The 70,996-nt window shown below is 43.7% G+C and overlaps 5 protein-coding genes across 14 annotated transcripts in view; all 5 read left to right on the top strand.

Annotated features, from left to right (window-relative positions):
- Positions 1-5,446, top strand: part of LOC132457762 (deoxynucleoside triphosphate triphosphohydrolase SAMHD1-like) — a 13,164-nt gene extending 7,718 nt beyond the window's left edge. The window contains exons 7-16 of the mRNA XM_060052098.1: positions 196-284; positions 1,508-1,616; positions 1,715-1,806; positions 1,894-2,006; positions 2,570-2,712; positions 2,816-2,881; positions 2,973-3,050; positions 3,717-3,821; positions 4,422-4,541; positions 4,775-5,446. Coding sequence (XP_059908081.1) covers positions 196-284; positions 1,508-1,616; positions 1,715-1,806; positions 1,894-2,006; positions 2,570-2,712; positions 2,816-2,881; positions 2,973-3,050; positions 3,717-3,821; positions 4,422-4,541; positions 4,775-4,816 — 957 coding nt within the window. The 3' untranslated portion in view covers positions 4,817-5,446. The remainder of the gene's footprint in view (positions 1-195; positions 285-1,507; positions 1,617-1,714; positions 1,807-1,893; positions 2,007-2,569; positions 2,713-2,815; positions 2,882-2,972; positions 3,051-3,716; positions 3,822-4,421; positions 4,542-4,774) is intronic.
- Positions 5,447-20,775: 15,329 nt separating this feature from the next.
- Positions 20,776-21,961, top strand: LOC132464381 (B-type lectin plumieribetin-like). Its single transcript, XM_060060723.1, has 3 exons — positions 20,776-20,916; positions 21,478-21,571; positions 21,660-21,961. Exons 1-3 carry the CDS (start codon positions 20,825-20,827, stop codon positions 21,906-21,908), a joined length of 435 nt encoding a protein of 144 aa, XP_059916706.1. The 5' UTR covers positions 20,776-20,824; the 3' UTR covers positions 21,909-21,961.
- Positions 21,962-28,102: 6,141 nt separating this feature from the next.
- Positions 28,103-28,918, top strand: LOC132457641 (E3 SUMO-protein ligase ZBED1-like). Its single transcript, XM_060051914.1, has 2 exons — positions 28,103-28,231; positions 28,294-28,918. The coding sequence occupies exons 1-2, from the start codon at positions 28,227-28,229 to the stop codon at positions 28,916-28,918; spliced, it is 630 nt and encodes a 209-aa protein (XP_059907897.1). The 5' UTR covers positions 28,103-28,226.
- Positions 28,919-34,844: 5,926 nt separating this feature from the next.
- LOC132457769 (deoxynucleoside triphosphate triphosphohydrolase SAMHD1-like) lies at positions 34,845-53,175 on the top strand. Its single transcript, XM_060052110.1, has 14 exons — positions 34,845-35,656; positions 35,896-36,056; positions 39,350-39,471; positions 39,612-39,706; positions 41,713-41,871; positions 42,360-42,457; positions 43,712-43,820; positions 43,919-44,010; positions 44,097-44,182; positions 44,386-44,558; positions 44,722-44,793; positions 51,793-51,894; positions 52,566-52,697; positions 53,038-53,175. Exons 1-14 carry the CDS (start codon positions 35,531-35,533, stop codon positions 53,173-53,175), a joined length of 1,665 nt encoding a protein of 554 aa, XP_059908093.1. The 5' UTR covers positions 34,845-35,530.
- Positions 53,176-59,642: 6,467 nt separating this feature from the next.
- LOC132457648 (solute carrier family 26 member 6) overlaps positions 59,643-70,996 on the top strand; it is a 14,941-nt gene continuing 3,587 nt past the window's right edge. For 2 of the 10 annotated variants that reach the window (XR_009525740.1, XR_009525743.1), the window contains exons 1-17: positions 59,643-60,248; positions 60,705-60,852; positions 61,560-61,699; positions 61,862-61,972; positions 62,486-62,661; positions 63,526-63,690; positions 64,423-64,575; positions 64,698-64,780; positions 65,028-65,175; positions 65,634-65,747; positions 66,064-66,141; positions 66,265-66,360; positions 66,751-66,857; positions 67,214-67,283; positions 67,649-67,741; positions 69,826-69,945; positions 70,830-70,979. Coding sequence is in view for 8 of the 10 variants with exons in the window: in XM_060051953.1 (XP_059907936.1) it covers position 60,248; positions 60,705-60,852; positions 61,560-61,699; positions 61,862-61,972; positions 62,486-62,661; positions 63,526-63,690; positions 64,423-64,575; positions 64,698-64,780; positions 65,028-65,175; positions 65,634-65,747; positions 66,064-66,141; positions 66,265-66,360; positions 66,751-66,857; positions 67,214-67,283; positions 67,649-67,741; positions 69,826-69,945; positions 70,830-70,979 (1,953 nt within the window). In the remaining 2 variants the exon portion in view is untranslated. Of the gene's footprint in view, positions 60,249-60,688; positions 60,853-61,559; positions 61,700-61,861; positions 61,973-62,485; positions 62,662-63,525; positions 63,691-64,422; positions 64,576-64,697; positions 64,781-65,027; positions 65,176-65,633; positions 65,748-66,063; positions 66,142-66,264; positions 66,361-66,750; positions 66,858-67,213; positions 67,284-67,648; positions 67,742-69,825; positions 69,946-70,829; positions 70,980-70,996 lie in introns of all 10 variants that reach the window. The other 8 variants (XM_060051983.1, XM_060051953.1, XM_060051975.1 and 5 more) reach the window with 8 other exon arrangements.

Genomic DNA, 70,996 nt, shown 5'->3' with positions numbered 1-70,996 from the left:
TGAAGAACCTACTGTTCATAACCTCCTCTCACCATAGCCTGAACCCCCTAATTAGACTTGCTGCACCACATATCAGGCTTTTTTCTGTTCAAACTCATCTGACTCAGTAATAGGGTTTCCTTTGCGGTGAGCTGCTACATTGCTATGTTCTATTTCTATTTGTCTGTTGACCATATCCTTGTGCTGTCGTTACAGGGGCCATACAGAGACAAGTCTTTCCTGTATGACATCGTGGCCAACAAAACGAACGAAATCGATGTGGATAAATTTGATTACTTTGCGAGGTCAGTCCTTAATCAGGTCACTAACCTTGCTTGTGTATTGTGCGAGATGTTCATGCCACTGCTCTTTAGGACTATGTAAGATCTTCGCTGCAGCCATCAATCATTTGGAGTGGGGTCCAAATGGGGAAGGATATTGTAGCGGCTCAGTGGTTCATGGCTTTATCAGAAATATCCATTTGGCCGTAATAGCAGGAATTTCTTAGTTATAGTGCACCAACTTGATCTCATTCCACAAATCTGTTCAGCCGTATTATAGAGGTAATCTTTAAATCCTGTTTCACTTGTCAAGCGCAAAGATTTTTCCAACAACAAAACATCTATAAATGAGAGTTTCCTGGTTTAAAATGAGATTATATTTTAGATTATACTTCAAGCCTTGCAAGAAATAGGTATGGTACGGGTATGTAATAGGTATGTAGCGCCAGATCGCTTTGGGTTGGATGCCCTAATACTATTATTCCTCCCAATATGATTAGTTGGTCATATTTTTAAATACTAAAATGTATTTCAATTGAGAGATGACCATTGGACATAGGGTAGAAATAAATATTTGGCCAACATATAATTCAATAATACAAACCAATACTATATTTAGGATATAGAGGACCACACTCCCAACCAATGTTTGCACTACAGTAGACCTACTACATTTACCATGGTTTATAGTACCAATTGCCAAGCATTAACAACTGCTAGATTAACCACTTCATCGTATTCAACAAAGACAGCTAGGACAAGATGCTACACAATGCTAAATACCATTTTTAAGTGTAAGGACGTACAACATCCAATAAGTGCGTAAGAGGGGTGTGGGGGGTAAGGGGGGGAGGCTATGCAGAGTCTAGGTGAACTCTGAGCATGTTAAAGCATGTAAAGCGAATATCCTTCACATTTTTCTCCCAGAAGGCCATGCAACCAGACCTCCATAGCCGTCAGGGTTTCTCTATCCGCGCAATATTCTTTTTTTTACCCCTTACCTGTTTGTAAACCCCTCTAAACCTTCCTGCTCCATAATGACTGGTATCAGAATTCACTGCACCACTTTGTAATGCAGTCTTTGAAAATCTCCTTAGTGACTCAACCATACTCAATACACAGCCACAGCTGCCAGGGATATCTTCCTCTCTGGATCAACCAATCAATGGAGAAACAAAGCAAGAACCTGTAAAAGTAAACCTGCACTATCATGTCAATGTATTCATCCTTTCTGTTCCTCGTTTCAGAGACTGCCACCACCTGGGCATGAAGAATAACTTTGACCACGACCGCTTCATCAAGTTCGCCAGGGTGTGTGAGGTGGATGGGGAGTACCAAATCTGTACCAGGGACAAGGTCAAATGATCTCAGACTTCTGTTTATAATCTGATTGAAGCAGCTCTCTAATTGGTCCTATATTTAACTAAGCATAACTGTGGGCATTCCTTCAACAGGAAGTGGGCAATCTGTATGACCTTTTCCACACAAGAAACTCTCTCCACAGAAGAGCTTACCAGCACAAAGTAAAAAACTGTGTTGAGGTCATGTAAGTATTGTGTCTGTGCTTGGTACTATAATAATTACTACAATTATTGTATTCCAAACTGAGTTTGGTTGTGTTTTTTCTAACCAGGATCAACGAGGCATTTGCATTGGCAGACACACACCTCACATTCATGGGGGGAGTGGAACCGATGAAGATGTCCAAAGCTATAGATGACATGGTGGCATACACCAAGCTGACTGGTGAGTGTTGAGACCACACTGTGCTGTGGTTGGCTTGGGTATTGCCTTTTGCAATGTCAAAGACTAATTCTTTCTTACCCCAAGGGTAAACCTACCCTAAGGCTTCCTAAAGCAAAATGCCTCACCACTATCTGCTCCTTATTCTAAGTTGTACTGTAAGTCACTTCTGGTGTATGTATGTATGCATGTATGTATGTATGTATGTATGTATGTATGTATGTATGTATGTATGTATGTATGTATGTATGTATGTATGTATGTATGTATGTATGTATGTATGTATGTATGTATGTATGTATGTATGTATGTATGTATGCATGCATGCATGCATGCATGCATGCATGCATGCATGCATGCATGTATGTATGTATGTATGTATGTATGTATGTATGTATGTATGTATGTGTATGCATTTATATATATATACATATATATATATATACATATATGTGTGTGTGTGTGTGTGTGTGTGTGTGTGTGTGTGTGTGTGTGTGTGTGTGTGTGTGTGTGTGTGTGTGTGTGTGTGTGTGTGTGTGTGTGTGTGTGTGTGTGTGCCCCTGTAGACAACGTCTTCGAACTGATCCTCTTTTCTACCTCAACGGAGCTGGATGGAGCCAGGGATATCCTGAGGGATATCCTCAGCCGTCGCCTCTACAAGTGTGTGGGCCAGTTCTATTCAGCAAAAGACTGGAACGAGGATACAGAGGTGTGTGTGTGTGTGTGTGTGTGTGTGTGTGTGTGTGTGTTAGAAGTGGCAGAGGAACAAAACCATGACAGTTTTATCAATCTTTCCATGATCTTCCCTGAAGGATATGCGTCCTGAGTTGAATGGTGACCAGGGCAATGAGCCGGAGCCAGAAAAGATCATTGAAAATGTAAGTCCAATGTGTGTGTGTTTGTGCTAGAAGTGGCAGAGGAACAAAACCATGACTGTTTTATCAATCTTTCCATGATCTTCCCATGAAGGCAATCCGTCGTAATTTGGAAGGTGACCAGGGCAATCCCCAGGGCTATAACCTGAGCCACAACGAGATCATTGTCAAGGTAAGTCTTAGTGTGCCTTAGTGACATCAAATCTATGCTGATTTTAAAGGATCCCTTTGAGAGGTTAGTGGTTGGTCTGTGGTGGGGATCAGGTATGCAAATCCCAGAAGGCCGTTTTGATTTACCTTTCAACAATGTGAAAGGCAAACATGTAAAAATGTAAAGACAGAGAGCAACCCAAAAACATCCTCTCTCTCTTTGGTTCCTCCCTACCTACATGTATCTGAGATTGAAGTGTTGCGTTTAACTCATGTGATTGGCAGGCAAGAAAGCTTCTCTGAACCAATCAGGGCGGAAATGCCCCGATTGGTATGCAATGATCCGGGAGTGGTCTAAATTATGGGACGTGGCCCAGGCGTGCAGATGAAAGATATCAGAAATCCAGTTAGCTGCTGTTGTATTAAGCAGTCTGAAAAAATATATAAAATAACAGTGCTAATTGTTGTTTTTAACAATGACAGTGGTTTTCCATCCATAATTTCACTGCACATTATATATACCCTAAACTATGTATGTGACAAATATGTCTCTACATTAAATTGAAAAAATACCTTTTAATTTATTTGTTTTCATGATCAACCTATGACATATATACTATATTCATCCCTCCGCAGCGCAATGCATGCGTCAGTAAATGGTGAAATGTCTCCCCCTGGTGTCTCCTAGGTTACCAAGATGAACTATGGCATGGGGAAGAAGAATCCCATCGATCACGTACGTTTTTACCGCAAGAGTGCACCCAACAGGGCCTTCAAGATCCCCAGGGGCCAGGTAAGAACTTTGCCATTGAACACAATCATTTTTAAAAGTATCAGTGCAGTATAAACATATATGTATATGAGAGATAATATGTTCATTTATAATGGTTATTGTGATGAATAGTAAACCCTGATTTCACCATCTTAGACTGGCATTACAGTGTGTGAGATAAGCTTAACACTGGGAGCATTTCAGAGTAGACGTACATCGTAACTCAGTGTTACAACTGTAGTCAGTGTTTTTCCAAAATGAAAAAATTGGAGGAAAATTAAAACTAGTGTGTTTTCACACAAATAATGGTTGTTAATTAAAAAACAAAATTGAAAATGTGTTTGAACAAAAATGTTGTGGTCCTTCAAAAACGCCTGGACATTTCACATCTCGCCATTGCATTACAGTATGAGAAGATCTGCTTTTCTCTGATAGGAACCAGGAAGCCTCCATCTCATGGTCATCATGATTAGAAAAGCTTATTTACTGTTAACATTATCAATGTTAAGGTGTTATGTCTACCAATATATCTAGCTCTAGTCTTGGTACTCCTACGCTGTACTGAACCTGTTATGTGTCTAACTGACTGTGCTTCTTCTTTGTTCCGGCTCCTGTCCGCAGGCGTCCAGGCTCATCCCAAAACACTTTCAGGAGTGGTTGATCCAGGTGTACTGTAAGAGGAATGATGAGGTGAGCCTGGGGACGGCCAGGGAGCGCTTTGAACGGTGGTGCAACGCTCAGGTAATAACTATTGCCTTCAGTTTATCGCTCCATGTGGTTAAATCTTTTCAAATTAGATTGTTTTATTACTGTGTAGCTGGGTAGATGTAGGAGTTGAATCAAAGCTTTTATTTTAGGTTATTGATTATTCCATGCGATGGTGGCATCACCAATCCCATGGTGGCATGTTAACGTGTTGTTGATGTAACCTGTTTGGTCTCGTTTCTTTAGTTCTTTCTCCTTTTTTCTTCCAGAATGAACAAGAAGAGCAGGAAGACAATGAAGGCCCAAACTAAACTTAAGTTTGGAAAGAACCAAAAAAAACAAGATTTGGGGCATTTAATATTAATTTGTTGAAGTGTTCTTTTTCATTTTCAAAGTTTGAACGTTTTCCTGAATAATAATAATAATAAGAAGAAGAAGAAGAATTTTGGGTAGATTTGTCCTTTGTTTGGGTTACTAAGGTATACATACCACCACGTTGATACATTGTGGGTTGAAAAAAAAAGATATATTCCGTCTACGTTCATGTTTAGTGCTCTTTTCAAAGATATATTACGATAATGTTGTATTAAGGGCTCAGGAGTAGGGTTTCGAAGACCGCTTGCTGTTTTGCTAATCTGTGAAAATAAAGGTTAACTGAAAAGCATATTTTTTCAAGATAGAAAGGCTGGGGCGAACATTGTGATAAATGGTGAAAAATAAATAAACGGCTTTGTCCTCAATGTCTAAATGTTTCCTTTGTAACCACCAGAGGGCAGCATGACCGTGCGTGTCTCCAAGAAGGCAGTCATCCGTGGTCACCTGTTAAACGTTTCCTATTTTGAAACAACTTTATAAGTACGTCAATATGTATTTAAACGTTTTTTAACAAAATGAAAAAGGTGTGTAGACTAGTTGGGCTATAATAAACCTATTGTATTGTTTTTTATCTTTTGTCTTTTAAATGCTCATATATTCATGTTTACCATAATTTGTGCTATTCTGGTTAATTTACCAGTAGGGAGGAGTTTTGTTGGTCCTTTCAACCAGGAAGACCATCATACAGGATGTAGGGACACACACACTTCCACATCCTTTGGCAGTGATTCTCTTGGGGGACACCAGAAACAAACACTACAGAGCGGTAGGAACAAGCCAACTGCCTGCTAGTATTTTTATAATCTTCATCCTCCCTGACCTGTTGCTCTCTTTCTGGCGCCAGTGGTCTCAGCCCCCCGCCGTCATGCCACACACACGAACATGCCCCTCCGTGGATAATTGAGACCAGCTGTTGCAAGGTGCCTTCTCTCCCCCATGCCCCCCCCCCCCCCCCTTGCCTCTCTCACTTTGCACCCCCTCAGTGTCCCACTGCACTTGCCTCTCTCTCTCTCTCTCTCTCTCTCTCTCTCTCTCTCTCTCTCTCTCTCTCTCTCTCTCCTTTTCTCTCTCGGCCTCTCTCTTTTGGTCTCTCTGTCTCTCAGTTTGGCAACTGATTCTTATTTATCATCTACTATCTTATCTATAGTGGCTCAAACGATACCACAAGTGTTTATTCATCTTCATCTTCCCTGGAGTCTCTGGATGGTAGCGGGACCCATCTCGTAGCATTGACATCCACAGTCCATAGTCCAAAGACAGATGTTCAAAAGTACACAAAAAAATAGATATTTCTCTTCAGTCAGTGGGCTTCACTGGAATGTAAATGGACATGTTCATTGGCAAAGAACAGCAAAGTCCAAAGAACGTGTAGAATGAGCACCAAAGAAAATGCACAGACAAGGAAAAAGTATTTGGCTGACCCAAATCTCAGATCCAGCAGCCCTTCTCTGTTACAGCAGAACTTCTGGGGGCAGACGGCTCAGAGCCTGGACCGGAAACCAGAAACCGCCATGAGGGGCGGAGCTACGCCTTGTTTCCTGTTCCGATACGGAGAGATTCTAAACGATGAGACAAAATAAATATAATTTGTGTGGCCAATTAAACTGTTCATTTTGAAACCTTTACAGACACGTCTAAGTATAACAAATGCTGGCGGAGTTTCTGTTAGCCAATTACCTGCTCACAGATCTCAGATCGCCTCCAGCAGTATGATTGGTCAGAACTAATATCCTGCAAAGGAAAATGTAAAGACCTGTTCACCCAGATTTTAGGTGGTGTGCCATCGGACTGTGGACATTGATATAAAGTCTGCTGTGTTAGACGAGACGAACCCTACCAGCTCTCTCTGTGGGTAGTGTATTTGGGGGAGGGGGGGGGGTGCAGGGACACACATGGCCCGTGGTGAGTGCGAGCGGGCCCAGCCGCGGCTCTACGGCTGGAATGCACGGGGAGAGCGAGAGCAATGTCTCAGACTCCCTCCCAGCTGGTCCTAAGGGGTCACGTGTGTGTGTGTGTGTGTGTGTGTGTGTGTGTGTGTGTGTGTGTGTGTGTGTGTGTGTGTGTGTGTGTGTGTGTGTGTGTGTGTGTGTGTGTGTGTGTGTGTGTGTGTGTGTGTGTGTGTGTGTGTGTGTGTGTGAGATGGCCTCTCATTACAGGGTGAGACGAGGCGGCTCCAGACCCCCATGGAAGGATTGCCTGGTGAGTCTGCAGGGATGTGGCCACTTTGATGCCCCCGAACCCCCCCACCCCCCACTACCCCCTGCCCAACCCTGTCTCGTCAAAATTACGTTCCCATAGAACTATTCGGCATTCTCAATTACGTTTGTCATAAAACGTATTTTGTCCGCGATTACGTTTTATTGAACGTATTGCAAATACGTTCGTCCTCAGCCTATTTTTTGCCATTCATTAACCTCTAGGATTATGTTTGGTTGAAACGTATCCCAGATAGGTTAAATGTCAATGTATAGCACATTATTGTCATTAAGGCATATCTTCCTTTCAGGGAACGTTTCATTTAACGTATTTTGTCTGAAAAATGTATCTTGGCCGTGAATACGTTTTATTGAACATATCGCAAATACGTTCGTTGTCAGCCTATTGTTTTGCCATTTATTAACCTCTAGGATTAGTATCCCAGATAGGTTAAATGTCAACGTATAGCACATTATTGTCATTAAGGCATATCTCCCTTTCAGGGAACGTTTCATTTAACGTATTTTGTCTGAAAAACGTATCTTGGCTGTGGATACGTGTTATTGAACATATCGCAAATACGTTCGTTGTCAACCTATTTTTTGCCATTCATTTACCTCTAGGATTATGTTTGGTTGAAACGCATTCCAAACATGTTAAATGTCAACGTAGGCCTATAGCACATTATTGTCATTAAGGCATATTTCCCTTTCGGGAAACGTTTAATTTAACGTTATTTTGTCCCTGATTACGTCTTATTGAACATATTGCAAATAGGTTCGTTCTCAACATTTTTGTTGTTATTTATTTAAGCTACCTCTTGGATTACAGGCTACATTTAATTGAAACGTATCCTTAATAGGCTACGTTAAATTTCAATAACACATTATTGTCAGCATATAGGCATAGGTCTACCTCTCGGGGAAGCGTACGTTTGATTGTAATGTTAATAGTCCAACGTTATATCAACATGTCACAAGAGGAGAAATTAGCTGCTGACGGGGTAACTGTAGGAGCGGGGGTTGCTTTGTTGATTTCTTTATCTAGGGCTATAGCTGTGGTCAAAGCGGGAAGTGTGCGTTGTCTGGGCGGCTGCCTGAACTGAGCTGCAGGAAATGATGTTCACACGTTTCTTCATTCATTCATGAAGGCTATACCGGTGAACGGTGACGTCAGACTCACGCCCACCTACAAACCAATCAATGTCCAGTATCAGCCTGTCCCCTCGGAAAATACGACCACGTTGGTTTGTTCCGCCACAGATTACGACCCATTGGAATTTATCCAAAACGAGCGAACGAGGCCCTCTACATGTGCGGGCAACCCTTTCTCATCAAAATTACGTTCCCAGAGAACTATTCGGCATTCTCAATTACGTTTGTCTAAAAAACGTATTTTGTCCGTGATTACGTTTTATTGAACATATTGTAATGACCTCGCAGGTGACATAACGATGTCGAGTCATTAGTAATTGAAGGAACTTTTAATGGACCAAAACCAGGTCACTGAAACCCGTAACCAACGGCAGAAATCCCACCCAAAACAAACCCCGGTTACCCCGGCAACCCCCAACACGGTCTCACTCACGTGCAGGCCCCCACCCTCGTGTTCTTCCAAGGCCCTCCCCCAGCTGACCTAATGATTCGCCCTCACACTGATTGACAAGAAGAACATTACAATACATGCACACACAGAACAACTGGCATAACGGACAACGAAATACAATGCAACACATAACACAAAAACAATTTAATTGTCCCAGGGTCGCTACAATATCGTAAATACGAATTCGTTCTCAGCCTATTTTTGCCATTTATTTACCGTGTTACTATGGCAGAATAAAGAATAAATTCATGCATTATCATTCAACTTGAACATGTGTTTTTACAGTATAGAGTGGTGGAGAGGGATGACGTATCGACAATAATGAACACACGAACAATGTTAATAGAACAACACGCAACCACATAACATCCCGAACCCATTAACCCCACTTAATCCTAACAACAAAACAAGTTAACAAAAGCCCCATTTGTCAACTGAGAACCCCAATTCCCAGAATCCCTCGCGGCTCCGGAACACGGCGTAGCTCATATTAATCTTTATTATCTGAATGGGAAATGCAATATTTTAGGACAGATACACCATTAAACGCGTTTCTAATGACATTTCTAGCGAGAAATGTACATTTTCCTTACATAATCTTCAGTCAGTGAATGTGTATGATCTTTATTAATCTTTATTATCTGAATGGGAAATGCAATATTTTAGGACCGATTCACCGTTAAACGTGTTTCTAATAACATTTCTAGCGAGAAATATACTTTTTACTTGCATAATCTTCAGTCAGTGATTGTGTCTGATCTTTAGTTTTATAGTTATTAGGATTTGATCGGCTCGCTCGCATGTTTCAACGACGTCAGGTTGCTTTCGCTAAACTAGCAGCTCACGTGCTTCCTGCGTTTGTGTTATTAAACTGTTACTTTATGTAACTTTTAATGATATCATCTTGTTAGAAACACGTATATCTGCCCAGTCGCCAAAAGCATACCTACGTTGACAGTGTACGTTTCGTGAACACTGGATTACGTCGCATTTCAACATAAAATAGCGTGTTATACACACACACACACGCACGCACACGCACAGACACACACACACACACACACACACAAGCACACACAAGCACACACACGCACGCACAGACACACAGACACAGACACACACACACACACGCACACGCACACGGTGCATTTCGCTGCTAAAACAACAACAAAAAAATATTCCCTCAAATAGTATTACTTTCAAATCGTTGGCCAAAATGGCCAATAATATCATTTTTTATTTGGGATGCTTCTAGGACATTTTGGGTGGATTTTGAACGGTATGTGGGGGGCACGTTTTTTGCAGGACCTGGCAACCCTGCGCTGTTGCCCGAGATCTGGATCCACCCCGGCGTGGTGCCGTCTCCTTTTGACCTTTTGACCCCAGACTTCTGGGGGAATAGCTGAATCAATTCATTAGTCAATCAGAAGCATGTAAATATCTTCACGGTGGCGTAAGAGGACGAACAAGGTGTCCTCCAACATCTACGCTTCCAGGCGATTGCAACGGTGCCACACATGAGCATATTCGAACATGTTTAATGGTAGTAATTAGCTGTCGAAATTGGAGGCCTTAATCAATACTGAGCAGCTATTGATTTGCTTCCCGATAAAGATTAGTCACAAATGACATGTTATTTAGCATCTACACGTTGAGCTGAGTCCAATGACACCAAGAACGACACTCTAGCTAATGGTAACATGTATTTTACATGGTACACCTAGGTCTAGGACATGATCTCGGTGTAGCAAGAGGCCGAGCTTGATCTCATTGGACTCAGCTTAACGTGTAGATGCTAATTAACATGTAATTTGTCAAAAATCTCCATCGGGAAGCAAATCTATAGCTGGTCATTATTGATAAAGGCCTCCAAAATCGACAGCTAATTACTACCCCGAAACATATTCAAATATGATCATGTGTGGCACTGTTGCAATCGTCTCGAAACGTAGATGTCAAAGGACACCTTGTTTGCTCTGTTGCACCACCGGGAAGATATTTTCATACTTCTAATGGATTGATTCATATTTGAAGGTTCTCGGAGTGAGACTTTAAGTGGCTGCAGCAGAAGTGTTGAGACGAAAGATGATATCAAGAGATTTATAGAATATTCCCATTCACATTATGATTCTTCGTCGTAACATCCGACCAAACATCCTTTACATTCACAGAGCGAAGATTATGAAAGTCCAGGCTCAGCAAGTGCTCCATCTCGTTGCACCTGCACCCAGCGGCTCGCTTGCAAGATTTTGGCCTGAAGTTCTTCCCAGACCTATACCCTAACAGTCCAATATGCATATCTGAGAATCAGGCCTCTCTTCAATAATGACAAAATGTAATGAGAGAAATACAGATTCACTTTTTGTTATCTCATAAGCGGCGTGGTGCCGGCTCCTTTTGACCTTTTGACCCCAGACTTCAAAGAGGTGGCCACAGGTCAGCGCTGTCTACACACATTAAGCCACAAATGTACACCTCCATCCCGCAAAAAATGGGGCCTAGAAACTAACCTCTGTCTTATGTACATTGACTGTACTGTTGGAGGTCATGCCCCTTTTCCAGCCTTTTCAAGATAGCTAGGGATGCTAAAATGTTTACACACATTTCCCGGGGCCCCGTGAACGACATATCCGAGATTTGGAGTTCTAGCCCTTAGAGAAAAAATGGAGTGTCATTTGGACAAAGCCCCTCAGAAGTGTAGCCTGCAAGACCTAATGGTTCAGAATGTGGTGGAAAAACAGTTTTTGAGATAGGAAGGTCCTACCGCCCTGAAATTTTAATGCCTTATTCTAGGGCCTAACTTGGACCTCGGCTCCGAAACTTGGCCCGGTCGGACCCCGAGGGCAGGAAGGGGGGGCCCTTCCTGCCCGAAACTTGGCCCGGTCAGACCCCGAGGGCAGGCCCCCCCTTCCTGCCCTCGGGGTCCGACCGGGCCAAGTTTCGGTGCGGAGGTCCCAGTTAGGCCCTAGAATAAGGTATTAAAATTTCAGGGCGGTAGGACCTTCCTATCTCAAAAACTGTTTTTCCACCACATTCTGAACCATTAGGTCTTGCAGGCTACACTTCTGAGGGGCTTTGTCCAAATGACACTCCATTTGGGAAAACTTTTTTTCTCTAAGGGCTAGAACTCCAAATCTCGGATATGTCGTACACGGGGCCCCGGGAAATGTGTGTAAACATTTTAGCATCCCTAGCTATCTCGAAAAGGTCGGCAAAGGGGCGTGACCTCCAAGAGTACAGTAAATGTACGTAAGACAGAGGTTAGTTTCTAGTCCCCATTTTTTGTGGGATGGAGGTGTACATTTGTGGCTAAAGGTGTGTAGACACAGCTGGCCTGTGGCCACGTTTTTGAAGTCGGGGGTCAAAAGGTCAAAAGGAGCCGGCACCACGCCGCTTATGAGATAACAAAAAGTTAATGTGTGTTTCTCTCATAACTTTTTGTCATTATTAAAGAGAGGCCTGATTCTCAGATATGCATGTTGGATGGCTATGGGTGTAGGTCTGGGAAGAACTTCAGGCCAAAATCTTGCAAGCGAGCCGCTAGGTGCAGGTGCAACGAGATGGAGCACTTGCTGAGCCTGGACTTTCATAATCTTCGCTCTGTGAATGTAAAGGATGTTTGGTCGGATGTTACGACGAAGAATCATAATGTGAATGGGAATATTCTATAAATCTCTTGATATCATCTTTCGTCTCAACACTTCTGCTGCAGCCACTTAAAGTCTCACTCCGAGAACCTTCAAATATGAATCAATCCATTAGAAGTATGAAAATATCTTCCCGGTGGTGCAACAGAGCAAACAAGGTGTCCTTTGACATCTACGTTTCGAGACGATTGCAACAGTGCCACACATGATCATATTTGAATATGTTTCGGGGTAGTAATTAGCTGTCGATTTTGGAGGCCTTTATCAATAATGACCAGCTATAGATTTGCTTCCCGATGGAGATTTTTGACAAATTACATGTTAATTAGCATCTACACGTTAAGCTGAGTCCAATGAGATCAAGCTCGGCCTCTTGCTACACCGAGATCATGTCCTAGACCTAGGTGTACCATGTAAAATACATGTTACCATTAGCTAGAGTGTCGTTCTTGGTGTTATTGGACTCAGCTCAACGTGTGGATGCTAAATAACATGTCATTTGTGACTTATCTTTATCGGGAAGCAAATCAATAGCTGCTCAGTATTGATTAAGGCCTCCAATTTCGACAGCTAATTACTACCATTAAACATGTTCGAATATGCTCATGTGTGGCACCGTTGCAATCGCCTGGAAGCGTAGATGTTGAAGGACACCTTGTTCGTCCTCTTACACCACCGTGAAGATATTTACATGCTTCTGATTGACTAATGAATTGATTCAGCTATTCCCCCAGAAGTCTGGGGTCAAAAGGTCAAAAGGAGACGGCACCACGCCGGGGTGGATCCAGATCTCGGGCAACAGCGCAGGGTTGCCAGGTCCTGCAAAAAACGTGCCCCCCACATACCGTTCAAAATCCACCCAAAATGTCCTAGAAGCATCCCAAATAAAAAATGATATTATTGGCCATTTTGGCCAACGTTTTGAAAGTAATACTATTTGAGGGAATATTTTTTTGTTGTTGTTTTAGCAGCGAAATGCACCGTGTGCGTGTGTGTGTGTGTGTGTCTGTGTCTGTGTGTCTGTGCGTGCGTGTGTGTGCTTGTGTGTGCGTGTGTGTGTGTGTGTCTGTGCGTGTGCGTGCGTGTGTGTGTGTGTATAACACGCTATTTTATGTTGAAATGCGACGTAATCCAGTGTTCACGAAACGTACACTGTCAACGTAGGTATGCTTTTGGCGACTGGGCAGATATACGTGTTTCTAACAAGATGATATCATTAAAAGTTACATAAAGTAACAGTTTAATAACACAAACGCAGGAAGCACGTGAGCTGCTAGTTTAGCGAAAGCAACCTGACGTCGTTGAAACATGCGAGCGAGCCGATCAAATCCTAATAACTATAAAACTAAAGATCAGACACAATCACTGACTGAAGATTATGCAAGTAAAAAGTATATTTCTCGCTAGAAATGTTATTAGAAACACGTTTAACGGTGAATCGGTCCTAAAATATTGCATTTCCCATTCAGATAATAAAGATTAATAAAGATCATACACATTCACTGACTGAAGATTATGTAAGGAAAATGTACATTTCTCGCTAGAAATGTCATTAGAAACGCGTTTAATGGTGTATCTGTCCTAAAATATTGCATTTCCCATTCAGATAATAAAGATTAATATGAGCTACGCCGTGTTCCGGAGCCGCGGGGGATTCTGGGAATTGGGGTTCTCAGTTGACAAATGGGGCTTTTGTTAACTTGTTTTGTTGTTAGGATTAAGTGGGGTTAATGGGTTCGGGATGTTATGTGGTTGCGTGTTGTTCTATTAACATTGTTCGTGTGTTCATTATTGTCGATACGTCATCCCTCTCCACCACTCTATACTGTAAAAACACATGTTCAAGTTGAATGATAATGCATGAATTTATTCTTTATTCTGCCATAGTAACACGGTAAATAAATGGCAAAAATAGGCTGAGAACGAATTCGTATTTACGATATTGTAGCGACCCTGGGACAATTAAATTGTTTTTGTGTTATGTGTTGCATTGTATTTCGTTGTCCGTTATGCCAGTTGTTCTGTGTGTGCATGTATTGTAATGTTCTTCTTGTCAATCAGTGTGAGGGCGAATCATTAGGTCAGCTGGGGGAGGGCCTTGGAAGAACACGAAGGTGGGGGCCTGCACGTGAGTGAGACCGTGTTGGGGGTTGCCGGGGTAACCGGGGTTTGTTTTGGGTGGGATTTCTGCCGTTGGTTACGGGTTTCAGTGACCTGGTTTTGGTCCATTAAAAGTTCCTTCAATTACTAATGACTCGACATCGTTATGTCACCTGCGAGGTCATTACAATATGTTCAATAAAACGTAATCACGGACAAAATACGTTTTTTAGACAAACGTAATTGAGAATGCCGAATAGTTCTCTGGGAACGTAATTTGCACATGTAGAGGGCCTCGTTCGCTCGTTTTGGATAAATTCCAATGGGTCGTAATCTGTGGCGGAACAAACCAACGTGGTCGTATTTTCCGAGAGGACAGGCTGATACTGGACATTGATTGGTTTGTAGGTGGGCGTGAGTCTGACGTCACCGTTCACCGGTATAGCCTTCATGAATGAATGAAGAAACGTGTGAACATAATTTCCTGCAGCTCAGTTCAGGCAGCCGCCCAGACAACGCACACTTCCCGCTTTGACCACAGCTATAGCCCTAGATAAAGAAATCAACAAAGCAACCCCCGCTCCTACAGTTACCCCGTCAGCAGCTAATTTCTCCTCTTGTGACATGTTGATATAACGTTGGACTATTAACATTACAATCAAACGTACGCTTCCCCGAGAGGTAGACCTATGCCTATATGCTGACAATAATGTGTTATCGAAATTTAACGTAGCCTATTAAGGATACGTTTCAATTAAATGTAGCCTGTAATCCAAGAGGTAGCTTAAATAAATAACAACAAAAATGTTGAGAACGAACCTATTTGCAATATGTTCAATAAGACGTAATCAGGGACAAAATAACGTTAAATTAAACGTTTCCCGAAAGGGAAATATGCCTTAATGACAATAATGTGCTATACGTTGACATTTAACATATTTGGAATGCGTTTCAACCAAACATAATCCTAGAGGTAAATGAATGGCAAAAAATAGGTTGACAACGAACGTATTTGCGATATGTTCAATAACACGTATCCACAGCCAAGATACGTTTTTCAGACAAAATACGTTAAATGAAACGTTCCCTGAAAGGGAGATATGCCTTAATGACAATAATATGCTATACGTTGACATTTAACCTATCTGGGATACGTTTCAACCAAACATAATCCTAGAGGTTAATAAATGGCAAAAAATAGGCTGAGGACGAACGTATTTGCAATACGTTCAATAAAACGTAATCGCGGACAAAATACGTTTTATGACAAACGTAATTGAGAATGCCGAATAGTTCTCTGGGAACGTAATTTTGACGAGACAGGGTTGCCCTGCCAGGAGGTTAATGAGCCTCATGGGCTCTGTGTAGGCATGGTGTTGTGGCATGTGTGTGTGTGTGTGTGTGTGTGTGTGTGTGTGTGTGTGTGTGTGTGTGTTTGCTTTTGTGTCTTTATATAAATTAAATATGTGTGTATGTGTGAGGGGGGAGGGGGATCTGTGTGTTTTAATACTTTATATATACATGTGTGTGTGTGTGTGTGTGTGTGTGTGTGTGTGTGTGTTGTGTGTTGTGTGTGTCTGCGTATGTCTCTATGTTGGTGTGTGTGCCTGTGTCTTTACATTGGTGTGTGTGTGTGTCTGTGTGTGCGTGTGTCTGTGTGTGTGAACGTGTGTGCGCCTATATTTTTGATCATAACGGTCCCTCACAGACTCATCGCGGGCTCACTTGCGACGGACGTCCTACCGCGTACATCACAGCGCGGCACAATACAGCCCACATGCACACCGTGCGTGATCACACAGCCGCACTACTGTCCATCACGGAGGGAGACACCGTGGTGTTCAGCGGCTAGCCTCCAGTCTGACCCCTGGCAGTAGTTAACATAGCGGAGCCGGCAGCGAGAGGGGAGCACGGTGGGGAGGGGCGGGGCAGCAACAGGGAAGCAGGTGCTTGCTCTATTTTTTCTTTTCTTCTCATCCTTCTCTTGTTTTTTATCCCCTGGCCGGGGCACTCACTCTCTCCACACCTGTTGAGGTCTGAGGGACTGCTGTGTGGGGGTTGTTGGTATAAGGGGGGCGGGGGGGTTGGGGATAATCACTTTATCTGCCACCAACCCTCCCCCCGCCTATCTTTCCCCCTCCCCTTGATGTGAGGTGTCACTTCAGGCTTGATTAGTCGTCTGTGACTTTATTTTCGCACCACGGCCTGAAAAGTGAGGAGACCGGTGGGGAGGGAGGGAGGGAGGGGAGGGGGGGGGCTGTGTAGAGGGGTGGAAGAGGCAGTTAAGCAGCGTCTGTAGGGCACCGGGGCTGGAGTCGGAGGCGGTCCCCTGGAACGCTGGGACCGGCCTGGACCCCGCTTCCTCCCGGCCTGCTGGTGGGAGGAGCCCGTGAGAATCGCCCCGAATCGGGAACGATTCTCACGGACAGACTGCTGGTGCGCGAGAACCTCGGAGAACCGGGGACCAAATAGGCCATCCGGCGCTAATGGACCCTGGACCAGGCTGGCCCGCTGCCGTTCCGGCACCGCAGTGTGGGAGAGCCATATGACCCTCTGTATCATGGTTGCCCACGCCTTAAAGGCCCATTCACACCCTACGGTAAATACGGATACGGACCGTGTCGTCCGGTCCCGGAGGTGTTTCGTCCGTCAATGGGTCCGTCGCCTCTGAGCTTACGAATCCGGAGTGCTCCGGGAGAACCGGAGCAATGCCACCGGAAATCGAGGCGGCAGTATAGAGTCAAAAGTCAGACCATTCCCGAAAATAGATAGAGTAGTATAATATCTGATATGTATATTATAAAGATATATATATATAGATAGTATTTGACGTTTTGTACTTATATATAATATATACCTGACATTTTTATTTTATTGTTTATTGTTATTGTTCCCCTGCTTTGGCAATGAGTTGTAACTAGTCATCTAACAACATTTTGAGGAGATAATCTGCGGGTTGGTGAGGGGTGTCACATGCCACCGCACACTTTTTGCACTTTTTTTTGCCGATTTCGGATGACGCAAAGCAAAATCATCGCTACAGATGTCATGTTTGCGATTGTAGATGCCGTTAATTTGTGAAACTACAGTCACTGCCCTCTAGAGGATTTATTGCGTAACATCCATAACAACGCTGAAACCAGACGGAGGTATGAAGGGTAGTTCCGGGGGCAACGTTTGGGGCGACAGACGAATTTCGTCGGGATCCGGAGGTATGGATCGGCCTATATGCCGGCCGGCGGAAAACGGCTATCGGCTGGCATAGCTGGAGGATGGCGCTGGAAAAGCGGGAAGACATCTGCGCGGCTGCGTCTTGGTCTTCCCCCGGTCCCTTTGTCCGTTTTTACATGTTAGACATGTCCAGGGGCTCACTCGGCAACTCTGTGCTGGAGTCCGGGACCCCTTTTACGGCTTAAGAATATAGACATGTTCTTTAAAGCGGCGTGGTTGGATTTCCTCTCGCCGGCTGGCGAGTTGGACTTGATTACCAGTCTTACTCTCCCACCTTTTTTCAAATGAAAAACAGGCTAGGGGGGTTTTCTATTGGCTCGCCAATTGTCAGGTGGTTTTGTTTGCCAGTGTGGCACTCCCGCCGTTTTCTTCTATTAAGAAACGGCCGAGAGAGTCCCCTTATTGGAGAGCCGGATTCCGTGGCTCCGCCCCCGGTGGTTGCGGACCTAATGGAAACCGTGTTGCTCTGGTTTTTCGTTTCCTTTTCATGGTTTCCATGAAGCACGGATTAGAGCCGGAGTCTTTACAGACTCACTTTTTTCTCCCTTGATCAATGCCTTGCTTGATCTAGGAGGAATTCGTTTTTTATTAAAGGTTGGGTATGGGATTTGCGAAACGCCAGCAGATTTTGAAAATACACAACTCAAATGGTCCTACCCCGTCTCCTTTAACGCTGACTCCACCCATTCCAAGTACCTGGACGCGCAATCATGCACGAGCGCGAACACAGATGCGCGAGAGCGAGCCAGGCTAGCGTAGGTTTTCGTTAAACAACATGGGGATGGTGGCGTCTTGTCTGCCATGGAAATTGTCTTCTACTGCTAGGTCCAAATGTGGATTAACTAGTTCCAGTAGCTACCACAGGATAACAACAAACAGGAGCTTGCTCTGGGTCACGAGCTCTGGGTCACGAGTACTGCACGAAGGGGTCGCGCGCGGGGCGCGGGCGAGGGGGAGTACAGCACGACCGTTTGATTGACGTACTTACTGTCCAATGCAACTCGGTGGCTCTGGAAATCATTGGCTGGAGTTTTTCGAGCCCTGCCCGTTCCACAGATGATTGACTTGTTTAATTTTCATGTCGAACTTCTAACTTAGTGGCTGTAAGTGGGTTATGATTAGGATTTCAAGTAATTCTGCAAAAATCGAATTCCATACCCAACCTTTAACCTTGTGTTTTACACTTCCTTGGCTTTTTTGAGTCTTAATGTGCTCTGGTGACTTAGGTAGTTTTGACTGGGGTCCAGCAGGAGTACATTGATCGGGCTCCGCTCGCAGCTTCACCTTAGCCCATAAGGCGAATCCTAGACGGCGTAGCCTACATGAAATAGAACGATAGTTATGCTATTATAACTCTAGTTCTATGCTTGTAGGCGTAGCCGTCTAGTTTCCCACCTGCTGTACCCTCCAAATGCTGAAAGAAAAGCGTGGAGGATGAGCGACGGTATACACCGCTTTATATTGACACGATACCGTGGGGAAATGTGGGCGGTGCCCACGCTGATAGGTGCATAGTGTGAATTTTCACAGGACAAGCCCATAAGGCGAAGCATAGACGGCTAAGCCTACAATCATAGAACTAGAGTTCTAGTTCTTATAATAACATAACTATAGTTTTCAACCGTTTGAAATTGCCTGGTTACCTTACCAGTGCCGAACCCCGACTGTTTACCGTCATAGGCAGAGATGCCGGGGTTAACAGGAGAAAACCAGCGATGAATTCTCTCTCCACGCAAAAAAACAACAGGGTCTTGAGCTTTTGAAACTCGTGGTTACCTTGTCATAGTGACTCTACACAGGGCCGAACCCCGGCAGGGAAGTTCCCCTGTCCTACACATTTAGATAAATTCCCAGAAATGTTGTGCAATATTTTTGAGTGACAAGAAAAAACGGCGAGGGGGTGGGGGGGCTTCTTCTGCTTTTAATGTAACACCTGGTCAGTGCGTGTGCGGTAGCCTATGTTCCGAGGTCTATCGCACTTAGGCAGGCGTGAACTATCAGGCAGTTACGCAAAATAACTAACAGACAAGGAAAGGCATGCACGAGGCCTTTATGAACGTTCATTGGAATTGGCTAGTCGTTGTTTATAGTTAGCAACATTAGCCTCCTTAGCAAACCAGCTCGAAAAACAACAAAACACCTCTTTACATTGTATTGCATGCACAGCAAGACCGTGCAATTCATAAATTGGTGACCGGAATAAAGTAGCAATGTGATCAAGTCTGTAAGAGCATTTAAAATCGACATTAAAATGACCAACGTGGTAGCCTAGAAATCTAGACGCCCCTAGCGGTAGAAAATTTAATTTGCAGCCAATATCTTTCCGATATGGGTCTGGCTTGCCAGGCTACCAACGTGGTACAAATACAAAGAAAACAAATCTCTTCACGGGCACAGCCATTTTTGTTGAGAGCGTCATCACTGCTCTCGGTCTACTCTCAGAATTCCGAGGGATGAAGACAAAAAGGGGAGTGCCTCTGAGAAATGCCACAAGAAAGCTGAGAGATTTCCCAATTTCCGACTCGGATGGCATGCGTCCGAGGAATCTGGAACACACTATGAGCCCTGGGATGTCTTTCCCTCTCTCTCTGGGTCACAGTGGTGCTTGTACCAGAGCCAAGGTTTCACATCAATGTTAGCTTTTGGTGGGGGTCTCCAAAACAGATGCTAACAAGAGCGTGGGTGCGTGCCTGTAAACATTTTAACCCTTCTAGACAATGTATAAATGAATGTGTAACACTCTTTTGGATTAGCAGATTAAGAATTCTTTATGCAACAATATTCTGGGCCAGATTACTAGGTTCGACTACTGGAGCAAGATGGATAATTAATGAGACAACACTGTTTAGATTGACGACTTATTATTCAAAAGTTGTTTCTTTAAACAGTACAAAACAAACATAACCTTATACTTTATAAATCACATAAATCACATAAATGACATAACCTTGAGCCCAAGTAGGAAATAAAAGAGAATAAAAGAAAATGTAAAAGAGAATTATTAATCTCAATGAATTTCTTCCTGGTTAAATAAAGGATTGATTGAATGGCTTCAATGTGACCTATTGTCACATTGAAGCCAAAGGGTGTGGTGTGAGAGAAGTTTGAATGTGCTCAGACATGAGCACATTCCCTTCCTGGTGAGGGCCATTTTCTTCTCTGGGGATGATAAATAGCAGAGGTGCTCTCCATCTCGACTCACAAACCTGCAACTCCTCTCGTCCCTCGTTCAACAGCTGCATCATCTGTCATCCCAGGTGAGTCTCATACCTCAGGAAACACCTGCACTCGTAAACTGATGACTGAAAACTTTAAGAAGACACTCATCTGATTATCCTTATTCTAAATTAAATGTATAGTGAAAGGGATGTGTTATAAAAAAATTTCGGCGTATGATTGATGATCGATTTACACTTCTATGGAAAAAGTTGAAAATCTGCCAAGATCCACGTATAGATCTTCGCAGAGCTGCCTGCATTTATGCTTGTACGTCACATTAACATTAACACAAGGGGGCATTATGGTGTTTCCATTCCCAATGTTCATGCTCCGAAGGGCAAATCCGAGTTGGCACTCTTGAAAAGATGTTAAGAAAGCAATATATTTGTGCGAATTCATTATTAGAAAGGATTCAAATGTAGCGTTTGGTGTGAAACTAATTCAACATCCGAAAACAGTGTTCCGTGCATACATATTATTCTTGTGTCTAGTTGCCTGATTCTGGACACTATGCTTGTTTCCTGCTTTTAAAACAGAAGGTTATTTGGAAATGATAATGTTCTGACTTGCATCTGCTTGAATCCAAATCATGTCCTCAGAAACATGAGTCGGAACTCTCTCAGCGCCAATCAGCAGCTCTTTAAAGGGGACTTCCTCATGAGTAACAACCAAGAGTACAAGGCTATCTTTCAGGTGAGAATAGATATAGGCCTAGAGAGGTAGTTACCATAATGTCACACAAATCTTTCACCTAAACAATAACTTATCTTCATGTCCACAGGACGATGGAAACTTTGTCATCTACAAATGGTCTCCGATCTGGGCCACCAACACTGAATGTGGCCCGGCTTTCAGAGTCATTATGCAAGAAGATTCAAACCTGGTCGTTTGCACCAAAGAAGATGAGCCCGTCTGGGCCAGCAATTCAGCCGCTGCAAATTGCAATCAGGTTCGTCTGACCCTGACCAACAAAGGAGAACTGGTTACTTCCAAGAAAGGGGTGGAAACCTGGTCATCTAGTTGTCCCTAAGGAGTTTCAATTCAAACGGTGCTTTTATGCGGTCGATCGAGACATGTCACGCAGTGATTGGTGTTACATGAAATAAACATAATCATAACCGCTCACTGTGTGGCCCTTTTGTTTGTTATTTATGTTTATTTCATTTTCTAGTTTTAAGTGTTTACCATCAAACCGCTTACTCTTTTCGCTACAAACTTTGACCAGAGGCCTGTCGGTTTTCTTTCTGGTTGTTTATTAGTATTAATGACGTAATTATTATTTCTTCATCTTTATATAATTTTTCTGTCATATTTATTCAGTATTTTCTTTCTGACCTAGACTTAGACTTCTAGTTTTAGTGTTCACCATCAAACCGCTTACTCTTTTCGCTACAAACTTTGACCACTTTGTGACCACTTTACAATAAGGGTCAATTAATTAACCTTTATTAAACATTTATTTGACAGTAAAAAGAATGAACTAATAATAGTTTAAAGTTCACTACTAGCGATTAATGATTTCTAATGGTGTCATGTTTAGTAATTATGTTCATGTTAACTCCTTTATACATTATCTAGTAGGGTTAAAAGGTTTGCAGGCACACGTACGCAACACACACACACACACACACACACACACACACACACACACACAGGCTCTTTCCTAAAGTGAAGGCAGCAGCATTGCTAGAACACTTCCTTGCTAGTCGTGTCCTATGGAGATAAGGCTAGAGTCCTGCCCATGGGTGCTGCCTAGTGTTTATAGCGTTCATAGTTTGGAACGACTTGCTAGTGTGGAAGCGGTTCTGCCTCAGCTGGTTAATATAGCTCCAGTAAGATTTCAATATTTTATTTGTTGAAACTGTTATTGGCGACAGTAGTTTGTTTAAACACCACCTACGTACAAATTAAAAACAAATCAATCAATGCAAATTATAGCCTAACGTTGGAAAAACGTTTGAAAGAAGTCGCACAGGTACATTTTTAGCGTTTACATGATTAATCTATAAAAAGAAATACGGCACAAAATATTTCTGAAAATGTTCAAATAACTTCTGTAAGAGCCAATTTTAGTTTATTTTCAATTTGTAAAGGTGTGTTATTTTTATTGCTATATCTACATGTAAGGAAACGTTTCGTCTTTTCCATGGCATGTTTTATTGGATGAACATGTAAAAGCAAAAAGGATCATAACTTTGAGCATCTATTCTGTATTGGACCGGAGAACATGTACATTTGGATTACCTGATGTTTTTGTTTTTTGGATAAATAAACCCGTACAAGTTATCCTACCTCCTCGTGAGTTCTATATATTTTTTGCAATAAGATTGGATATGACACACGCGTCAAAGCATCGAATAACAACAACCTACAAGCTATATGGCCTTTAAAGGGGTAGTTCGGAATTTTGGACATAGGGCCTGATTCCCAAGTGAGCATTGGTATTCTATATCACTGGAGACAGTTTAACACATTTCATTCAGTCCTTCAATGGCGCGTTTCCACTGCAGGGTGCGGAACGGATCGGATCGCAAAGGTGCGGATCAGGTCGCGTTTCCACCGCCAAAAGTGGGCGTGACTCGGACTTTGCCGTACCCGTTCTGGCCTCGTTCTCGGGACTCCTCCGTTGGGGTACCGAAAACGAGACGAGACGCCTGAAAGGGTCCCGGAAAATTCTAGCTACACACCCCCTCCGTTGATTGGTCGACAGAATCATCACTTCCGGGTGACGCGGGGATAAAAACAAACAAACGAGGTACCTCGAGGTATTATTCTTTATGTTAAATTATTATTTAACATGTCGCGTAAAACGCTTGCTTGGGCGAACAAGGAGGTGGAGACGTTCGTCTGCATTCTTGGGGAGGAAGACGTTGTTTACGATGTTTACGTAGCTGCCGCGGTGATCGACATCCGGCCTACCACAAAGGGTACTGTCGGCAGTGGAAACGCGACTTCGGAACTGAGCTGGGCTACCGCCCCCTCCCTACCGCACCTTTGCGATCCGATCCGTTCCGCACCCTGCAGTGGAAACGCGGCACTAGTTGCAGAGTTCGCTCGTGCTAGGCTAGCGCACGGCAACGGGCAATGCTAGCCTGCTATTAAAAACAGTCTTACCCACTCCACAGTACACCCGAGGTAAATCAATTATAACGCCAGACTATAGATTTAAATGTCTGTGTTGATAGAATAATGTTAGAAATAAAACTAACCTTGCATCGCATGAATCATCGAGGGACTACTTTCTCAGCAGAAGCGGAATTTTACTATGCGCTGGTTAGGTTTGTAACCGAATCACGACAGAAGAACGTAAACAGAGAAGCGTGGGACAGAAGCGCAATTGAACAACTAGGCAACATGATGGTTCAGTGTGCTTTTAGAAATTGTAGAAATAAACGGTACAGATGGGCACCACAAAGTTTCCACCAATTTCCAGTGCGAGATCCAGAAAGGACTCAACTGTGGCTTGTTGCTGCTGGCTTGGACATCAAAACACCGGCTCGAACATGTACGGTTCGTTGGATACAACAAATTCCTCATAATCGTCTTCAAAAGCAGATGCATCGCTAACTCCTCCAAATGTGGGCGTATCTTGTTAATTGAATACGCTTATAGAATTCCTTCGTTCACTGTAGCCTACTCTGCGTTTGTAGCAATGACAGCGGCAGGTAACCTAGGTATCACTCCGCCGCTGCCGTAGCCTACGTACAGCAATATAAACACTGCTGCTGAGACCCCGCAATTCCCTCAAAATGCAATGCAATGCAAGGTTGGTTTTATTTCTAACATTATTCTATAAACAGACATTTAGATTTATAGTCTGTCGTTATAATTGATTTACCTCGGGTGTACTGTGGAGTGGGTAAGACTGTTTTAATAGCAGGCTAGCATTGCCCGTTGACGTGCGCTAGCCTAGCACGAGCGAACTCTGCAACTAGAAGGACTGTATGAAATGTGTTGAAAACGGTCTCCAGTGATATAGAATACCAATGCTCACTTGGGAATCAGGCCCTATGTCCAAAATTCCGAACTACCCCTTTAAGCAAAAAAACGCTTTAGAATTAAAGGAGGCTCAGCTCAAAGCAGAGCAAGAGGAGTTGAAAATTAAAACGGCTTTGGCTATGTCTAATGCTAAAATCAAGATTTATGAAGAATATGACGTCCAGGAAAAAGGTGATATCACATACGAGTATGCAGTTGCCGCCAACACACCATGCACTCCTGCAGAGCAGCAAGCAGAAAATAGTTCCCCAGCCAAAACATTGGATGTAAAGCTGCCAGTCAAGTCCTATGCTTTCGCTAGGAGGAGCTAGACCAAAGTTGCTAAAGGCGGACAATACTTACCAATCAGCCAGCGGGTTTCCTCAGCAACAAATTAGCGCTGCAAATGACATCTGCAACGTCATGAAGCAGCAGAACGATATCACAGAGCTGCTTGTTCAATGTTCAGAAACGCTTGAAAAGTCAGCAGTTGGCTTGTTTGCCACAGCGGGATGTTCCTGTGTTCAGTGGCGACCCACTTGACTTCAGATCGTTTCTGAAGGCGTTTCAGCACACAGTGGACTCAAGAGCTGACAACAGTGCAGATATGTTGTACTTTTTAGAACAATATACAAAAGGTAAGCCGCAACACCTCGTAAAGGGCTGTCAGCACATGCCTGCTGACCATGGTTACCAGCAAGCCATGGACCTGTTGGAGGATCACTATGGCAACCCATTGAAAATCGCCACTGTGCTATTGGAAAAGGTGTTTGAGGGTGCACTCACACTAGGCCATCTGGCCGTGGCCGTGGCCGTTTTCACACCTAACAGTGCTCAAATCTGCCAGTGTGAGTGTGGCCAGTCTGGCCAGGCCAGGCTAACTTTGCCACTTGGGAGAGGTGTGCTGCTACGGTACAGGCCGCCACGGTACAGATGCTTATGAGCCGACACGCCCACACGCACGGCTACGCAACCTGAGCTGGATGACGTATAGTCCATGCGACGACCATGGACATAATAAAGGCGACGAGACTTCTTTCCCATTAAACGGTAAACATGGCGTCAAGAGGTTCAACTGTTGGTTCACGTTGGTCCCATAGAGAAGTCGAGTGTCTGTTAGCCATTTGGGCATTTCGGCTCCAAATAAGCAACAGACTCAGCAAAGTGCGAACTGTGTTCTCTGTGTTGTTGTCCATTGTTGTTCTCTGCACGGACCATAATCTTTATTATGGTCCGTGCAGCGGACGCTTGGTGATGACGTGTGACGACTTGATGACATATGTACAAGAGCCTACCGTGGCCAGGCCACAGTTGCGACGGCCAACAGCCACGGCCAGATGGCCTAGTGTGAGTGCAGGCCAGAGAACAATGGGGCCAGTTGAGCACGGTTAGGTGTGAAAACGGCCAACGGCCACGGCCAGATGGCCTATTGTGAGTGCACCCAGAGGTAGCAAAGGCACTCAACAACTTTTCAGTTTTCCTTCTGAGTTGTCGTCACGCCTTGCAGGATGTGGATTATATGGATGAGCTTGATAACCCCACAAACATGAGAGTTATCATCTATAAGATGTAGGGCTGGGCGATATATCGATATTTGAAATATATCTATATATTTTCAAACGCGATATGGAACGAGACCATATCGTCAACATCGATATAATTTAATTTGCGTTGAAATAACAGCACATTTGTTCCAAATAACAGCAGTTTCGAACCGCACCTCCCGCCTCCTATTTTGTAACTCTGCTTATGTCTCTCCCGCGCTGCACTCACGTCAAATCGCGAAACATGGAGCCGGCCGGCAAGAGCGGCCCAGAGGAGCTTGTTTGTAAGCGAAAGACCAACGGCTCAATCGTATGGAAATGGTTTGGATACAAGGTTTCTGACGAATTACAAAATCACGTCATTTGTAAAGAGTGCTTAAAAACGGTCGCAACCAAAGGGTCGGGGACGACCAACCTCTTCCATCACCTGCAGCAGCACCACAAGGCGCAATATGAAGAGTGCACAAAAATGCGTGCAGCTAGCCAAAATGTTAATCCGTCACGCAGAACCCCGCATCAAATGTCTATTAAAGCTTCGTTTTCAAATGCTGTACCATACGATTGCTCAAGCGAGAGGTGTCGGGATATCACTCGGTCGGTGGCATACCACATCGCCAAAGACATGGTGCCTATATCGACCGTAGAGAAGCCTGGCTTCATTAAAATGCTTTCTAAGCTGGATCCGAGATACACCTTGCCAAGTCGGCACTATTTCGCGAGAGAGGCCCTTCCAGCGATGTACAACGAAGTCAAAGACCGCATAATTTCTCAGATCGCAAAAGTCACAACCTACACCCTCACCACAGATATGTGGTCCAGTAGGACGTGCAAGCCCTATATGTGCGTTACGGTTCATTACATCGCCGAGGACTGGGAGCTGAGAAGTGCATGCCTGCAATCTAGCTATTTCACGCAAGATCACACCGGGGAGCACATCGCTGAAGCCTTGCAAGAGACCGTTTCAAGCTGGGGTCTCAAGCCATCGGGACTGGTGGCAGTGACTACAGACAACGGGAGCAACGTTGTAAAGGCTATCGAATTGGCGGAGTGGAGGAGGATGCAGTGCTTCGGCCATCGACTGCATCTTGCTATTGGTGAGTGTATGAGAATTCTAACGGTTAAATACATTCCGGTTTGCATAATTTAAACACTATTCAACCTCTCAACATTGTATATGGCAGTCTATAGGTTTATGGCAGCACATGATTTGAATTATTTTCTTAAAATAAGGCCTTATAAGTATACTGTTACATATTCTTTATATTTATATGCCATATTTATCATTAACACTAATAATAAATATATAACACTATATAATAAATATAGAATCAAATAAAGGTTCTCATTTCTGTATCAGATTAAAAACTATGACTTATAATATCATACATATAGAATAAATTAAAGTTCATAGGTTCTCATTTCTGTATCAGATTAAAAACTATGACTTATAATATCATACAATAGACATTTATTTAAAATGTGCTTTGACTTTGTGTCAGGACACGCTATGGAGGACCCACGCATCACCCGTGCAATTTCCATCTGCAAAAAAGTAGTAAGCGGCTTCTCCTACAGTTGGAAGAGGAGAAGAGGCCTGGGTGAAGCACAGCAACAACTCGGTCTGCCATCTCATCAGCTGATCACTGAGTCAGCTACTCGTTGGGGCTCAAGGTTGGGGATGATTGAGAGGGTCCTGGAACAAGAGAGGGCTCTTTCCAAAGTGCTATCCTCAGACAAGAAATCCCGACCTCTTGTTTTTACCTGGCAAGATGTGGAAGTCATGGAGTCAGTGAAGAAGGCCCTGAAACCACTTCAGGACTTCACTGATGCCCTGTCTGGAGAGGAGTACGTCACCCTCTCCTATGTGAGGCCAGTGCTACACTTGCTGAACACAAGTCTCCTGGCACCTGAGGAGGAAGAGACGGAGTTGTGCAAGTCCATCAAGGCTCACATTTTGGAGTACCTGAATATTAAATATTCAGAGCAGAAAACCAGTGACCTGTTGGACATTGCCTCCCTACTGGATCCCCGATTCAGGGCGAGTTACATCGCCAAAGAGAGGCTTGAAGGGCTGAAATGCACAGCAATCCAAGAAGCAGAGGCTTTGCTCCGTGATCAGGGTGGCACTTCACATGAGCTGCCTGGCCCAGCAGCTGAGCCTCAGCTTGATGAGCCACCAGCCAAGAAGAGGAAAACCCTGTCCAGCTTCTTCAAGAAGTCCACACCGTCTTGCACCACCACTGTCACAACAAGGGAGGCTGTTGAAAATGAGTTCTCCAGCTACCTTACGGCAGCCTGCATTGACAGTGAGGCCAACCCTCTCCAGTGGTGGAAAGACCATGAGGTGGCCTTTCCAGCTCTGAGTTGCCTGGCAAAAAAATACCTCTGTGTGCCAGCCACCAGCTCCCCCTCTGAAAGGGTTTTTAGTTGTAGTGGGAACATTGTCACCTGTCATAGGGCATCGCTAAACCCTGACACCGTGGAGAGGCTTGTTTTCCTAGCCAGAAATCTGGAGTAGGCTAACTGCTGGCCTGGCCCAACCCATGTGATTTGTTCTTTGAGTTTTGCACAAATTTGAGATACATTGTTCTAGTTGTATTCTCTTGGTTTCTGTAATCAGTTAACATGCTCTGTTTGTTGAAAAAAAAAAGTATTTTATTGAACCTATTAATGACATTTGCACTTTCCAGAGATGCACTATGCATATTGTTCTGTTTTTGTTATCCAATAACCTGTTATTTTTTTTAAGAATGGGGCCTAATTTAAACATTTGTTTACATTTCAGAGATTTCTGTGTTTATGTTTTAAGTTACATTTAATTCAATTAAACATCATACAACTGTGTACAACGTGCACAGTGAAAGCATTTTTCCCCAAATCATTGCGGACTCCCGCTCCATGTCGCGATTCAATTCTGTGCATAATATTACGGAGGCTCACACAGCTTTTGGCCGTGATATTATAATGTTCTCAAATACGAGGCGGAGGCAGTGACTAGTCCACGGTGTATTCAACCATCAAACTGTATTCAATTCTGAACGGTAGGAATAATGGTAAATCCAAACGTTAGGTAGGTATAGTAATAACGGTAACTCCACAGTAACTAACTTCAAGGTTTCTCACTCCGCGAGACCCAAACATAAAACGTAAACAAGTAACCTAGCCACGCCCCCCCACGCAGTCGTTACGATTCATAATAGCGGAGGCAGTGTCTAGTTCATGTTTTATTCAACAATCAAGCTGTATTTAATTCCGAACGGTAGGAATAATAATGTTAAATCGGCGTGCGGTGCCCAGAGAACGTGCAACATTCTCTGGGCACGGGTCGCGCATGCGCACACGCATGCGCGACCCGTCCCGTCCACAAATATCGATATTTATCTTATATCGATATTCTGCTTGAAGATATCGAGATATGACTTTTGGTCCATATCGCCCAGCCCTAATAAGATGCCCTACAAGTACAGAGAAAAGTGGAGGTCGCAAGCCTTTGAAATTCAGGAAAGGAGCCGGCGGAGAGTGAGATTCAATGACCTCGTTGCATTTGTAGACAAGCAGGCTGCCACAGACCCTCTCTTTGGAGCAACATGGTCTCACAGGAATCCGTGAAATGACTACGGACGCTTAAGTCGAAATCCGTGGCCACATCACGGAAACACGCCGATATCCGTGTGTGAGCCACGGAATAACAGTGTCATTTACTTGCATTGGAGCAAATCCTTGGCCACATCACAGACAATTTAAGTAATTCCGTGAGACCACCGTGAGTTAAGCGCCCGTGGTCGACTCGCTCGTTGAAACGGGCATCCGTGTGTGAGCCACGGAATAACAGTGTCATTTACTTGCATTGGAGCAAATTCCATGGCCACATCACGGACAATTGAAGTGATTCCGTCAGACTAGGGATGCAAACAATGAATCGATTATCGATTAATTGTCTAAGAGATTACTCGATTAAAATAAATTACTTGCAATTAATCGCGTTTTTAACCCGTAATTCCCCACCCGTCCACGTGAGGGCGCGCTTGACGCCAGACGTACTTGACGCACACGCGGGAACACAAGCGGGAACACAAGCGAAGCAGCACAAGACAAACGAAAAGCGGGACACTGACACGATGAAGATGGCAAAACGGAGTGCAGTATGGAGCCACTTTAAGTTGGTTAATGACGACAAAGACGCCAAATGCACAATATGTGGAAGTATTTTAAAGTACAACAACTAAACGACATCGTTGAATTACCACCTAAATGTGGCACATTCAAATGTGTCGCGGCTCCTTTACTTAGAAAGGAGTCAGCTGAGGTGGTTCGGGCATCTGGCAAGGATGCCCACTGGGCGCCTCCCTTGGGAGGTGTTTCAGGCACGTCCAGTGGGGAGGAGACCTCGGGGAAGACCCAGGACTAGGTGGAGAGATTATATCTCAACACTGGCCTGGGAACGCCTCGGGATCCCCCCGTCAGAGCTGGTCAATGTGGCCCGGGAAAGGGAAGTCTGGGGCCCCCTGCTTGAGCTGCTCCCCCCTGCGACCCGACCCCGGATAAGCGGATGACGATGAGATGAGATGAGATGTGTCACATTCAGAAGGAAATTCAGCTTCTCAGAAGAATTGCCGCTTATCAATTAATCGATCATCGATCGATAAGATGAAACAACTATCGATTAATGAATTACTCGATAATTTGCATCCCTACGTCAGACCATCACGGATTTTGAGTTAAGCCCCCGCTGTGGTCAACTGTGGCACACACACAGATTTAAACGGGAATCTGTGTGTGTGCCACGGAATATCAGTGTCATTTACTTGCATTGGAGCAACTTCCGTGGACACATCAAGGACAATTTAAGTGTTTCAGCGAGACCACCATGGGTTTTGAGTTAAGCCCCCGTGGTCGACTCGCTCGTTGAAACGGGGATCCGTGTGTGAGCCACGGAACATCAGTGTCATTAACTTGCATTGGAGCGAATTCCGTGGCCACATCAAGGAAATCGGCGTGTATCTGTGATGTGTCCACGGATTTCGAGTTACCAAAGCTACCAAATCATAAAAGTACTCACCTGGCTCCGCCCGCCTAAGTACTTCCGCTCAATTTGAATTTCCCTTCAGTACTAGGTGTTAGTGGGTTTTCTCTGTCTACATTTTCTGCGTCCAATCAGTGAACAGAGGAAGTGGCTGAGATCAATGACGTTAAAGTCAGCTCTCGTTGACGGACATCTTTACGCACAGTGTTTGGTTTGTTTACAGCTTGCGCGCAACGTGATTCCCGGCCAAATGTTAGCGATTGGGTATGGCAGATCCGATAGTTTTCAACAGACACCCGCCTTCAAGTGAGTTAACATTTGTCATTTGAGTAGGTCAAGACTCTCTGTACAAATGAAATGAAGTAGGACCAGACCAAAGGACAAATCAAACATTGATTTTGAGCCTGAAAGGTGGGGGCACTTTCTCTACCTCTGAATAAATACAAAACGTCCAGCTTTGTTTGGCATTAGCGGTCAATGCTTCAATCCCAGAAGGTCTGTGAGCTTGTGTTTTATTTGCTCTGGTAAACCTGTCTTAAATCCTATTCAGACAGATCTCCAGGGCTGGGTTTGGCCAATCTAAACCATTTATCTAATATAGGGAGGGTTCATTCAATGTTTGATTACAGAGAAGCGCCCCATGGGAGTGCCGTTGACTTTGGACTGTTCATAAACAAATAAAATGGCTGATGCTGACGTTGCACATGTTTCATTGAAATATTGAAATAGAAACGGAATGATAGCGCTGCGGCACGGCGAGCCGCTCCTGGGACGCTGCTGATACGTTCCGCAGCCGCGCCCGGTGGAAATGGTGTCATTGATAAGAGTGGAACCTAACTGCTGCGGTGACCGCGGCCAAGACGTGCCGCAGCCATAACGCTTCTGTAACGTGTCCGGTGGAATCAGGCCTTTAGAACTGAGACGGGAAGCAATCAGATGGGTGGACGAGGGTGAGAAAGCACCTGGGCATACAGGAGCTGGGCTCCATCACTGTGGGGGTGATGTGAATGTAGATGGGGCCTGCCATGTTGTGAGGGGTGGGAACGGATCAGAACTGTCTGTTTTAGGAATTAACAATTTAACCAACAACAATTGCAAATTGAGAATATTGTAAAAAGTCTGTATAAAATGGAGCCCATCCTCGACCAATCTGTTTCTCGTGTCCCTAAGCAAAATTACCAGTTTACTCCAGAAGGCTAGCCAATCTGCCTCCGTTGTCGGAGGCCTGGACGTGTCCTCCGTCAGCGTCACCTGGGTCAGAAGCCAAGAGCATCTAGCTTCCCAAACGACCATCCTGACCCAAAGCTGTCCCAGGTGCTGGGTTGTCCTCGGGTATGAATTTCGTAGATAAAACAGATAATAATGCAAATAATTCTCAGCAGGTTGCCCCTCTTTCAAACAACTCACAGCCCTTAATAGGTAAATGCCCTGTGGTAGAGGTACAGTTTGGTGAGACAATGATTAATTGTCTACTAGACACAGGTTCCATGGTCACTACCATTACAGAGTCCCTCTTCAAAGAAGTATTCCAATGCTGGGGTGCCCCTAAACTTAAAACATGTGGGTGGTTAGCTGTAAAGCAGCTAATGGCTTAGATATTCCCTATGTGGGGTATCTCGAGCTAGACATCCAGGTTTTTGGTAAAAAGATTCCAGGTTTCGGGGCTTTGGTTGTGAAAGACACTGCTTGCACACTACAGCAGTGCAATGTTCAGGCCTACTGGGGATGAATGTCGTCAGGGACTACTATCAAGAGTTATTTGCCCAACAGGGGGAAGCTTTATTTTTCCTCTTTGACTGCCGGCAGAGACACGCTGGGAGCTAGCTTTCCGTCAATGTCACAGGCACGAAGCCTGCCCCCTTGTTCCTGAGGGCCAGGTTTGTGTCATAAAAGGCACTGGGGAGTTTATACCAGCCGGGTCAGTAAGGTTTGTGCCAGTAAGCTGTCCAAAGATTCCACACGCTGCGCTCACCACCATGCTTTAAGAGCCTGGGGGCTCAGACCTTGCCCAAGGCCTGTTTTTATCCCCTTCTCTATTAACAGTTGACAATGGCTTGTGTGCCGTTGGTCAATGCAGGAGTTGCAGGGGCTACATTCCACTCGAAACAAGTGTTGGGAACATTGTGTCTGTTGATAGTGTAGAGCAGCCACAGCTGAGTTTTCAAGGGCAACATTGTGAGGGTGCAAGGGAAGAGGTTGTCCAGTTTACACAAGTCAGTGTAGAGGCGGTAAATAGTCTTTTAAACAGTGGGACCGCATTCTGGGAAAAAGACGGAATGCTCTATAGGAAAGTTACTGACCCGCATGGGGAGCTGTATATTCAACTGTTGTTGCCCTCATCATGCCTTCAGCAGGAACTCTAAATAACCTCAATGACAACCATGGGCACCAGGGGCTGGGACGAATGACTTACCTAGCCAGGCAGCGTTGTTATTGGCCAGGGATAGGAGCTGATATAGAGAACCACTATATCAGAGCAATGAAACATGTGCAACGTCAGCATCAATTTATTTATTTTTTTATGAACAGTCCAAAGACAACAGCACTCCCATGGGGCGCTTCTCTGTAAACAAACATTGAATGAACCCTCCCTATATTAGATACATGGTTTAGATTGGCCAAACCCAGCCATGGAGATCTGTCTGAATAGGATTTAAGACAGGTATACCAGAGCAAATAAAACACAAGCTCACAGATCTTCTGGGCTTGAAGCATTGACCGCTAATGCCAAACAAAAAACTTTGTTTATTTAATTGTTTAATTATTCTTTAAATTAAATTTATTTACTGGAGTTGGAATACAATATCCAACTGAAGACAATACATAAGATGGCCAGGTGAGTCTGATATTGACAAGAAAATAGGATGATCACAAGTCTAATAATTGTTTCGGCACTTTCTAGTCTTAACATTGTTTCTGAGTTTGAGCGAGCGGCAGGTCACTTGTCCACAGTAATCAGTGAGCGGATCGATAAAATTCATCTAAAGTACCGTGTTCATGTTTATCTTGAAAGACGATGATTTATTTTGGAAGATTATTTAGATTTAAACTGCCAAAACCTAGATTACTCAAAACAGTTATTTTCCCCCAACAATGATTCTACTGGTGTGATGTGGAAGATTTGCTCCAGGAGAGAGGATATATGCGTCAAAATGCTTTTTGACCTTATTTAAAATAGGATTTTAATATAAAAAACTAATATTACATCATGCAACATCGTTTCTTAACCATGTTTGGTCTCTCCGATTGTAGTGTGCTCAGTTTGATTGATTTCTAGGTATTTTCTATTTTTTATGGCAGTTGTTCACAAAATAATAATAATTCATTTATTGTGTATAGCACTTTTCATATGGTCAGAGTGAGAGTGGAGGAGGATCGGAGGGCTCGGGAGGGGCGATGGGGGATGAGGATGTCAGACAGGTAGGGCGGGGCCAGGTGGTGGAGAGCTTTGAAAGTCAGGAGGAGTATTTTGTGTTCACGAGACCGGTTGTGACTGAGGAGGCGAGCACCAGAGTTTTGGACCATTTGGAGTCTATGGAGGGAATGAGAGGGGATGCCAGTGAGGAGGTAGTTGCAATAGTCTAGACGGGAAGAGATGAAGGCGTGGATAAGGGATTCAGCAGCAGGAGGGGACAGGCAGTGTCTGATTAATGCGACTCGGCAGAGTTGGAAGCAGGAGGATTCACCAGACATTAAAAAGGTCTGGTTAACTGTGGTAAAAGATTTATTATTTGTGAGCTGTGCTTTTCTAAACTTGCAGGTCCAAATGTTTTCTTGGTCAGCATCCTATGAGATGCCATTGCCTTAGTCACAGTATGTTATGTCAGTTATCTTGAAGGTATAGGCTTTTCTGTTAGATGCATACAGACAGCCCAGGCTGGCAGGCTGACCAAGTGCAATCTTTAAAAGACCACAGTCTGAAATGTAGGAGTGATCAAGCAAGCTACTGATGGCTGTGTTGTGTTCTCTCTCATTCAGCCGAAATAAATCAACTACAATGCTTGACTCTGACAAGAAGTTTTAATTGTTTGACTCTCGCAAGATAATTTCCAAGATATTAACCGTTAATGAAGGGAAATAAGTCGTAAGGAACATTCCTAATAATATATGGTAATTGCAGATCAAATGTGCCGTCTAAGCTTCTCTTTCTCCTATCCACTTTCATACACTCCTTTTTTTTATTTCTCCAGACCTCATGATACCGAGACTGAAACTATGGAGGTAGCATACAAAGTAAGAAAGTCATGTTACAAATAATTTTGCCACAGACAGCTTTAAATTAAGACTCAGTAAATGGTTGCTGAGCTCAAAGTTTGAATTGATTTCCAAAATAATTTCCACACCTGTGAAGCATAATTCAAAAGTATAAACCCTGTATTCAGCATTTATGTTTCCAACCCTCTTTGGTTTCAAAACCACGGAACAACGGTACAGACAGCGTTAAGTAATGTTTTCTCTCTCCTCTCTTTCAGGTCTTTAATGACCCCATCCACGGACACATTGAACTCCACCCGCTGCTGGTCAAAATCATAGACACACCTCAATTCCAAAGACTGAGGAACATCAAGCAGCTCGGAGGGGCATACTACGTTTTCCCCGGAGCATCTCATAATCGCTTCGAGCATTCCATTGGGTGTGTGTGTGTGTGTGTGTGTGTGTGTGTGTGTGTGTGTGTGTGTGTGTGTGTGTGTGTGTGTGTGTGTGTGTGTGTGTTTGTGTGTCAAGTGGATACCTTTTACGAGGGTTGGGCCAGTGTAACATCTTTCAAACCGCTTTGATAATTAGTCAAATCCCGTATGGTACCTCTAAATCTGTACCACCAGATGGCACGCACATGTCCACAAAGCAGTGGGTGACAAGTGGAATATCATGAGTTATGCTGGTTATACGCCTGACTATTCTTCAAAGTTAGTACAGCAAACTGGTAAATCCCCAATTCATTCCCCACAACCCAGTCCTGATCCTCAAAATTCCAAATTAGAATCTTGAGAGCAAAAACATGACTCAAGCATAAAGAAATCTGGCGGACAGCGGCCATGCTGTGCAAGATGATATATTTGTTTTTTTGTGGAAGATTCTAAATAACTACTTAAGAACTTTGGAAAATGTTGTGTTCTCAATTGGCTAACATCTTTCCAGTTAGAGCAACAAATCGTGACACATTAGCGGGCGGCAGCCATCTTGGCCCCAAATTTGATAATTGTTGTTATTGGACCAACCCCAGCCAGGAATAGGGCCGCACAATATGGCAGAGCAAATTAAACATGAGTTGGCAGATTAGTTTGGTTCCCAGATTAGGAAAAACACAGATACCTATGCTAAACTTTGCACTTATTGTGTACAACTATCATTAAAGTATTTGCGAAAATGTTAAGATTAAAGTTAAAACAACATAGAACTACATTGACATTTATTTGATGGGTTAAGGTTAAACCAACTACTGTTTAGGTATGATGATGGGTCTGAAAGCATACTAAGTTAAACCAAAGATCTTTAAAAAATGTGTTTTAAATTCATACAATCCATGTGGACATTACTTCAAATGACAATGATGCTTGAAATGGGATTTTAGACATCGTACCTGAGTTAGCGTCAAGTAACTGCAAGATGACGCGCCCTTTACTCGATTTTTCCTAGTAGGAAGTAAAAAAGTCCCACCCTGGGCTGCAAATGCCCATGGGGCAGATCCTGGTCGAATGGCAGTACTTTTTTTGTTTGTACTTACCGTATTTTCCGCACTATAAGGCGCACCGGAGTATAAGCCGCAGCAGCTAATTGAATGATGTGTACATATATAAGCCGCACTGGACTATAAGCCGCAGGGGTTTTAATGTTTAATTACCATTAGGGCTGGCCCGAATGCCATTTTTCAGGCTTTGAATACTCGTTGGTTTTTCCGAGCGAATATTCGAATACTCGTTCCAGAAGAAAACACCATCAAAAACAAAATGAATAATCCCTATATACTCTCTGGAACCGATTTTGACAGTATCTACATATTTTGTTGAAGATTTAATAGCTTTTGAACGTTAATTAGTAGGCCTAAGTAGGTTGAAGTTCCTTAGTTTTTCCCAGTGAAAGCAAACAGCTGTTGTTCCATTCCAAATCAGCTGTCCTCTGCCATCTCAGCCCTTACGGGAGCTTTTCAATTCATCCTGGAACGTGCATCTTTCAGGGAACTTGTACAATAAATCCATAACAAATACAGAATATTGATGGTCTTATGTGTCCATATTATATCCATTATATTGTCTGGGTATTCCCAAGGCGCTCACGCTCTGCAGCAAGCCAGTCACAGTTGATTGGCGCGGCGCTGTACAGCGAACGTAAACAAACAACTAAGCTAAGGTTAGCATTTCGCTAACTATTACTTTTCCTCCCGAGATCCCGCTAATGTTGTGTTATAAAGTAAAGGGAAACAAGATATATATTCTTCCTCCACCTCTCTCGCTTCTCTGCTTGGTGTCGCTGACGCTTATAGTTTGCCTCCCTCGCTCTGGTAACGTCACGTAGGGAGAGCCGGGTCGATTGAAACACGAGACGATTGAAACACAGCGATTCCCTCGAAAACCATGCAAGGCTTTCACATCAAATTTCGTGCAATGACGTCCCACCGTTCAAATGTTATCCCCTGAACCTGCTTTCGAGAGCGAGAGCGCTAAGTAAAATCCTTCCTGCGGTAGTTTTTTTGTAATAAATAGTTGTGTTTTTTGTTTCATGCCATAATAATATGACTATACAACAGATGAATTAGCACTTAAACCTGGGCTAAAGTGTGCAATGTCAGAGTTTTGAAGTTTAGAGGTAAAAAAGTGTCAGTAGTCTCTGTCGGGACGATTGAAACACTTGTTTCAAATGCAACAGGAGTCATGTTATCCGGTTGACGTGGTAGTAAATACATAAAACGATGTTCAACTCTGTATCCCTAAACAGGACTTAGGACAGGTAAATAAGTAAATTTAATGCAAATGTAGCCGTCCAAAAGAAGAAAGGTGAGTTTTAATCGAAATGTGAATCTTGACAATTACGCACGGGCCAAAAATATATTTTAACCTATTTATATTGTGCGGAATTATGTGAAATTTTAGCAATGACGAGTACACTACTATGTTGTCCGGTATGTTGCATAAAAACAAGAGTAAGGTCAATAGTTTATTTTGTAAATATGCTGTTTCATTCGTCCGGCATGTATTTCAAACGTCCCGACTAGGCGGGGCGTTTGAAACAGATGTCAATTTACGTTCAAAGTAAAAAACAGCTCGATCATCCAACATATGTATTAAATTACACTTGTAGCTAAGAGAACACACATGTGAGTTGTTGATCACATGTTGAAATTATTTGTATACGTAACGTCATCGAATGCCAATTTTCCGAGTGGCCGTTAGATGTAAAAATCCATAGATTAGCCGCACCGTCATATAAGCCGCAGAATCGAAAAATGGGCACGGTTTACAGTCCGAAAATTATTAAATATTCTCGTTTCGCAAACCTACATTGTTGAATAGCAGTGTTTGAGGCACCCAACCAAGTTTATTGTGGAGCGTTTGTGGCTGATGGCCTGAGTTATAGTCAGATTGATTGGAATCTGGGTGGGGCTGCACACCTTGGGTGCATTCAGAATCAAATCAGGCACACAGGTCAAACCAGCCATCACCACAGACAGCTCTGACATGTTGGTATTCAGCAGCTGATCTGCATGTAAACATCTTGCCAATTACAATAAAATAGCTTTTACCTGTGGCTTGGTGTCGGAGGAGACACACCCCTGGCTGGCACCCACTGGCATGTGGCAGGGTTAACTGATGCTTATATTGCAGCGTTTAACTGGGTTATCTTATACTGGTCACTTTTGTTTGTATCTAACCAGATTCTCTGTGGCAACGTGAATCAATTAAAGCATCTTTGTTAATTTATTGTTTGCAGAGTTGGGTACCTGGCTGGAGAGCTTGCTAAATCTCTGCAAAAGAAACAGCCTAAGGATGAACTGAAGATCACTGAGAGAGACATCCTCTGTGTTCAAATCGCTGGCCTCTGCCATGATCTGGGTGAGTAACAAGAGCTGCACCCCAACCCTTACCCCAAAACATCCAACATCGGCCAGTTTCTGTGTGAGCATGAAACTAATGAGGGATTGGTTAATAATGAATGGTTTCAAATTTCTAAACACATATCTCTCTCTCTATAGGACACGGACCTTTCTCTCATCTGTTTGATGGGATGTTCATTCCTGAAGCACGTAAACGTCAAGGTCAAGATTTGAAAGATAAAAAAAAATGGACGGTACTGAATGATTCTCCCACTGCTTTCCCCAAAATTCCGCTCGCTGTTTGTTCCGGGACATTTCACAGACCCTTATCTGGCAACACGCTTAAACAAGTCTGGCCTAACGTTCCTAAACTACTAACTTCTATCCACATCTCCAGGATTCCAACCTAAAAACTTTAAGCTTTCAGAAAGCAAAACAAAATGTCATCTCAGTTTAGAAATTAGAACTTAGATTTGTTAAGTGAAGAGGAATGAGTGGAAGAGAGCAACATTTGGTAAATATATAATATAAACACAGCCTCCCTCCCAGCTCCCTTCATCGTTTCTCCTCCGTTTAAATGATAACGCCATGGTTGCAAATGTGATTGATAGGCAAGAAGAATCCATAATCAATCAGGGAAGGGCCATTAATTGTTTAAAATCTAAAATCCTTATGGCTGGTGGATGACTATGCCATTTCTAAAGGATTACCCTCAGATTATAGCTCTTAAACAACTATAATTTAAGCATAACACTCCAAAACACTGAACGCATCCTTGATACAGTTTTCTCCATTAAGGCAATTTATTGAAAGGGGGAAACTGTAACTTTTTCTTCTCTTCATTAGCAGTGTTAAGAAAGAATCAGTCGGTTCTTCAATGCATATACCCCAACGAGGATTAGAATTAGTATTAGAATATAATCTATACTAGAGTTTTCGCGCTCAACCTCTAGTTGTAATTAACAGGGGTAATTGTTTAATGGAAAGTGTAGCATGTATATTATGCATGCAAATCAATTATTAAATAGCTTATACTGTTATTCAAGGCTGATAAGTGCATTGACATTTTAAAATGCAAGGCAACTACTATTGGTTAGTTTAAAATAATAATCATCATTGTGATTAAACATCTCTTCCAGTGTCCTTGCCAAGACAGGCAGTAGTAGCCTACAGTCACACATAGCATAAACACAAAACATAAGCCAAATAAAACAACTAAACAGTCCGCAGGGGGGAAGGGGGATATCAATATCGCAAGACATTTCGGGAGGCTCATCGAGGAGTAGAGTAAAGTGTAGTCTTTTGAAATGTAACAGTTTTTATATGATAAAATGAACGACCTGCCGTTGCTTGTCAAGGTGAGAAATGATCTCTTCCCTCATTTTATCGCAATTTATATAGTCTATAGACAGAACGTCTTACCTGGGAGAGTTTGTCGACGGTGGAGCTGTTATGTTTAAAAACATAATATCTTACCTGGGCGAGTGTCGCTGCGGTGTGTGCGCGTGCGTATGTGTTCGTGCGCATGTGCGTGCTTGCGTGTGTGTGTTCTTGCCTGCGCATGTGCCGATGGCGGAGCAGTACGTCTTGTGTGTGTTTGTGTTCGCGCGTGTGTGCGCTTCCGTGTATGTTCATGCGCATGTGCGTGCTTTCGGTGTACATATGCATTCGCGCTTGGCACATGCGCACTTGAGTAACTTGAGTAACTGGTGTGACAGGCCTGCTATTATAGTAGTACGATTTATCCCACTGCCTGGCCCCTTCTGAGTCCACCAACTGTCTTTGTAGGAATCATTCAACATGTTTTAAAGAGGTTGTTTTATATATTAATTTACATATTCAGGTCCTCAGTCCTTAAGTTGCAAAGTCCGTAAGTTGCAAGCTCTCAACAAAAGCTGAGAACAAACCTCTAAACTATGCATACGTAGGCCTACATCATATTCTATGACTAAAACAGGCTACCATTGGATGAACATTATTATCCATAGTCAGGCAGTAATGTTTCAGCTGATAAGGGTTGGCGATTGCACTGTTAAAGAATATTTTGCTGCAGCAAAAAAAAAAGAAGAGAAAAAGTTAAGATAATGGGCGTGTGGAATGCATTCATAGTGCTTTACACACATCCACACACTGTCGGCGGTGTCCGCCATGCAAGGCAGCAGCTAGGTCGTAGGTCTCTATAGGTTGGAAGCGGTAAGTGTGAGGTGTCTTGCTCAGTGACACCTGAGCAACCTCTGAGTGTGTGTGTATGTCATTGCAGCACGAGAAGGCATCGCTAGACATGTTAAACCATCTGATTACTGTTAACAACCTGAAGCCGGTGATGGTGGAGAACGGGCTGGAGCTGCCAAAGGACCTCAACTTCATCGAGGAGCTGATCTTTGGGAAAAGGACCGACCCTAGTGATTCAACAAAAAAGGTGTGCACAATGACTCTCCCAACAGAAGGGTTGAAACAATAGCTCTCCCAACAGAGGAGAATGCACCATGACTCTCCCAACAGAAGCGTTGGTACTCTCCCAACAGAGGAGTTTGTACAATGGCTCTCCCACAGAGGGGTTAGTAAAGTGACCTTCTCAAAAGAGTGGCCCCGGTATGTACATTTTGGATTTAGGTCATTCGTTATCCAAAGTGACTTACAAGTGAGGCTAACAACGATCTAAATTGGGGCAACTACAAAATAAATGCTGCATAAAGCTTGAAGAACTAACTGTCATAACCTCCTCTCACCATTGCCTGAAAAATGAATTGTTCTCACAGAACCCCCTAGTTAGACTTGCTACACCACATAGCAGGGCTTTTTCAGTTCAAACTCATTGTACAAAGGGTTTCATTTGAAGTGAGCTGCTACATTGCTATATTCTATTTCTATTTGTCTTTTAACCGTTTCCTCGGGCTGTCGTAACAGTTGCCATACGTAGGCCGTCCAGAGCAGCCTTACCTGTACGAGATCGTATCCAACAAAAGGAACAGCATCGATGTGGACAAATTTGATTACTTTGCAAGGTCAGTCCTTACTCTGGTCACTAACCTTGTTTGTGTATGGTGCGAAAGGTTTATGCCACTGCTCTTTAGAACTATGCAAGATATTCACTGCAGCCATCAATTATTTGAAGTGCGGGTCCGATGGGGGCAGGATATTGTGGTTGCTAGGTGGTTTGTGACTTAATCCCAAATGTCCATTTAGTCGTATTAGCAAGAATTATGTAGTTATTGTGCAATTTATCTCATTACACAAATCTGTCCAGCCGTGTTATAGAGGTCATCTTTTTAAATCCTGTTTCACTCGTCAAGTGCAAAGATTTTTCCAACAATAAAATATCTATGAATGACAGTTTCCTGGTTAAAGATGAAATTGTCTTTTATTTTATTGGATATATGACTGAACATTACACCTCAAGCCTTGCAAGAAATAATAGCCTGCCAAGAAAAATTGGCAGGCTCAATAAATACATTAACAGCCAAGGTATTTAGCGTCATATCCTATTATTCCTCCCAATATGATGAGTTGGTCATCTTTTTAAATTCTAAAAATATATTTAAATTGAGATATGACTATTGGACATATAGGGTAGAAATAAATATTAGGCCAACATATAATTCATTAATACAAAAGAATACTAAATTTAGGAAATAGAGGACCACACTCCCAACCAATGTTTGCACTACAGTAGACCTACTACATTTACCATGGTTTATAGTACCAAGTGCCAAGCATTAACAACTGCTAGATTAACCACTTCATCGTATTCAACAAAGACAGCTAGGACAAGATGCTACACAATGCTAAATACCATTTTTAAGTGCAAGGACGTAAAACATCCAATAAGTGCGTAAGAGGGGTGTGGGGGGTAAGGGGGGGAGGCTATGCAGAGTCTAGGTGAACTCTGAGCATGTTAAAACATGTAAAGCGAATATCTTTCACATTTTTTTCCCAGAAGGCCATGCAACCAGACCTCCGTCAGGGTTTCTCTATCTACGCAATATTCTCACCTTTTTTTTTTTACCCCTTACCTGTTTGTAAACCCCTCTAAACCTTCCTGCTCCATAATGACTGGTGTCAGAATTCACTGCACCACTTTGTAATACATTCTTTGAAAATCTCCTTAGTGACTCAACCATAGTCAATACCCCCCCAGAGCTGCCAGGGATATCTTTCTCTCTGGATCAACCAATCAATGAAGAAACAAAGCAAGAACCTGTAAAAGTAAACCTGCGCTATCATGTCAATGTATTCCTCCTTTCCGTTCCCCATCTCAGAGACTGCCATCACCTGGGCATCAAGAATAACTTTGACCACGACCGCTTCATCAAGTTCGCCAGGGTGTTTAAGGTGGACGGGGAGGAGCAAATCTGTACCAGGGACAAGGTCAAATGATCTCAGACTTCTGTTTTTAATCTGATTGAAACAGCTCTCTAATTCGTCCTATATTTGACTAAATATAACTATGGGTATTCCTTCAACAGGAAGTGGGCAATCTGTATGACTTCTTCCACACAAGAAACTGTCTCCACAGAAGAGCTTACCAGCACAAAGTAAAAAACTGTGTTGAGGTCATGTAAGTATTGTGTCTGTGCTTGGTACTATAATAATTACGAAAGTAATTGTATTCCAAATTGAGTTTGGTTGTGTTTTTCTAACCAGGATCACAGACGCCTTTTTATTGGCAGACGAACACCTGAAATTGTCCAAAGCTATAGATGACATGGTGGCATACACCAAGCTGACTGGTGAGTGTTGAGACCACACTGTGTTGTGGTTGGCTTGGGTTTTGCCTTTTGTAATATCAAAAACAAATAATTTCTTACCCCAAGGGTAAACATACCCTAAGGCTTCCTTAAGCAAGATGCCTCACCACTACCTGCTCCTTATTCTAAGATGTACTGTAAGTCACTTCTGATGTGTGTCTGTATATGTATATATGCCCCTGTAGACAACGTCTTCGAACAGATCTTCCTTCCTACCTCGAGGGAGCTGGATAAGGCCAGTACGAAGGAGGATCTGGAGGATCTGAATAAGGCCAGGGAGATCCTAACGAACATCAGCAGTCGTTGCCTCCTCAAGTGTGTGGGCCAGTTCTATTCAGCATATCCAGCTGACATCGAGGTGTGTGTGTGTGTGTGTGTGTGTGTGTGTGTGTGTGTGTGTGTGTGTGTGTGTGTGTGTGTGTGTGTGTGTGTGTGTGTGTGTGAGTGTGAGAGTGTGCTAGAAGTGACAGAGGAACACAACCATGACCGTTTTGTCACTCTTTCCCTGATCTTCCCTGAAGGATATGCATCTGCATTTGCTAGATGACCAGAAAAATCCACTGGCCATTAAACTGTTGCCAGAACACCTCAAAGTAAGTCATTCAGTGCCTCTTTCTGGAATTTAATCTATGCTGATTAGAGGCTGGTTTGATAGTTCTGTGGTGGGGATTGTTATCATTGAACGGGAGGAACCCAAGCATAGACAACAGAAGATTAATTAAACCAGAGGTTTATTGTAGTGAGGACGAGAGCAGTAGGGAACAACAGGAGGTGGACAGACAAGGATGGATACCAGGCATGTAGGGCTACTGGCATGTAGGCAGGCAGATGAGCACACAGGGTGGATGGCAGGCAGGTACGGGGTAGGTGATCCATGGGCAAGGAGAACACTGAGATTAACCACGGAAAAAACACGGAACACAAAAAGGAATTTGGTATGTACCACTGTAGTTGAAACAACGATCTGGCGATGAGTGGCTGAAGAACTGGTGTTTAAGAAAACCAGAGATGATGAGTGGAAATGGTGAGGAGCTGGGGAAAATTAGGGAACACTTTGCCCCAGAGGGGGAGACAGAGCAGAGCATCTGCTGGTTAAGATCACGGCCATAACAGGGTTCAGTAATGCATGTCCCAGAATGCAGTTTGGATTTCATTTCAGCAATGTAAAAAGGCAATCATCTATTGATATTTCAGCTACAAGTTAATACACATTTTGTCACATGGTTCCCTCCCTACATTTCTCTGTGATTGAGAAGTGTTGCATTTCACGCAACTGTGATTGACAGGCAAGATAGCTTCCCTTAACCAATCAGGTACAGACATGCAAACGGCGCTTTTTGATCCTACATTTTGGGGACCTTTTTTTTTGAGGGGGGGGGGGGGGTGGCGTTGATCGGTGCGCGCGTACAGTACAGGTGTCAATATTCCGTAATCTGACTGACTGAGACCCCCCGTGCCTTCGAAGTAAAGAAAAGAGATTCCGGAAATGATTTTGTTAGGGGACCACTCAAAGCCCTTGCCGTCGCGTCGAAATATTGGATGCGCATGCGCACGGTAGAGCTTAGATCGGGCTCAGAAAATCAAGCCCGACCCCGAGCCGGGTAACATATGGCGCGTTTCCACTGCAGGGTGCGGAACGGATCGGATCGCAAAGGTGCGGATCGTGTCGCGTTTCCACCGCCAAAAGTGGGCGTGACCCGGACTTTGCCGTACCCGTTCCGGCCTTGTTCTCTGGACTCCTCCGTTGGGGTACCGAAAACGAGACGACACGCCTGAAAGGGTCCCGGGAAATTCTAGCTACACACCCCCTCCGTTGATTGGTCGACAGAATCATCACTTCCGGGTGACGCGGGGATAAAAACAAACAAACAGTAGCCTCGAGGTATTATTCTTTACAATTAACATGTCGCATAAAACGCTTGCTTGGGCAAACAAGGAGGCGGAGACGTTCGTCTGCATTCTTGGGGAGGAAGAAGTTGTTTACGATGTTTACGTAGCTGCCGCGGCGATCGACATCCGGCCTACCACAAAGGGTACTGTCGGCAGTGGAAACGCGACCTCGGAACTGAGCTGGGCTATACCGCCCCCTCCCTACCGCACCTTTGCGATCCGATCCGTTCCGCACCCTGCAGTGGAAACGCGCCATATGTTACAGGAGCGATTTGCTTCCGCGTTATGGGGCCAAGACACGTGGCCTAGTCCGTGACGTACCGGATGCAGAGATCTTCTTCTTCTTCTTGTTTAGTGGCGGATCATAGTTTTTCTCCATATACCGCCACCTACTGGACTACTACACAGGAGTGTGTGACAAGGACGTTGGCAAATGATACTTTAAATCATAACAAAATAAACAAAATAAAACAGACTAACAAATAAATGAATAAATAAAAATAAAAAATGTATATACTTAAGGTTAAATTCTTCTAATTAGGTTAGTATCTTTTAGCTAATTTATCAGCAATTTCATTGCCATATATTCCATGGTGGGCTGGAATCCAACAGAACTGAATAACTAAACCAAGGCTTATAATATTTAAAAGAAGATGCTTTACCTCTATCACCAAATCTTCACGTATTGAATTATCTGTTATAAAACTTTGTAGTAATGCCATAGAATCAGTACATATCACTGATCTAAGAGGTTTAGTATCTACAACCCATCTAAGAGCGGTTATTATTGTGGCCATCTCGATTGAGTATACTGATAAAGTCACCCACTCTATATCCATTCAAATTCTGGAATATATATGCCAATACCACATTGTCTTTGGATCTTTTGAATAAATGGATCAATACATGATGAATTACAATGATCACAAGCAGAGGACCGTGAGAGTTAGCAGCAGATGAACCAGTCCAAAAATCGGACACGTTAACGGAGCACTGAACTAGGCCCTCTCGGATGCCATTTGTTTCACTACGACTCCTTTCAGCTGCACACCCCTCTTCTCCAGCGAGATGACGGCTAATAAAACGCTTGAGGTGGCGTTATGAAAAGAAAAAACGTAAAATTTTTTTAGGACATGGCATGAAGGTAATTATGAGCCTTTGATTGATATCCAGACATTTTTTGCGGAGACACATTCCTGTTCCCCACTTGTATCGGAGTGGACGTCGATATCTACTTCTGGGCCACATGAAATGACGGACCCCCGTCCAGCTTAAACAGCTGCAATACCAGGCTTGACCTCTGAGCACTGGTGGATTGCGGAAGTATGCACTGCTCCTGGGAGCCCCGAGCCCGTGCACGTTCTGTCCGAGCCCGGCCCGACCCGACACATTAACTGTAATTATGAGCCCTAGCCCGATTTCAACCCGACATTTATTTAAACACATATGTAACTTTGTACACATTTGTTATTACTAGGCCTACTCAGCTAAATATATATGTAAGGGATAATAGAACGCCGGTCATTATCGGTAAACTAAGCCCCGATAGGTCGAACAGTACACCGACAGTACAACAGTACACCGACGCGCAGCGAAGGCGTCTTGCTTCGCCCTGAAGGGGCTTATTTTCGAAAATGACCGGCGACGTTCTATACATAATCCCGTTTATAACTAGCCTGGCTCCGCCCGCCTAAGTACTTCCGCTCAATTTGAATTTCCCTTCAGTACTAGGTCTGGACCTGCTGTATGTAATTTGGTTTTCTGGTGCTGTCACGTTAAAATTGTACCGGGGGCGAAAATTGTACCGGCCTACGTCATCGTTTGTTTACATCCTGACAACCTGCCCGGCAACAGACGACGAGATGCAGAAAACATGTTTCCAAACGACGAAATAACATAATACAGATAGCGGATCGCTATCTGTATTATGATAGATAGCGATAACACTTGTTTTTACTTTATATTTGTATTGTATTTAATTGTTTAATCGAAACAATAAAAAAAATTGCCCGCGAAACGGGCGATCGCGTCAAATGACGTAGGAGGGTTCTTGAAACATAATACAGATAACGGATCGCTAGAAAACACTTGTTTTTACTTTATATTTGCATTTTATTGAATTGTTTAATCGAATTTAGCTAGTAAACTGAGTGTTTTAAGCAGGTTTCATAGTCTAGAATGTTCAAGAACCTTCCTACGTGATTTGACGCGTCATTTGACGCGATCGCCCGTTTCGCGGTCAATTTTCTTTATTGTTTCGATTAAACAATTAAATAATATACAAATATAAAGTAAAAACAAGTGTTATCGCTATATATCATAATTCAGATGGCGATCCGCTATCTGTATTACGTTATTTCGTCGTTTGGAAACATGTTTTCTGCATCGCGTCGTCTGTTGCAGGGCAGGTTGTCAGGTTGTCAGGATGTAAACAAACGATGACGTAGGCCGGTACAATTTTCGCCCCCGGTACAATTTTAACGTGACAGTGCCGCTGTCACGTTAAAATTGTACCGGCCTACGTCATCTGTTGTTTACATCTTGACAACCTGCCTGGTAACAGACGACGCGATCGTCTGTTGCCGGTCAGGTTGCAAAAAACATTCGGCTCATGTTTCCAAAAGAGCGAAATAACATAATACAGATAACGGATCGCTAGATAACACTTGTTTTTACTTTATATTTGTATTGTATTTAATTGTTTAATCGAATAGCAAAAGACGACGCGATCGTCTGTTGCCGGGAAACGGGCGATCGCGTCAAATGACGTAGGAAGGTTCTTGAACATTCATAATTGCGATTAAACAATTAAATACAATACAAATATAAAGTTAGCAACGCCAATAAATGTTAATGGTAAAATAAGTGTTCTGTCTTGTCACGCTCAATGAAGGAGTGCAATGAACGAGCATGAAAGTTCGCGAATGTTCAAGAACCTTCCTACGTCATTTGACGCGATCGCCCGTTTCCCGGGAACAGACGATCGCGTCGTCTGTTGCTATTCGATTAAACAATTAAATACAATACAAATATAAAGTAAAAACAAGTGTTATCTAGCGATCCGTTATCTGTATTATGTTATTTCGTCTTTTGGAAACATGAGCCGAATGTTTTTTGCAACCTGCCCGGCAACAGACGATCGCGTCGTCTGTTACCAGGCAGGTTGTCAAGATGTAAACAACAGATGACGTAGGCCGGTACAATTTTCGCCCCCGGTACAATTTTAACGTGACACCGCCACAGCGGCCCCCAATCAGCGAACAGAGAACTGAGAACAATGACAATAAAGTCGTACGCCAGTTTGAGTTGTTGTTGTAGGTCGGTAGTTGATTTACAATGTGCAATTTTTCCCTGATAAATTAAATTTGACGAACAAAACCTGCAGCTGTCGTTGACGGACATTTTCGTGCAGACGCGCAAGGTGTTTGGTTTGTGTACAACCTGCGCGTGATTCCCGGCGCATGACATACGTCACAACCAAACGTTAGCGATTGGTTATGGCAGATCCAGAGTGGCACTGGGCAGATCCAATCATTTTAAACTTCAACAGACACCTGCCTTCAAGTGAGTTAACGTTTGTCAATTGATTAGGTCCAGACTCTCTGTACGAATGAAATGAAATGAAGTGAAGTACGAGAGTCTGGTAGAACCAGGCTAGCTTATAACACGGCTACTTGCCAAAACTAAAAAAATAACTACATGGTGCGCCTTTTTACAATGTATTCGTTACCAGCATTCATTCATAATTTTTTCACAATGTCTTGTTTTTAAAAGATTTATGATGACTTTATGCTCTGTAAGGTGACCTTGGGTGCCTTGAAAGGCGCCTCTAAATTAAATGTATCATTATTATTATTATTCGTAGTGTTTATCAGCAGAGCAATAATAAATTGTCCGCAAAGACGGGGACGTCGCTTAGCAACAGAAGACACTGGGATTAACAAGTCACCGGACTAGCTACCAAAATGAACGGAGTGTTCCACGGCATTGAGAAGACCTGTGTAATAAAGGCCTATAATATTTCTGTTTATGGCATAGATTTCTCCTCAGATTAGGCCAATAAACCAATGATAAAAATAAAAACGCTCGATCAAAGGCCCGGCCCGACCCGAGGATAGTGGTGGGAAATATCGGAGAAGGATGCACTTATGCTGCTATCCATTTGGATGTACGAAGTGGTAAAGTCGCCAATCTCCCAGCTTTCTTGCGGCATTTCACTGAGGCACGCCCCCTTTCGGTCGTAGTATCTCGTCGCTTTCAAAGTAGAGCGAGCAGATCTGTACAACTAGCAAACAAGATTGCTGCGCCCATAGTCAATGGGGATTGAGCTGTATTTTCTTTGTATTTGTACCACGTTGGGGGTTGTAATGTCGATTTTAAATCATCTTACACACTTGATTTCATTGCTGCTTTAATCCGGTCACCAATTTATGGTCTTGCTTTGCGTGAAATTCAATGTAGAGTTGTGTTTTCAAGCTGGTTTGCCAAAGAGGCTATGTTGCTAATGATGACTAGCCCGCTACTACCCCTCGTGGCTCGACAGAAACACGATAGCACTTGTTGAAATAGAAATTGGCGAAAATGGCAAAATATTATTGCAATGTAAAAGGCTTGCAATGTTAATGTTTCTGTAAAGGCTGGCAACTATTATACGCTGGATTATTTCGTTTTTCCAAAATAGTTTTCTTCTTAAACTCGTCGGACACAAATAGCAAACTGGAAGGCTGGAGCAAGGGAAATACGTCACGTTCTCGCTGAAGCTGGTCGTTCGTACCAGCCTACCATCAAAATGGATAGCAGCATTATTGTGCAGCAGGACGCAGGGTGCAAGTGCAGTTGGAAGTGGTCATGGCTAAAATTAGAAGCCACGACTGAGGTGAATACAGTGAAGCATAACTTTCCTCTGTCTGACTTTTTCAAAAAAATTGAGAAAATAGGATGTGCTAAATGCACACACTGCATTAAAGAAATTAATTATGCCAGCAGGGTGTACATGCCCTGTATGCACACTGTAAGGCAGGCATTCATCTGAGGAAAGTGACAACAACAATAACTACACAAAGTGTTGCACAGCTTCTCCGAAACCCTCTTCCAGAAACCTCCTAAGCAGCAGATAAGATCAGGGACAGTGCCAGGCCTATACTGCCAGTACCTGTACCTGTGATCGCATATCCAATGCAGAGGTGTGGGTTTGTGTGCGTGTGAAAATAAATTAACTTAGTTTAAAAAGGCACTTTAACTGAGTAACTAATATATTTTTTATCTTTCTAGGCATATAGCATATAGCATAGGCCTTCTCATAATAATAGGATATCATGCCGTCATATTTTTTCAGACTTCGGGTAGCTCTCTCTTTTTTTGTCATACATGTGTTTGCATCCCTGCAGGTAGGAAATGCCCCGATCTGTATGAAATTATCCGGGAGTGGTCTAAATTCTGGGACATGGCCCATGAGTGCAGATGAAAGATATCTGCAATCCAATTAGCTGCTGTTTTATTAAGCAGCAAAATATATTATAAAATAAATGTCTTAGTTGTTATTATTCCACAATGACCATTGCTTTTCCACCCACATGCCATATACCCACGACTACTTGACAAATATGTATCTACATGAAATTTAAAACATAACTTTTATATATTTTTCCTTCGCCATGCATGTGTCAGTTAAAGGTGAAAAGTCTTCCCCTGGTGTCTCCTAGGTTATCAAGATGGACTATGGCAAGAACACAGAGAATCCCATTGATCACGTCAGTTTTTACCGCAAGGGAGACAAGGAGGCCTTCAAGATCTCCAGGGGCCAGGTTAGAACTTTGCCCTTGAACACAATTATTTTTAAAAGCATGTTAGTGCAGTGTAAACATTTATGTAATTGAGAGATAATATGGTCATTTATAATGGTTATTGTGATGAATAAGTAAATACTGACTTCCCCATCTTAGACCAGCATTGCAGTGCATGTGTGAGATAAGATGAACACTGGGCATAATTCGGGCAGAATTTCAGAGTAGACTCACATCGTAACTCAGCGTTACGACTGTAGTCAGGTTGTCCAAAAATGAAACGGAAAATGTTCATTTAAAAAAAACATTGAAATGTATATGAACCAAAATCAATATTAGAATCAGGATCAGAATCTCTTTATTGTCATTGCACAAAATTGCAACGAAATTGGGGTAGAGGCTCTCAAAATAAGCTTTTTTTAAAAAAAGATTTTTATTAAATGATGTTGTCCTTCAAAATGCCTGGGCATTTCATATCTAATATTGACAGCTGTATGGAGTATGGAGGATCTGGTTTTCTCTGATGATATGAACCAGGATGCCTCCATCTTATGGTCATTATGATTAGAAAAGCTGTTAACATTATCAATGTTAAGGTGTTATTTATATGTATCAATATATCTAGCTCTAGTCTGGGGACACTACATGTCTGTCCCTGACTGCTTCTTCTTTGTTCCGGCTCCTGTCCGCAGGTGTCCACGCTCATCCCAAGACACTTTCAGGAGTGGTTGCTACAGGTGTACTGTACGGAGACTGATGAGAAGATTCTGGCACTGGCCAGGAAAAAATTTGAACAGTTGTGCCAAACTGTGACAAGCAAAAAGGTTTGCTTGCAACTCAGTATATAGCTCCATGTGGTTACATTGTTTCAAATTACATTGTTTTACTACTGTGAAGCTGGGTAGATGTAGGAGTTGATGTAAAGCTTTTATCTTAGGTTATTCATTTTTTCATGCGATGGTGGCATCACCAATCCCATGTTGGCATGTTATTTCAGAGTAGAATCACATCGTAACTCAGCGTTACAACTGTAGTTAAGTTGATGAAACAATTGGAGGAAATATATCAATATATCTTGCTCTAGTCTGGGTACTCCTACGCTCTACTGAACCTGAACATGTATGGCCCTGACTGCTTCTTCTTTGTTCCGGCTCCTCTCCGCAGGTGCCCACGCCCATCCCAGGAAAATTTAAGGAGTGGTTTCTACAGGTGTACAACGGTACTACGGAGACTGATGAGAAGACCCAGACGATGGCCAGGGACTTCTATGAACTTTGGCTCAAAACTTTGACAAGCGAGTAGGTTGTCAGTTTATCGCTCCATGTGGTTCCATTTTTTCAAATTAGATTGTTTTACTACGCTGTAGCTGGGTAGATGTAGAAGTTGAAGCAAAGCTTTTATTTTAGGTTATTCATTTTTCCATGCGATGGTGGCATCACAAATCCTATTTGGCATGTTAACATGTTGTTTATATGACATGTTTTGACTGTTTTCCTAAGTTCTTTCTCCTTCTTTCTTCCAGAGAGAAAAGAGCTCTTCGACAGATGTGAACCCTCCGGAGCAGGAAGCCAAATCCAACTTCAATTTTGACAGAACCAAAAGAAACAAGATTTTCCTTTCTGCTTTTTTGATATTGGTATGGGTAGGAAATTTGATGCCTAAAGTAGAATTTTAATAATTACAATCCACCATTTTAAACAGAAAATGTACTAAATCAAAAGACGCACTCCAAACAAGCTTCAACAACTTTTTTGTCTTCAAGTTCAGTTTTATCACCAGCTGCACCAGCCATCACCAGCTGCTGGTTTTGTTTTTGTTTCTTTGTTTCTCTTCTTTTAGATATGCAGTTTCTGTCCATAGCTTACATGTTACCTTAAGGGGGATGTAACGCTGAGACTTTTAATGCAAGAACCCTTTTTAGTGTTTCTGGATTGATTCGATTTTTACATAAAAGATAGGGTAGGCAAATTATTTTCAAACTATTATCTCTCATATTTCTTGAAATTATTTTTACATGCCGACAGCAATCAATAAATTAAAATGATCGGACAGAAAAAACAAGGAAATCCGGTATCTGTGGCGATCACAAGCCTGTAATAAGTCTGTCAAATCAATTCATCACACTTGAATGTGTATTTGTTTGCAGTGGGTTTTAACTTCATATATGTTCGCTGTACTGATTTAGTCCCGGCAATAAATGGCCAGAATCAAGCACGCTACAGACACTATAATGAATAAATATAGTCTAATCCTTGTTCATGTTTTTTTTTGTAATGCGTTTAATATTAATTTTGTTGAAGTATTCTTTTTCATTTTCAAAGTTTGAACATCTTCCTTAATAATAATAATAACAACAACAATAATCATTTTGGGTAGATTCGTCCTTTGTTTGGGTTACTAAGGTAAACCTACCGCAACGCTTGATACATTTTGTTCCCGGTGTGTGTGTGTGTGTGTGTGTGTTTGTGTGTGGGTTGAAAGAAAAATATATATTCCGTCTACGTCTACGTCATGTTAAGTGCTCTTTTCAAATAGATATTATGATATAAGGTTGTATTTAGGGCCCAGGAATAGTGTTTAGAATATTATTTGCTGTTCTGCTAATAAGGTTAACTGAAAAGTATATTTTCAAAAGATAGACAGAGGCTGGGGCAAAATTTTTGATAAATGGTGATAAAAAAAATAAACGGCTTTGTCCTCAATGTCTAAATGTTTCCTTTGTAACCACCAGAGGGCAGCATGACCATGCGTTTCTCCAAGAAGGCAGTCATCCCCGGTCACATGTTGGACGTTTCCCATTTGGAAATAACGTTTTTTAACAAATGAAAAATATAAAACGTCCATCTCGCAGCCAGGAGCTTTTTTGTGAAGGCAGTCGAGTACTCGACTGCCTTCACAAAAAAGCTCCTGGCTGCGAGATATATATTTTTTTATGACTCTCTCTGGTGATATGCCGCTGAAAATCTGCCCTGCCTTGATGCCTGCATTCTATCTCATGCCGGCAGACTTCACACCAAAAGTGAAACTCAGTTGTGCCCTGTTTAATGAAAGGCCACTCTTTAGTCCAGGCACTGTTAAATTTGGAATTGTAAGCAGCGGCCCCTGATTTTGCCATTTTCTTCTGCTTGACTGTTGGCTATGTGCTTGTATCTTCCTCCTCCTCCACCACATCCTCCTCCTCCTCCTCCTCCACCAGCACCTCATCATCCAACACCACCACTTCTTCATTGTCTTTCTCCACTCTTTCTTCTATCTAAAAAGGTAGGCTGTCTTAAAAAAACCTGCAGCCTTATAATGACATTTTAGCCTAATCATGACATCTCCATTAAAATTACATGTAAACCTAGATTTTCCTGTGCTAACATTGGTAAGACAAGTTCATATTTTGAGTTGTGGTGAGGTATCAGGTGGAGGGCACACTGTCCATCTTTTAATGAAAAGGTAGGCTAGGCTAGTGTAACATTTTTATTTTTGCTAACAAACAACTGAACATAAATCATTATATGACTAGCTTACCTGCTGAAGCTCTGCTTGATCCTTCTCTCCATGTCCATGATCCGTTTTTCTTTTGAAATATTTCAGCAAGCTCATCTAACGAAAACGTCATTGCACATGAGCCTTTTATTTAGCAATTACCTAGCCCTCATAACACACGTGAGAAAACGTTTGCAATTAGTTGAAGTCTTTACTGTCTCAGCACACAATTAGACTGATTAAACAAGGCTACGTCTGTAGTGACAAAGTACACTATTGTACAATTATTTATTAATTGTCATCCAAACTTTCAAACGCGCATCAGTGGGCTCCGACTCCGAACCTATACGCTCTGAACTCTCTCTGACCTTTTCAAAACGCGTGACATTTCTTCAGTGTGCGTGACAGCGTGAGATTGACAGTCGGCAACTCTGCCCCCCTTGCGCAATGGTCAAAACCATGCGCATTAAATGATAAGCAAATCTAAGAACGCCGTTGGTGCAACCAACGTCGAAAAGTCTATCCAAAACCATAAGCAAACTAAAACCAATCTTTTGGGAAGGGAAATCGAAACCAGTATGTCCAAAACCAAAGCCCAATATGGGTGGGTTTACCATCAGCCGCCTGAAACCACGCTGTTTCCAAAGTCATGCACTAAAACCGAAAAACGTACATGCGTTAGTGGGCTTCTATACCACAAAGGTAAAATTAAATAAAATAAAACGCGACATGCCCCGTTCCAAGACCACCTCTGCTGCCAGAGCTGACATATCTGACCCCCGTTCCCCCTCGACCTTTCATCAGCCGGCTTTTCCTATGATGGTTGCAGTTCGTCACTTCATGATCAAGTGAGCCAGTGCTCACAGTGACTCTGCCAAGTAATCGTGACTGTGCCTGTTTTAGGTTGTCCTGGGCTTCAAGGTGGGATCTTACCCGTCGTTGGCTAACCAGCCTTCCATACTGGCTTATTGCAGGATGCCATTCCTGGGATAAAATCAATCCCCACCCATATAGTGGTATAGATTGCAAGGTGGAGGGATGGAGACAGAGTCTTCAGCCACATCTGCCCTATGCAGCCAAGTGTGTGCGTAATGGATACACATCAGGGCGACTATAAAACAAAAGGTAATTTATCAGAGTTAAAATTATTAAAATGTTGCAGCAGCAGTAGTGGCATTTGAAAGGTAAACCCACTACTTCCGAATCCAAATTGAGAACATAGCATGTAGGACCCCTTCCCAGCAGATGTGGCGTCAATCCACCTACTGTCCTTAACTAGGGAGATGTGAAAGAAAACAAAAATCACAATATTAAAACTTGCATTTTCAATATTGGGCGACCCACTTCTGTTTTAACCGTTACTCAAAATCACAATTTCCTTCATAATCCTACCCGATTGCCCTACACTATCTATCTATCTAAATTGGACGACGTAATTTAACCTTTTATTCTACCTATTGCTTGCATTTAGTGTTTTACACATTTTGATTCACTACTATACCCAACCCTAACCCTCCAACGTTGTCCTCATCTAGTTTATTCAACAGTGAATTGGTAAATTGTTTCCATTTACTAATTAACCATATTGTTTTATCTGAAGTATGCTTTCAGTATCCCCTTGTATATTCCATCATTCTGACTAGGCATAATTTACCATAGCCTACTGTGTTATTGAAAACGTTTTCGTTGTGTTATAGGGACGCTGTCTCTTTAAAATCACGTCACTTGTGCGTTGATATGCCGGTGGGTGCGATTTTTGAATTTAATGGTTTTTATATGACAAAATGAACGACCTGCCTTTGCTTGTCGAGGTGAGAAATTGTCTCTTACTTCATTTTATCGCAATTTTTATAGTCTATACAGAACGTCTTACCTGGGAGAGTTTGTTGACGGCGGAGCTGTTATGTTTAAAAACATAACATCTTACCTGGGGCCTGTACTACGAAGCTCGATTAGAGGGTTAGCGAGGTATGTTGAGCTGAGAGCCTGGGTTAGCTGTACCACGAAAGTCGATCTCTTTAAGCGTCGCTGTATCACCATAGTGACTTGCTCGCAACCAAACCTGGTCGGGAGCAGCTTTTCGGCTGTTTTAATATCCATCCGTCACGGAGGTCCGAGGACGTTGCCTAGCGACACACACAAACACGCCCCTTTTCTTCGGACGGCGAACTCGCCATCTCGGTTGAACTCAGTGGTGACCGAGCAAAATTCCGAGACAGAATTCAAGATGGCTGCGCCCATTGTGACTTGAAGTATGAACTGTTTTCATTGTGCTTGGACCACTTTGGTGGTTTAAATGGTAATTTCAATCACTCGTATTAATGCAATACCTTACTGCCTCCGTATCTCTATGTACACAAATATATTGCATTTGTGTACAGCACTTTGGTCAACTACTGTGGTTTTAAATGTGCTATATAAATAGGCTTGACTTGATTTGACTATGGCCTATAGCCTACTTATTTTGGAGCGCCTGGTCCTCTGCCAATGCTACCGCGACAACAGCTTTCCGGGTGGCGTCCATGTTTTCCTCCAAAGACCGAGCGAAATAATAAAATGCTTGAAGTGTGGGCGTGGCGTCAGATCCGAGATCCGAGTCGGTTCGCAGAGAATACTCGAACGCAGCAAACGTCCTCGGACCTCCGAGACGGATGGATATTAAAACGCAGCATCAGTCCTGTGTGTTCAAAGTTTGCTACGTCACAGCTGTTTCGAAAAGTGTGTTTCCATCTCCCATTTTGCGAATTTACTCTCTTTCGCATTTCTCAAAAACCACCTCAAGCGAGCGGATAAACCTTTTTGCGAATTAGAGGATTTTTATGAGAATTTTGGTGTTTCCATCACCGTTTACTGATTCGATACTTCAAACTTCGCATAAAATTAGGGGGATGGAAACACACCTAGTTAGACGTGTAAATCGATTCAATCATATGCCGGAAAATGCCAAACAACAAAGCTTTATTCCAACAAATTCCTTTCACTAGAAGTTTAATTTAGAATAAGGATAATCAGATGAGTGTCTTCTCAAAGATTTCAGTCATCAGTTTGCCAGTGCAGGTGTTTCCTGAGGTATGAGACTCACCTGGGATGACAATGATGCCGCTGTTGAACGAGGGATGAGAGGAGTTGCAGGTTTGTGAGTCGAGATGGAGAGCACCTCTGCTATTTATCATCCCCAGAAAAGGAAATGGCCCTCACCAAAAACCAGTTTTGTCACATTCTACATTTACTCCACAGGTCTTGATGCAGTTCATTCTGTATGAATAAACTGCAAGGGTCATCTAAGTAGTAAAAATAAGGTATACATAGTATTGATGATAAATAAAACATAAAACTTAAGTAGCGAAATATCCAAAGGAGATTTGATCATTCGTAATTGGATAATATATTGATAAAATATTAAATGTAAAAGTATCAAAAATAAATCTTACTTCAAACAATATAGTGATCTCCATTCTGTCAGATTCACCAGTCCTCTGACTTTAATATAAAGACATTCATAATCTTTCTATTCACTGATTGTCAAACAGAATAATTATAATATGGACCAGGGCCACGTCCTCTCACAGGCACGATGAACCGTTTACAACTGTTACAGTTTACAACTGTAAGAGGTCATGTCATCTAATGAAAAAAAACACTAATATTTTACAGAACACATTGACTCATTATTTGTTAATAGTTGGCACATATATTTTAATCCGAAGTGTGTGTTTAAGGGAAGAATTTAAAGTCTGTCCCCTCTTTTAATGGCCTTGTGTTTGTCCCAAATGGCTGTAAACATGTCCTCAACAGACGATACGAACCCGGACTGCCCAAAGACCAGGCTAATCTAATCAAGCTAAGATAAGAGAACCACAATTCTTCATGTATGGCCTGTCTGTCTGACGGCCTGTCTTCTTGGCCTGCCTGCCTGTCTGTCTGTCTGTTTGTCTGTCCGTCTGTCCGTCTGTCCGTCCGTCCGTCCGTCCGTCCGTCCGTCCGTCCGTCCGTCCGTCCGTCCGTCCGTCCGTCCGTCCGTCCGTCCGTCCGTCCGTCCGTCCGTCCGTCCGTCCGTCCGTCCGTCCGTCCGTCCGTCCGTCCGTCCGTCCGTCTGCCCGTCTTTGTCTATGATTGTGCAACATCTTTAACTCCACCCATGGCATCTAATTTTTCATAAATCAGTTCAGTCAACATTCCACAGCCAACAATAAGTACTGCAGTACTCCAATACTGCAAGAGAAGGCCACACCAGTACCCCTCTTCAAGGACAGCCCAGTCCGTCGTCTCTCTGTGACTCAGGGAGCAGTTGTATGTAACTGACGATTCCCAGTGAACCTTGAGCTCAGTGCTGTCCTTTACCCCCATCCCATATCTAAGTTCTTTCCCCGTTGGAGTGAACACGCTATTAGACTCAGATCCACTGACCGGTGCGGAGAACGGACTGCCGTGAAGACCACAGAGGGCCAGCCACCCATCTGGTCTCTGCTGGAGACTGTTTTTGATTGTCTGCTGTATTTGATCTGGTAAGAGAAACAACATAAATCTGCTACCTGATGCTGGAGTTACCCTGTCTGGGAGTAAATAGTCTCCCAACTCTGCTGGAGGTGCGAGATGTAATATTACTGCAGTATTCTGTGTTCGTTAAGTGACCCTCAGACCGGCTCGGAGAAAAGCCGGCTATCTCTGTTATCTTGGCCTGATGCGAGGCTCAGAGATACCTGGTTTGAAGATACTACTCAGGGTTGTAAACGTTGAGGAGCCAAGGACAGTCCTCTGGTGGCTTCAGCCTCCTGGCACTAAGGATCCCATTCTGCCCTCGGTGTCCCTCGATCCTCATGGTTTCTGGAACAGACCGACCGACCTGTCTTCCACTTCAGCCCGCACAGCAGAAGGGGTTCTCTAGTACAGTGAGCAGGTGAGTTTACTGCCTGTACCGGCATTTACAACTAATCAAATCAAAAAAATACATATGTAATTTTGTTTTATATCTTTGAACATTAGCAGTTATGAGGATATGATGTAGGATGGAAATGTGGCAGTTGTCATCCGATGACCAAACCTACCTTACCAGACGACAAACATACCTAATTGAGCAAGAGTTGTTTGTTCCTTTAGTGTTTGTAAAGAGGAAAACCTGATAATAAAAAACCTGGAAATAAAACCCACTTCTTGTTCCAAGGAAAATTGCAAATCAAGCAGCTTTTGTATTGTCATTGTTGTTGCTGCGAATACGCTGGCGTGTTAAGGATAAGGTTAACGCTTATTCTTAACAATAAACGACAAGACACGTCTAGCTCTGTGGAGGTCACCTACCTCTGGATGTTGTCCATACTAAATATGTGGGGGTTTGGAAAACAAGGTGCTGTCCAGGGCAGTGTACCCACCGCCGCCAGCCATGACGGAGAGGAGGAGCGTGGGCTACAGCGTCCACAGAGAGGTCCTGGATGAAGGAGCCGTGGAGGAGATGGCAGAGAAGAGCGAGGCAAAGAGGACGCTTTCCGTCAAGGTCAAAGAGTCGTTGAGGTAAAAAAAAAAGAAAAGTAGAGGAACACGACGTGTTAGGAACAATAGATATCAACGTTTCTATGCCGTGACTCACTCGTGGGGGTACATTTGGCCAAGGATACCAACTTTTATATCATCCCGTAAAAATAAGCAATGCATGAATACATTTAATTCAGATTAATTTATTATGTGCTGGAAACCTTTTTTTTTTTGCTTAAACTAGCCGACGCATGTTAGATGTGTCACCAGATGTGTCCCCAGATGCAGATATAATGTAGACACATTACTTCTTGATCACTTCTTTTAAGGTGTATTATACAGTACATCAAACCAGATTCCGCCCAAGAGCCGGGGGCCCACCCTACCCCTTCCGAGTCCAGTCACATGACTCTGTCTGCTTGCTAGAGGACGTTTTTTGAGTAGCATCCAGCTGCAGCCCCGGAGCCGGGGCCTGGGGCGTGGCAGAGGGACCTGGGGTGTGGCAGAGGGGCCTGTGGTGTGGCACCAGGGCCTGGGGTGTGGCAGAGGGGCCTGGGGTGTGGCAGAGGGGCCTGTGGTGTGGCACCAGGGCCTGGGGTGTGGCAGAGGGGCCTGGGGTGTGGCAGAGGGGCCTGTGGTGTGGCAGAGGGGCCTGGGGTGTGGCAGATGCCCCAATTAGTGTACTGAACGAGTGAGGGCCCCTTTCATGTTTTTCTGGATGTGGATTATGCTGCACGTCCTCCTAGGTGTTCCGGCCCCAGGATGAAAAGTCTCATCCTGGGATTCCTGCCTATCCTCTCCTGGCTTCCTCGATACCCGGTCAGGGACAACGCAGTGGGAGACCTGGTGTCTGGGATCAGTGTGGGCATCATGCAGCTTCCTCAGGGTGAGGAGTAACGGTATTCCAATAATCCACACCCGGTCCATGGGATTAGGGTGCGTAGGGAGGACTTCGGATATGGTTTGGTATTATCTTACATGTTTCGGATATTGCTTTGTCTGCTTTGTGTGTGTGTGTGTGTGTGTGTGTGTGTGTGTGTGTGTGTAGGTATGGCCTACGCCCTGCTGGCCGCTGTTCCTCCTGTCTATGGACTCTACTCATCTTTCTACCCAGTCCTCGTCTACTTCCTGTTCGGGACCTCCAAGCACATCTCCGTCGGTCTGCACACAACGTCTTATCTACAAATAACTATTATCAATACGATTAACAACGTTTTTATTATATTATATCCGTTATCAATGATATAATGCTAGGGTGTGCCATAGTAAACTATTGGCATCAATAACAGGTAGGGTAAAGAGTAGAACAGGGTGTGTGTGTGTGTGTGTGGCTGTGTGTGTGTGAGACACCAGTTTAATGGACTGTGATCAAGGGAGTTTCCCTTCATTTACAAAGACGGCTGGGATGGAGAAAGAGATGCAAAAATAACAGATTGATGATTTATCTATTGATCGACGGAATGATTTGACCGATCATCTGACCGATAGCTTGACCAACTGCCCGATCAATCAATCCATTGACAGATAGCTTGGCGGATATATGACGGCCAATCGGTCAGTCGGCTATTGATTAATTTATGCAATCACCAAAATCTAACAACCAATCGAATCACAGATCATTCGACCGATGTATTGACTCCTACCCTACGGCTTCACCCCCCCCCCCCCCCAGGTACGTACGCGGTGATGAGCGTGATGATCGGCGGCGTGACGGAGCGCCTGGCGCCCGACGCCGACTTCCTGTCGTGGGACAACGTGTCCAACACCAGCGTGGTGGACCTGCTGTCCCGGGACGCCGAGAGGGTCCGGGTGGCGGCCGCCGTCACCTTCATGTCCGGCCTGTTCCAGGTACGAGCGGTGGGGGGGTCCACCCCGCTCCCACTGGGGCCCACCCCACCGGGGGCCCGCCCTACCCCTTTCGAGTCCAGTCACATGACTCCGTCTGCTTGCTAGAGGACGTTTTTTGAGTAGCATCCAGCTGCAGCCCCGGAGCCAGGCCTGGGGTGTGGCAGAGGGGCCTGGGGTGTGGCACCTGTAACGTTTTGCATCACAGTCGGCCCCAAGCTGCCCCAGTCGAGTTTTGCAAAGTACATTTTTCCTTTTACAATTTAAATAAAATGATTAATTAATAATAATAATCAATCTCATAAAATATATATATTTTATATATATGTTTATCTAACAGCCAATATCTAGGGGCCGACTGTGACACGAAACGCCGAAAGAATACATAAAAACTGACCTGCCACGCCCCAGGCCCCTCTGCCACGCCCCAGGCCCCGGTGCCACGCCCCAGGCCCCGGTGCCACACCACAGGCCCCGGTGCCACACCCCAGGCCCCTCTGCCATGCCCCAGGCCCCGGGTCCAGGCCTGCAGGTGGATGCTATTGCTTTCCTCTGAGGAAACGGCTGTTTTTTTTTTTTATCAATGTATGGCTGCAAGTTTAAAGGTTGTTGTTTCCTACATGTGTAAAATGAATGAGCCAAGAACCTTTCAGGTTGTGCTGCTCATTATGTAGTTCTACGAGTGTTTCTTATCCGATTCTGAGAATGCAGGCTCAACCAAGCCACACGTTCCTTAAGATGTTATTTTATCTCTTCACAACCATAGTTGCATAACCCATACAGGTCGGTCCAGTCTTTCGATGAAGCAACATGCCTAAAGGTCAAAGGTCATTGTGTGTGTACGTGATTGAATGCATGCGTGTGCAGATCCTGCTGGGCTTGGTCCACTTTGGTTTTGTGGTGACCTACCTGTCGGAGCCGCTGGTCCGTGGCTACACCACCGCTGCTGCCATCCACGTGGTGGTGTCCCAGCTCAAGTACACCTTCGGCATCTCACCCGCCAGGTTCAGCGGACCATTCTCCCTCATATACGTAAGTATCGACTAAGTCATGACTTAGCTTAATTTATAGACTGTATGTACTACAAAGACCATGAGTTAGCTTCACTTATATAGACTGCATGTACCACATAGACCCCATGAGTTGGCTTCATTCATAAACTGTTTGCACCACAAAGACCATGAGTAAGCTTCATTTATAGACTGCACACATATAGGCCTAGAGACCATGAGTTAGCTTCATTTACAGACTCTATGCCGTAAGAATACTCGTGTTTTCACTGAGCCAGCGTGAATGATGACTGAAATAATTCACTATCTTGCTCGAGGAATAATTACTCATACATTAGCTTACACTAATGATTCAATGCAGTTTGAAATTTGTTTGAAATACCGAACCTCATCACTCGAATAACTCGATGAGGTAGTATTGGATGTCATGACACAGCTTCTTGGCACACACTGCCCACCGTAGTTTTAGATGGGAGTAATTTTTACACAGTGTCCCTTTAACACACTCGCTCAAGCACAGATCAAACTAAATGGCGCCCTCTGTTGGTCAGAGGAGATTTGCCAGCCTGTCTTTGAAATTTGCTCTGGTATTGAAATATATTGGTTGGAGGGTGGAATGAGTGAAGTAAAACTCCCTGCCACTTTAAACTCTTTCAATAAATGTAACATATTGACTGCTCATCCGTGTAATCAAATGTTACATTTATATTAAATCAAAAAGGCACTTTTACTATTTCTCTCTCTCTCTCTCCAGACGGTGCTGGAGGTGTGTTACCTGCTTCCACAGACCAACGTGGGGGCCCTGGTGGTCAGCATTGTTGCCATTGTCGGCCTCATCCTGGTCAAGGAGCTCAACAACTACCTGGGCAAGAAGCTTCCCGTGCCCATACCTGTGGAGCTGATCGCAGTGAGGGCACACACACACACACGCAAATGTAGATGTGCTCACATCTACTTTTGCACATAAATACATGCACACAAACACAAACATATGCACACATGCTAACGATGTCTGTTTCTTCAATCTAGATTGTTGTTGCCACGTTGATCTCCTGGCAGGTAAACTTGGAGGACAAGTATGGAGTAGATGTAGTGGGATTGATCCCTTCAGGGTGAGAACACACATACCGGCATGCACACACACACACACACACACACACACACACACACACACACACACACACACACACACACACACACACACACACACACACACACACACACACACACACACACACAACCAAAGCACAAAGAAAAGGAGACACATACACATGCTTCAATGCATGCCTACTAAACTCACTCTCTCTCTCTCTCTCTCTCTCTCTCTCTCTCTCTCTCCCCCTCCCCCTCCAACGCCAGTCTCCAGCCCCCAGTCCTCCCAACAGCCTCTCTGTTCGGTCAGGTGATCGGCGACGCCTTCGCTCTGTCCGTGGTCGGCTACGGTATCGCCATCTCACTCGGACGCATCTTTGCTCTCAAATACGGCTACAAGGTGGACGCCAACCAGGTACAAAGACCGCGCATCCTGACCTGCTGGCTGCGCTGTCGTAACTTCCTGTATGTATGCCCCACATATCTGGAGCCCCCTCACCGAGTCTCCCAAAGGTCTGACCCAATGCTTTATACTTTTAAGTACATTTCTAAAAGTTTCCATAGCTTTTATAAAGAAAAAAATAAATCTGCGCCCTATTATTTATTCATTTTTATTTTTTTATTCTATCATCTTATATTTAACAGGTTTTTGTATTGTAATGTTTTTTTGTCTGATTGTATAGTGTTTTGAATGAAAAATTATCTATAAGAGGAAGATATTGCTACCATTATTATTTTTTATTGTCTTAACTTTTTAACTGTCTTGTGACCTGCCGATGTCGTTCACTATGAACAGCCTTTGTGTGTGAAGGGTGCTATAAAAAATAAACATGCCCCCTTTTGAAACCCCCATTGGGTTTGTTCCTCATTAAGGAACTGATAGCTCTGGGTCTGAGCAATTCTGTGGGAGGGATTTTCCAATGTTTCGCCATCAGCTGCTCCATGTCTCGCACCATGGTCCAGGAGAGCACAGGTGGAAAGACACAGGTGGGTAGTACTTGTACAGGTAAACAACTTGTTAATCCATCATTTCTATATGTATATATTTAGAGAGAAATGATCCTGAACAGATCTATAGTTTATATCTTATAACATTGCTTTGTTCAATGCTGGATTCTGATTGTTCAATCTTGGTCAATCAGCAGCCTGTTATTTCTAGTTACCAGATTGCTGCCATGTGGTCTGTTGAACAGATCAGAGTTGAGAGTTGAAGCACAACTTCTCTCTCTCTCTCTCTCTCTCTCTCTCTCTCTCTCTCTCTCTCTCTCTCTCTCTCTCTCTCTCCTCTCTCTCCGTGCACTAGGTGGCTGGGGCTCTATCAGCAGTCGTGATTCTGTTCATCACTTTGTGGATTGGAACTCTCTTTGAAGACCTCCCTAAGGTGCTGTGTGGTGTGTGTGTGTGTGTGTGTGTGTGTGTGCGTGTTTTTGAGTGTGTACGTGTTTTCATGCATGTGTGTGTGCATGCATGCATATCTTGAATTTGTGCATGCGTGTGTTTACAGGCGGTTTTGGCGGCCATCATCTACGTGAACCTACAAGGGATGATGAAGCAGTTCAAGGACATCCCAGCTCTGTGGAGGACCAGCCGTGTAGACATGGTGAGTGGGGGGGGGGGGGGGGGGCAGCAGGGGGCGCACATGGCTGGAAGGTAGAACGTGCACAAAGTGCACTGCAGGCGTGTGCACGGACAGAGGGGGAGCAAGGATAGAGGGTTGGTACACTAGATAGTGAGCAAGGACAGTTATTGAGTGTACTAGAAAGCTGTCAGGATGGCATGTCGAGTGGGCTAGGAAGTGAACAAGCGGACGTGAGTAGTGTACTAGAAGGTGACAAGGAGGCGTGTGAAGGGGACTAGAATGGTACAAAACAAAATTCATGATCCATAATTTATGATTCTATCTCTCTCTCTCTCTCTCTCTCTCTCTCTCTCTCTCTCTCTCTCTCCCCTCCCTCCCTCCCTCCCTCCCTCCCTCCCTCCCTCCCTCCAGTGTGTGTGGGTGGCTACCTTCATCCTGACTGTGTTGTTTAACCCCGACCTGGGCCTGGCCGCCTCCATCGCCTTCTCTCTGCTCACCGTCATCTTTAGGACCCAGCTGTGAGACACACAACCACCGATCCATTCCCACACACACACAGACACACACACACACACACCGATCCATTCACACGTACACACACACACACACACACACACACACACACACACACACACACACACACACACACACACACACACACACACACACACACACACACACACACACACACACACACAGTCCATAAATGAGTTCACTTCGTTAGCTTTGTTAGGCTGACTCTTATTTGTGTGTGTGTGTGTGTGTGTGTGTGTGTGTGTGTGTGTGTGTGTGTGTGTGTGTGTGTGTGTGTGTGTGTGTGTGTGTGTGTGTGTGTGTGTGTGTGTGTGTGTGTGTGTGTGTGTGTGTGTGTTAGACCAAGCTACTCTCTCCTAGGTCGGGTAGGAGATACTGACCTCTACAGGCCAGTGGAGGAGTATAACCAGGTACAGCAGCGGCGCTGCACAGACACAATCAGCACACTCAACTGTAGAGCCTATAGCCTATACACAGAGGCCGGTAGGCAGGCTGCTGTAGAACAGGAGAGTTACACTACATGTGTTGCTAGCTACATCTTCATAGAGAACAAAAGTGTAAAACCCTACAGCCCACAAGGTTGTTCAAGGTCTTACTGAACATTAAGTTGGAGGTTGAGTTTCAGAATTTAATTAAATGATTTATCATCAATTACTTCTTGAGTGATGATAGCTTGATTGATCGACAGTTGAAATAGGTGCCAGGTGTGATTGGATTGAGTCGTTGATGAACTGATTGATCGATGCATGTTATTGGTGGATGTTTTGATTGACAGGTGAAACAGGTTCCAGGCGTGGTGATTTTCCGCTCCTCTGCTACTCTTTATTTTGCCAATGCTGAGATGTACCAAGACGCTCTCGCAGAAAAGGTACACACACACACACACACACACACACACACACACACACACACACACACACACACACACACACACACACACACACACACACACACACACAAAGGCAGACATACACACACACTCAAATGCAGACAGACAGATACATACACACACAAATGCACCAATACCCACCACACACACACACACACATATATAGAGACAAGCACGCAAACATACAGATACAAAAGCACAGGACTCACATACACCACAGAACAATAATTGTATGCAGAAAATTTAAGTATATATTCCGATAGGCTCACATCCATGCATGGACACATACATCTACATCCTCCGAGCTGTTGGAGATATTTCCTGAGACCCTTTGACACACTAATTACCGTCCAATTGGTCTTGACATTTCACCATCTCAGACAGGCTGAGCACAGAGGAGAACATTGTCTGAGTGTCATCCTCTTTCCTCCTTCCTCTTCCTCGATGCTTTTGTGGAGCGACGAAGGGAGGGACAGCGGGAGAAGGTTTTCGGAGAGTTTACAGAATGGTTCATTCATTGGCAACACAGTTTTTTTTCAACTGTAAATTATTAAAAACCTGTTGTACGCAAGTCACTATGTCGGGCTGCCGCAAGGCTACAGAGCAGAACGATAGCTTGCTATCTGGGTCGAAAAACAACTTCACAAGCTGTTTGGATTTATTCAACTGGTTAACGTATATCCTTATAATTCCTTAATACCTTAAAATTGTAACAAATGTTTCCGAACCTGATCTTCCCTTAATACAGGAAAGTAAGCGTAGCACAGAGAATAGTTTCACTTGATCATACCTTAACCATACCCTATCAGACAGAAAACACAGTAGTCAATTCGGACTATTCTGTTTTTCCCCAAGTGTGTATATATATATATTAGGGCTGTCAAGCGATTAAAATATTTAATCGCGATTAATCGCATTATTGTCATAGTTAACTCGCGATTAATCGCAAATCTTTTTTCTATGCTAAATATCCCTTGATTTCTTTGTCCCATTAATTGTTCTAATTGTAATGCTCTTATCAACATGGAGAAATGCATCGGCTTGCCTTGTGCAAATGTTTTTTTATTGATAACAACATTGGCTTATACTGATCAAAACAGGAAGATACAAAAAAATGCCTATAGTGCAATCAAACGATGAACATACAAACATACTGCCTTGAACATAGCAGTCAGGCTACTGCTTCTTTGTTTTGAGCCAAATAAAAAAATAAAATAAAAAATAACACCGTTAAAATTGGATTGCATTAACGCCGTTAATAACGCGTTTAACTGACAGCCCTAATATATATATATATATATATATATATATGCATATGATTTAATATACATAATATGTAAGCAGTAAGACGTGCCTCAGCTCTATTGTGTTGCGATGGTCACAATACAAACGCTGTTCTACGGCTGAACCGCAAAAGACTCAAGACTCACCTAGAGCTCACCTAGACTCATATACCCGGGGTGGCTATGCAGAGAGGTCTTAGGAGGGGAGAGTCCCTCCCCTCCTACTTGTTGTATGTTGTACATCCTGGCACTTAATGTACACACTTAATGCATGTCGTATTTAGTTATAGTACTTAGTTATGTAGCGTCTTATCATAGCTATCTATGTTGAATACGGGGAATGGGTTAACCTAGCGATTGTTGGTGCTTTGCACTTTGTTCTACTCTAACATCCTTACTCTACCGACAGTGATATATTGTTTCACTTTCTTATGACAAATGTACTTATTGTAAGTGGTTTTAGATAAAAGCGTCTGCTAAATGCCCTAAATGTAAATGAAAGGGACCGCCTGCAGCGGGTCAGGACGGGGTGGACCCCCTGCAGCGGGTCAGGACGGGGTGGACCCCCTGCAGCGGGTCAGGACGGGGTGGACCCCCTGCAGCGGGTCAGGACGGGGTGGACCCCCTGCAGCGGGTCAGGACGGGGTGGACCCCCTGCAGCGGGTCAGGACGGGGTGGACCCCCTGCAGCGGGTCAGGACGGGGTGGACCCCCTGCAGCGGGTCAGGACGGGGTGGACCCCCTGCAGGTTTCTGTGGCCCTGACTCTGCTCTCCTTCCAGACGGGCCTGGACATCACCAGCATCCTGTCGGCCAAGAAGAAGCTGGAGGCCAAGAGGAAGAGACAAGAGAAGAAGGAGGCCAAGAGGGCCAGGAAGGATGCTAAGAAGGGCCGGGAGTTGGTAATGACATGACTACCTACCTGTTATACACACTGGGCAGGAGTACTACTGACCTGTTATACACACTGGGCAGGAGTACTACTGACCTGTTATACACACTGGGCATGAGTACTACTGACCTGTTATACACACTGGGCAGGAGTACTACTGACCTGTAATACACACTGGGCAGGAGTACTACTGACCTGTTATACACACTGGGCATGAGTACTACTGACCTGTTATACACACAGGGCATGAGTACTACTGACCTGTTATACACACTGGGCATGAGTACTACTGACCTGTTATACACACAGGGCATGAGTACTACTGACCTGTAATACACACTGGGCAGGAGTACTACTGACCTGTTATACACACTGGGCAGGAGTACTACTGACCTGTTATACACACTGGGCATGAGTACTACTGACCTGTTATACACACAGGGCATGAGTACTACTGACCTGTTATACACACTGGGCAGGAGTACTACTGACCTGTTATACACACAGGGCATGAGTACTACTGACCTGTTATACACAGAGCAGGATTACTACTGACCTGTTATGTTGTTGGCGGTTGATGTGAGAGAGAGTTGTAGTACTGCAAAATCCTTAATACGATTTTAACAAAACAATGACCAAACACCATTACTACTAATAGCAGTCATTGTGATGTGACGTCACGATGTACAAGCCTTATAGACCCTTAACAGAGCTGCAAAGGACGGGACATCACAGCTGTAGCTTATTCAATTAATGATGGTTATGTAGCTATGCCAATACCCGTAATTAGCGTCATGAGATACACCTGTGTTCGCCACTACCATTCCACCTCTGTGATAACTGTGGCCTATGAATGGTTATTTACTCTGTACTGTGATGCCTCTTCCTGTCCAGCAGGGGGAGTCGGAGTTAGAGAATCAAAAGGAGATCGCCGTTATTAAGATGAGAGAGGACCTGCGAGACCCGTCCCTCCCTCGAGCCGTCATCCTGGACCTCAGCCCTGTCAACTTCCTGGACACCGTGGGCGTCAAAACAATACGCAACGTGAGGGTCGACACTAG

The sequence above is a fragment of the Gadus macrocephalus genome, chromosome 1 (assembly GCF_031168955.1).
Source record: "Gadus macrocephalus chromosome 1, ASM3116895v1".
NCBI classification, from domain to species: domain Eukaryota; kingdom Metazoa; phylum Chordata; class Actinopteri; order Gadiformes; family Gadidae; genus Gadus; species Gadus macrocephalus.
The sequence above is the reverse complement of the archived record's forward strand: the minus strand, read 5'-3'. Positions and strand labels throughout refer to the sequence as shown.

Bases quoted from the DNA above. Each gene is read 5' to 3' on its own strand.
- LOC132464381 (XM_060060723.1), top strand. From the start codon at position 20,825: ATGATAAATAGCAGAGGTGCTCTCCATCTCGACTCACAAACCTGCAAC. The intron at 20,917-21,477 runs GTGAGTCTCATA...TCATGTCCTCAG, and splicing joins TGCATCATCTGTCATCCCAG to AAACATGAGTCGGAACTCTC. The intron at 21,572-21,659 runs GTGAGAATAGAT...TCATGTCCACAG, and splicing joins AGTACAAGGCTATCTTTCAG to GACGATGGAAACTTTGTCAT.
- LOC132457769 (XM_060052110.1), top strand. From the start codon at position 35,531: ATGGTAATTGCAGATCAAATGTGCCGTCTAAGCTTCTCTTTCTCCTAT. The intron at 44,794-51,792 runs GTAAGTCATTCA...GGTGTCTCCTAG, and splicing joins TGTTGCCAGAACACCTCAAA to GTTATCAAGATGGACTATGG. The intron at 51,895-52,565 runs GTTAGAACTTTG...TCCTGTCCGCAG, and splicing joins TCAAGATCTCCAGGGGCCAG to GTGTCCACGCTCATCCCAAG.